This window comes from Coffea eugenioides, chromosome 2 (assembly GCF_003713205.1).
Source record: "Coffea eugenioides isolate CCC68of chromosome 2, Ceug_1.0, whole genome shotgun sequence".
Lineage (NCBI taxonomy): Eukaryota > Viridiplantae > Streptophyta > Magnoliopsida > Gentianales > Rubiaceae > Coffea > Coffea eugenioides.
This window is the reverse complement of record NC_040036.1, coordinates 75,470,791-75,531,738: the sequence shown is the minus strand read 5'-3', so window position 1 is coordinate 75,531,738 and position 60,948 is coordinate 75,470,791. Positions and strand designations below refer to the sequence as shown.

Here is a 60,948-nt window from a genome sequence, read left to right as displayed (position 1 = left end):
TTAAATGGACTTTTGGCTTAGTTTTATAAATAGCCGACTAGTAGGGATGCATTTGTTAAAAAACAGTTTCTTTACAACTTATTTAGAAGTTCAAACATTAAAAAATGATGTCTTGAAACATAGTCTAAATTTTGCTGCAAAGAACTATCTTAAAACTTTTTACTTAGCAAGTAATGCTGATATTTGATTTCTTTTATAATTTAATTTGTTTTGTAAATTAAATAGGGGTAATAAAAGATATTCATTGGACTTTTTGTGCTTACATCACTATTTGTTACCAAAACATGCTTTTTAGGTGAGGTTTTCATAATTTTCTAAACCTCAAGAGAGATAGATACAATTGTTACAAACCTCAGAGGGAGGTTTCTGAAATTATCCCTGTTAACAAATGGACAGGAGAGTATAATATAATAATAATACGGAAAAAAAAAAAAAAGTGCCACGATTAATTGCCTTGAACAAAAATGAACAAACAAATCAACTACTCTTTCTCGCTCTGAGATGAACCTTTTTCTGGGATTTGGGCTGTGGTGGGTCAAACTTGCAGCCATAATTACTGCATATGGATGGTAGACCACATCCAGACGACAGCGGATAGTGGAAATTGATTTGATTTGAAATTGACATATGAAATTGATTATGGAAGACAAATTTTAGTAAGTGACAAGTTTTGTTACGATATTTTAATATATTGCTGTTTTAGTGACTTATTTGTCACTTTCAGTTCTTACGTCCATTGAGTTAATATATAAGATTTATTATCCCATCAATTCAATAGCTCATAATATTGTACAAGTCCGGCATCCCGCGACGAGGTTCCAACAATTTCACGGAACAAATCAACCGCCTTGATCATACATGAATGGAGTTCTGTAGCTGAGATTTGATTCACATTCGATGGTTGTAGTTTCCCGAATTGAGTATCTATGCATATGATCATGATTGTGAGGATGATGAAGTACATTAGAAAGATTCCAGAACCTTTTCTGTTTGGATTGTCATTCTTTTTTAAAAAAATTGTATATTTTTCTTGAATAAATTTTTAAATTATCTTTTTACTTTACCTACATCAAAATCGATGCAATGTATTTTTTTTCTATAAAGGCTCCAAAAAATAACAATGCAAATGGGCTAAGCAGGTAAACCCATGAATAATCCAAAAGGTTCTGTTGAATTGTAGCCTGTTTGGCGATGGTATGCAATTTGGATTCGTCTACTTGACATTTTAATACCATCTTGAACACTTCCGGAATTTTATTGCTTTCCAGTTTCCACGTCCCAACTGCAAAAGACCTTATTGTTGACCTTATTGTTAGGTTTCTTTGTTTTTCCCTTCTTTTGTCAATATTTTGCGAAGGTGGCTTTCTAAAGTTCAATGTTTCTGCAAAAGAAAAGTATACAATATTATCCTTTTGACCCCTTCATGCACAATATTTGAAAAAAAGTAGTCTACTTTGAGGATTATCCAAAAAAAAAAAAGAATGAATAATGTATTGTTGTAAAGGGTAATCAAAACTGTTACCGATGAGAAGGAATTGTAAGTAGGAAGTGTTAGATTCAAGACTAACACTTATAAAAAGGGTTTGGGCGGTGTGGCGGCAGTTGGAATCTTCTATGCCATTACTCGATACTAAATTTAGTATCAATTCCACTTATCACATGATGACAGAAGAAATTTAAATAAACATCACATGACAAGTTAAATAAACAGGATATTTGATATAAATATAGAAGTGACACTGAATTATCATTGAAAAAGTGGCACTGAAGATCCCATGTGACACGGCGGGGCGGGGCCAGGGGGTGCTGCCTACCTATCGGACGACCTAAAAAGGAGGAGCTGCTCTTTTTTGGCATGGTGGCAACTGGGAAGCACTAGTGTACTGTAAGAAAATGAATCTGAGCAAAGATGCAGTACCACTGCCCTAGATCCAAGTGAACCATCACTATATGTGCATCACGTTGCAGGACAATTTTTTACTTAATCGAACAAGATATCAGATGCCCAAATTTCCAAAGAACTGGGATGGTACATTGAGCATTGCATGCACAATTATGGATATACAGCATGCTGGAGTCAGTTGCAGAAATAATCAAAAGCAATTCTTGGAGTAGAATAATCAGTGGAAAGTATTTTTGAGGCTATGATGCTGTTTGCAGCTTCAGTATAATGGATTCCATCCCAACTTACGTATTTTGAGTCTTCATCGCAAACCTGGTAGCCTGGATGACCACATGTCACCCTAACATCATAGTTATATGGAGGTCCTCCAAATCCACAACATGCCATGAGGGGAGATGAAAATCCTGCAATGATGGGAAAATGTGATCAATTCGGCGTAGGGCTGTCAAGGGTTGAAGGATTCTAGATACTGTTTAAGCATAAAAGCTTTTTCAAGATGTACATGCATAAAGCTCGTGTAGATGAAAAATGCAGATAATTCCTGAAAATTGATAGATACTCTTAAATGAAGAACAAGAGGACTTGCATGACAAAATATGAAATAATCACTACCATGCAACGAAGATGATCCTAAAAATTGGGTTTGGAGTATTTGTTTCAACACTATCCCCAGTTTCGCTTTACACTGACAAGGCAACATCTTTGCATATATAAATATTTTGGAGAGATACATCAAGCATATGATGTGATTCTTTCAGAAAAACTAGCACTTTCATGCAAGGTTTTTCCTACATTGTGATAATTAAAGCCTTTTACGAGTATCTCCATGCTTGGTAGGAACAAGAGAAAGAATTTCTAAATGTCTCGAGGCTTACCATATTTGGTGGAGTTGGCTATCAGGTCATATTTGATAGTGTATACATCTACATAAACAATAGTAGCATCCTTCTTTTCATATCTCAATTCTTCGCACAGAAGAAGAAGAGCTTCATTGAAAACTCTTGCAGCATCATTATAGCTCGAAATACAACCATATGGATCGAGGTCATCTGGAGCTTTTTGAACTGTTGACAGTTTTTGAGGAAGACATCCCAGTGGCCCTGTATTATGGACCCAAAATTTCCTGCCACCTTGAGCATATATGTCCTGCATTTCCAGAGAAACAGTTGTGGTTGTTGATCTTCGCCTGATAACTGCTCACATGAGCTAATAATAGGTGCTCGATGTAGAAAGGTAAATAAGTTTTACATCGGCCAACATCAGAAGGCAAGGAGTATTCCACAAGTCAAGATTTTTATTGGTATTGATTTATCTAGACAATTTCTCAATAAAACACAAGTGAGCTTCCAAGTAAGATCTTAGGAAACTTGTGTACAGGTCATGGCATCTTGATCTAGCGTCTCTAAAACACAACTACTTGTCATTTTTGTGAGCTGGCCTAAGCAAATAAAGGATCAATTTACTCTTCACATAAGTTTTGTATTTGGCATCATTTTCAATGTATTTATATTTTCTTCATCAACTTGGAAAAGCAGCATCATACGGGAAATCTGACAGCTTCACATCATGATATCTATTGATTGTGGGCTAATCTTGCTGCAGTTAGATGTTTCCTTCACAAATCCAAGAACCTGGAAAGTGAGGAGGGGGATGGTGGAGTGTGCAAAGATTTCTAAACTCACCTCCACAGCATATTTAATCTCCAATATAACTGAGGGAATCTTCTTCACAACTTCCTTGTAGGATAGATTCTTAGCAAATGAATCAGCCAGGTCGTTTTGTCCTATATCAATCACATAAAGCCCGTTGCGGAAACCTGCATCACCTATGAAGTGCAATGAACCTAAAAGAAGAATCTTTTAGTTGGTTTGCTAGTCTACTGCAGTTTTTAGATGCAGAAAGCATTCAAATGAAAGAAAATTAATGGCTTTGGCCAAAAGCTGCACTAAACTGATAATTTCCACTTTACACCAGCTACACTAGAGACATGAAAGCAGAATCATGCAGTATAACTTGACATAATATTCATGGACAGAAAAAGTTTTCCGAATCAAATGAGAAGGAAAGAACTACGTCAGCTAGTGACAGCAAACTAAATCTCTGTCATTTATTTTCATGGACCATGAAAACTTAATAAGCTAGAGGCAACCCTTTGCTTTTCTACCAAAATAACAGCCAAAAGCCTGAGAATTAATCGACAAGGATAATCTATGCTATAGGTCAAATTAAGTTTTTAGGGTCATTCAGTAATTTTTATAGGACTTAACAGTGGCATAGAGCTACATGAATCTCTAAGAATTCTATTTTGCAGTCAAAGTTGAGTCCTTGTGCAATGAAAATCAACTGTTCCGGTTTGTACACATCAGCGAGTAGGATGGTTAAGATAATTTTAAATGTTTTCCATCTCATGTGATGATTATGTTTTTGTTTCTAATTCTTTGCGCCGAAGTGGCATTTTGAATCATATTTTCAACCATTACAGCATGTTTAGTTTCTATTTCGATTGTACAAGAAAAATATGCTACACTAGCTTAGCTACTGCGTTATATAACCTATAATAGCTTCATGTTACGTTACTATGAGTTCCCCTGTCTCAACCCTTATGCAGATACAGTAGAGCCAGCTAGAAAGAGGAGAATTTTTGTAAGCCAAAACAATTGTCAGAATGTTAATTAATACTGTCTTTCACACATTTGCTTATCAAAGATTTTCGAAACTCAGAAAACCAAGTCATTGCAAAGCTAAATATTATCACGTTTAAAAAAAGAGAAAGGAAGTTGAATTTACCTGCAGCAACCAGTTGAATAGAGCGATCCTTGAAATGAACAAACTGCATGACCTGTATATTTAATGAGAAAGGTACATTTTTAGGTAATGTGGAAGAACCTGCAATTGCAAAATTGGCACCATTTAAGAAAGTGGATCCCATTGAGTCCAGGTATGGGCTCAAGAAAGTTGTGTCTACACTTTGGCCTGCAAAAGCAGAAGCATGTGAACACCATAACTAAGGAAAGAAGAGAAGATGAAAAGCAAGCAATGGATGTAATTCAGAAGAACACCCAAGAATTAAAAATAAGTTGTTTTCCATGACGGATTTATCCATATTGCCATCTTTCTTATACCAAGAACAGTGAAGGCCAGCGGAACTATCCTTTTTAATGCATTCAACAAGTCTGCAACTTCATTGCAGCCCAATTAGTAATAATCTCCATAGTGCAATTTTCTTTTTGTATGGATATTTTCTGGATTCCTTTTCAGCCAATTCAACAGTCTCAAAACTGAAACTAAGTTAGCATTGTCATATTTGAATACCTTCCCTTGTGTTCTTAATATCCAATGATAATAGTTATGCACAAAGAAATTATTTGACCGAAATGTTTTACCAGTAATAACCAAAGTAACACATCAAGCACGACTAGGAAGAAATTGAGTTCGAAGTTCCAATCTAGCATTGCAATAGAGTTAATTCGAGGACTGTTCGCTCTTTCCTGAAGAATAGTTGCAGAAGATGATCTTTCCAACGCCAAGATCTTCATAATTTTTCCCTTGGGTTCGCCTTTGAACAACATCGTCATTTAAATTTTAATTATAGCAATCATTTGAAGCTGCAGAGCTCAAAACATAATAGAAAAAAGAAAAAGAAAGAAAAGGCACTCCTAAAAGGGTTAACTGGTACATCTAGAGAATGGCTAATGGGGCTCGCCAGTTCTACCAAAAAAAAAATTAAATAAAAGAAGCTAATGGTGAATTGAAATTTGAAACAAACCAGTGCTCATCTTTTTCTTTTGATCAATTGAAACTGCCCTGTCTCCTATCATCTCGAGAAGGTACATGTCCGTTTGGGCATGTATCTTTTGGATATTACATAAAGGATAAATTACCTTTTACCCGTCTCTGGTTTGATATTTTACCACATAACCCCCTGTGGTATAAAAATCTATATATAAATCTTTTATAATTTGGATTAAAACATCACTATTAGTTTTTTCATTAAAACTAACAGTCAACAGTAAAAAGTCAAAGTTAAACTAATAAATTGACAAATTTACCATTTCACTACTTTTTTTTCTCTTTTCTTTTTTCCTTTTCTTCTTCTCTCTCTCTCTCTGGAAGAGAAGAGATAATTTTGAAAACCTATACTTTGGCCTACAAAATCTTAATTTTCTCCAAATACAAAAGAGATGGAAGGGAAATAAAAAATAAATGAATAAGAAACAAAAAAAGATGGAAGGGACCTATAAAAGAAATAAATAAGAAACAAAAAATACCTAATCTTTTTTTACTACAAATATCATTATAGGTTTTTTTAACCAATCTTTAATGGTACTTTTTGTTTCTTATTTATCTATTTTATTTCAATTTCTTCTTTTTTATTTTTGTAGGAAAAAAAGAAGTAATGAAAGGGTAAATCTGTCAAATAATTAGTTTGACTTTGATTTTTTACTATTGACCGTTAGTTTTAATAGAAAAACTAATGGTGACACATTAACCTAAATTATAAAGGTGCTATATATAGATTTTTAAATCAAAGGAAGGTTATGCGGTAAAATACCAAACTATAAGAGGGTAAAAGATAATTTATCCTTACATAAATTTGATTATAATTTTCTGATATTACACCATCCAGCAAATATTAACCTGATGTTATATTATTTAGGGAGGGCTTTATGACTAGCATATGACAAATGATGGGGAGGCAACTCTAATTTCTTTAAAGCTGGACGAGGGAAAGGGGAGTATACCCCTGCCTTGTCACCAGCCATATATATATATTAGTTATATGTATTAGATTATGTATATCTAATATAATTAACATTATTCATTATAATAATAGTTATATATTTATACTATTACAAATTATTGATTTGTTGTACTAATACATTTATACTAAATTACTAATTATACATTCTTTGCTTTGTGGAGGCGGGTGACGGTGGGCAAGGGAATGTTTGGGCAACGGGACGGGGACCCACCCTCATTGCCATTCCTAAATTTTGTGTAGGGACTTGTGGGAAATTGACCAAAAAAAAAAAAAAAAGCTCAATCATCAACTAATTATCTACCACTCGACAGAAGTTATCACCAACATAAAAAATTTCTGATCATCAGCATACTGATTTAATTGACTTACGTAGGGACTTGAGGGAAATTGACAAAAAAGCTCAATAATCAACTAATTATCTACGATTTGATAGAAATTATCACCAACATTAAAAAATTCTCATCATCACCATCATTACATAGGAGGCTGCTTTCTCCTAGGGTTTCTTTTATTGAGAAATTCTTCTCCCATAGATTTTTTTAGTGGGAGTTTTGATGCACATATTGCTATTAGTGCAGAAATTGGAATGCAATTATCCTCTTTATCAAAAAAAGGAAAAAGAAAAAGAAACACATTTCATACTGCGTAGCCAGCTAAGCTAGCAGAACATTTCCCAGAGACAAAATTTAATTACTAACGTACAAACACTCAAACAGATGCATGCATCAGATCAGAGTGAGCAGTCAGAAAATCAAAAAAAGTCAAGCAATATTGGACCCCACCGAGTCTGTGAAACATCCATCAATTTAAGAATTAAGATTCAAGTGTACTAAAGACTGAATATGCTTCCAAATAAAAATCTAAAATAGTACTCTTTTCCACTCTATTTTCTTGCCAAAAAAAAGACCCATCGATGGGTTCGACTGCTGTTGATCCACTTTTCTGTTTTCTCCCCCTCCCTCCGTTTTCTCCTCCTTTTTTATCCTTTCTTTTTTAAACAGGGAACCTTTCCTTGTAGATAAGTCCAGTTGCAGAATTTAACGTGGTACAAAAACAACACTATTCAATCGAGTTCTGCACGCAATGAGTATATGAATATTCTAGGAACAAAAAAGTGGAGTATTTCTTCTTTTTTTTTTTTAGTACAATGAACACAAACTTAATAGTTTGCTGAGAAGAAAAAATGTTGCAGAGAAGAATATTGGTGATCAATGTGGACGAGAAGATGGAGAATTAAGAGAGAACATACAAAGAAAATCAATGATGAGGCGGCCATCAGAGAGCCGGCCGGTCGATCGGCGGAAGAAAGTGCGACCATTTGGGAAGTTGATGGAGTAACCGAGTCCGGCCACAAGTCCACCAGTGTCCGAGTTGGAATCTCCAAAGTTGAATATGACTGGCGGGTTCTTGCACTCGCCAAGAACTGAGTCTGGTAAAGAGCTCAAAAATGTAGAAAGGAGAAGAAGATAGAGAAGAACTTCATGAATTGTCGTGGAGAAGGAGAGAGTAAAGCGGCCGTGACAGAAAGAGCAAAGCGGAGGAGAGGCCATAATGACCACCAGCGATCAAAGTTGCAGCTGTGTCTTTTCTTTTGCTTTTTAACCGAACTGTGTTAAAATTATTTTCTAGGTTGTCTACTCCGTTTATTTATTGTAGCTGTGTTTAGATAAAGGGTAAAATACACTGTTCTCCCTGAACTTTGCCTTTTTGCGCTTTGCCCACTTATGTTCAGTTTCATAACATTCCACCCCCTGTATAATTCATTACTCGTGCAAAATGAACACTTTATGTGTGTGTAAATTTTAAAAAAAATTACAAGAAAAAAATAATAAGTAGCTACTAATAAGTAATTATTGGTAATTATTAGAGGGTTTTAATAGTAAACTTTTTAGTGGTACGATAAATAAGATAAAAAAAAATTGATAAAAAAAAAATTTTACGTCATATTTCTTCCTCTCCCTTTATATATGCTAACATAAGAATCGTAAGACGATTTTAGATAAGGATCTCCATCCATTTTACTGGCTCTAAGTTTTTTTTTTTTCCATTTATTTCTTTTGCTTTTCTCTCTATTCTTTCACTTTTTATTTTTCAATTTTTTTTACCGAATTCATATCTTTTTTCCCCTTTATTTCTTTTGCTTTTCTCTCTATTCTTTCTCTTTTTATTTTTCAATATTTTTTCTGATTTTGTATTTATATAGTAAACTCAACCTGACATAAATTAATCGTAAGGATAGCTTGAAATCACAAAACCCACACTTTCACGATGAACATTTGTGTCACAATGGTTCCCGCTGACAACGGTTCCCGGTGAACAACACTCTTAACTTCTAGAGTTCGTTGCTTTTTCCAAGCTCGTGGTTACCAAAATGTAATTTAATTTTTTTTTTATGCATAAAGAAAACAGAAAAGAAAATCATCTAACTTGCCTTTCTTTCCATTCACAAGTTACTCCACATTTGATGCTTTGTTAGTTTGTAGTTTGACTTTCAAGAGTTCATCAATAAAAAATGATTCTGAATCACGACATTCTTAAACGATAGATACAAATATAAGAATTCCTGAAATCAATGACGTATGTTATTGATTAGTTTATTTATGTCGTTTAAGTCATTTATATATCCCTTAGTATAGGATTTTCCTAGTATAAATGAGCGGAAACATTGGCATAGAAATTTGTACATAGTGTGAATTTAGAATAGAGATATGAAGTTAATATCACAATTTTATGTTTAAGAAAAACACATCACGCCACCAATTTCCATTTTCCAATCATCACTTTCGTGCGGGATTCGTTCTAATATTTTCATTCTAAGTACAAATATTACAAATGGCCAGAAGACTTTAAAATAATTTATTTTGTATGGTCCCCAAAGGCATTAGTTTCGAAGAGGAGCTTAACCAATGCCTTTGGATACTATCCTTCATGCTGTGTATCTGGAGAATTAATTGTAGCCACAACTGATGCACTCAGAGATTTTTTTTTTTTTTTTTTCTAAATGGCAAATAAGAAATTCTGAAGAATGTTAACTAAACCCCTGTATTGGATTCACTTCATTGTATTGAGCATATGGGACTGAATGAATTGGGAACTTATCTAATGAAGTCCTTCTTTCAGGTTTTTTCTAGTTGGCATTACTACAAAGCATCAAGAAATATTTTCAATCAATTTCAATTATTACTACTCATTCTCCTAGTTCATAAACCTGCAGTGAGATGCAAATCAGGGAAGCCTGAATTTCTGGTTACCAATTGGATTCAAGTTACACAAAAATCTTTGACTTTGATTGTGGAGCTATTACAGTGAACTGTAGGTAGTGATACTGCTAATTCTCTCCATTCGTGCCTGCAGAAGTATTTGACTTCTTGAACAATTGTAATTCCAAATCCTCCATGGTAAACTGCTTCCCAGAATCTACCTCCTGATCAGGAGTTTTAGTTGGCTTCATCTCTTCATTCTTTCCCCAGAGGACGCAGTAAAGTCCCATAACAATCAGGGTAGATCCTATTACCCTGCAACAACCACAACAACTACTACATCAATGAATGCTCACACAATTACGTTCTGATTTTCCATGAAATTTTGTTTTGGCCTAAATAAGATTCGCGACAAATGGTTTAGTTGCAGTAAATGAGGGGGATATCAAACTGAAAAATTAGTACTCCTGTCTGAGTAGTTAGTTTACTTACATTCCAATGTATAGTTTCTCCTGAAGTATTGCCCAACTGAGAATAGCCACAATGACAAGCAGCAAAGGGCTGAAAACCGAGACATATAAGGGTCCTTTTCGTTCGATGCACCATGACATGAGGCAAAATGCTAATGCGGTACAGACAATTCCCTGAAAAGCAAAGTCCCATCCTGCATTAGTCCTTTCCTATCAGCTGAATGTTTTTAACAAGAACAATCATAACACAAATCGTTGCCTAACAAGCGGATCAATAGGTCTAAGCTAGGGAAGCGGGAAAAAAGAAGTAAAATGACTAAGCAAGCAAATTCTAAATAGGGGCAATCTGTAGTCAGAAAGTAAAAGGACCAGCTTGACTGAATCATAAATTGTAGCAAGTCATTTGTTCATATGTTCTCCCATTGATGTGCCTTTTAAGCTCCAATGTGTGCATGGTGCAGTGGTTCATACCGCATAGATACTTGAGACTGCTCGGATGGCAGGATATAACGACCATGCAGATAAGTGGTGATCGAAACAAAAGCCAATAATCGCACACTGGATGCTGGCCATGAAACATGTCAATGCTGAGCTAGAATAGGGAGCAGCATACATCTTGCCCACCCTGGCCTGATAGAATAATAGGAAGCCATCATTAGTTCATCTGGTGACAGCATATGAAGGTTACAGATAAGCTTAAGGTGCAGACCCGAAAGAATTTGCTTATGCTTACTTGGATAATTAGCCATACTGCCCAGGAAACAGAACTAACTATCAGCATAAATGGCCCCAGTACAAAATTTACATGGTTGCTAACAGTTTTATTCCTCAAGTTGTCCGCAAATTTCCAATGAATTCTTGACTGCCCCACACCGACAACTGGCCCGTGGTAAAATGACAATAGAATGGCACCACCAACACATACAACAGTCCCTAATACCTTGGCCTGTCCTGCCTTAGCCCTCAGTCCTGCACCTTCTAATCTGTCAAACACGTATTAGCAAGACGTAAAATCCTTTGAACCAAGTGTGCCTTTTTTGGCAAAAAGAAAGGAGTAGAATTTGCATTCTGTAGAGGGAAGAAGAAAAATTACCCTAAAGGCACAGCCAGGATAAATGTGACTGCTGGGCTTAGGTTTGACAAGGCACAAGCAATAGTTGGAGTAGAATTCTTTAGCCCCACAAAATATGTGATTTGGTTCACGGTTGCCCTGTATTTTCAGCCTAAGTTAGAAGATTCTAGCTTCAGAACTAACTATCCTTGATGGAATACCTTCCAATATTGCATAAATCTACCTATGCAAAGTGATGGTACCAAATATAGCATCTTAACCCAAGAAAGATAAGAGTTTAGCCGCGTACTTACCCAAAAACAGAACACATGAAAATGTGGAAAATGATCGAGAATGTTAACCGGGGTCTTGTTTCCCTGCATTTATACATCAAGATTCTTGAGTTTCAGTTAAATAGCTATTCGTTTTACAATAACAGAAATGGCTACATATCCTTACAAGAAATATATGCTAAAGTATGTATTACTGCTTAGAGTTAGGCTTTTGCTCGGAGATGGCTCTATAGTTTACAGACAGATTCTCTCATTGGTTCTGGTTCATCACCTTTTCAGTTTTGTTTGAGCTATTCATCAACTACTCGGATATGTGCTTAGTAAGATCAGATTGCATGAACTACCAATAGTACAGGATATAAACCAGGACAAAAAAATTTTAAGTACAGAGAGTATCGCTCTTTCATCACGTTCTTTTGGAGAGTTAATGGTTAAACTCTCAAAAGTCGCCATGCTTTCTGAAGCAGGAAAAAATAACACGTATCTTTCGAAACCGGAAGAAGGCAGGATAAAATAGAAGGTGGAAAAAGAAGAAGAAAAGGGCTGCTGCAGCTATCGAGAAAAGGGCGACAAAGCAAGAAAGAACAGGCAGAAATCAGATTTCGGGCGGTACTGCTCTGCTTGGCTGCTTGACTTGTGTGAGAAACAGCACGATCAAACCGTGAAACATCCATCATCAAGCATGCGTTGCAATTTCTTTATATTATTTCCAGGTTTTTAAGAATTTGATATTTTTTCAAGTCCATAACCGTAGTATAGTAGTCTAAAGCATTTGGTGCCTTTCATGTGAACAGACCACACTTGAAAAGAGAATCCTTCTCTATCTTGATTCTTGATTGTTGGACGAGAAAAATCAAATGATCAAAGAAATTTTACCGCAAGGATCATGCACTACAATCGATATGAACATGCACACAGGAAAAATCAGTGTTATCTTAATCAAGCGAGGAGATTCATCATTAAATTTCACTTTGATAGTCCAAGTAAATCTGCAGAGTCCATGAAAAAATGGTTGTATGTTGAGTGAATTAGCTTTTAATGTTTGACACTCAATCCAGTTTCATTGGAAAACCACATTTCGACTCTAATGAAGTTCAAGAAACTCCTGCCTGGATTATCAAATGTTGATTCTACATGCAAAATCAACTTAAATCCGCAGCTACTAGCAACGTACCTCTCCAAGAAATAAGCAAATGGGGCGATGGATAAGGTAGCAAAGAGTTGCCTGTAAGCAACATGAACAAAAGGGTTCATGCCTGAATCCATGGCAAGTTTTGATACAATGTTCATTCCAGCATAGCCTAGCTGAAGAATAACCATCGTCAGGAAAGGCAAGAAACCACCAGCCATTTTCTTCTTTCTCCAATTCTCAACTTCTTGGATGAATAATGGAGGCCAAACGAAATAAGGAAGAGGTGAAAGAAAAAAAATCAAGAATTACTTTACCGAAGAAGAGGAAAAAAGAAAGGAACTTGCTTTCTTCTTCTTCTTCGTGATGAAAGAAAATTATGGGATATATATAAAGTTTGTAGTACTAGAGGACAATTAGAGAAGGTCATACAAAAACAGAAAGCTTAGAAAGAAATTATTTCCACTAGGAAAGGAGGGAAAAAAAGAATTGGTGAATAACGGAAAAGGATTTCTTGTTGGGCTTTGGGATTCATGCAATGCATGGAACGTTAGCTTTAATTTGTCTTTCTTGAATAAAGGCACTTTCAGTTAATCCCTATTATCGGGCCAAGTGTTTGCCAGCTTCTTTACAAAAACTTGTAGAAAAAAAATTGCCCGTTTGCCTTTGGGATCCATCCACACTAGGAATACAAGGATGCATACAAAAATCGAAAAAAAGAAAAGAAAAAGGGATCAAATTGAAAAAATATTTTTTGGTTACTAAGAAGCTTTCAAAGATCAATCCAGTGGGACATAAAAGAGATTCCATGATTAATTATCTTCCACTATATTCTAGTTTGTGTTACACCGTACAAACTGAAAAGAATTGCGGAGACAGTAGGATAAATATGATAACAGCTTTGAATCACGAAAAAACATTCAAGAGCATCACCATGGACTCCGAATGTAGCGTTGTCCATACATCGATGGAAGAGAACTATAGTGCAGACTGGGTACCAAAGCAGAGACGAAGTCAATTCCATAAATTGAAGATTTTAGACAAACCCCCGTAGATACTGAAATAAGTTCTGGCACCAGACCTGATCTAGGTTGCAATCCGAAGATTTTTCGCATCCAATGGACTGATAGCCCTTCAAAGCACAATAAATAAATAAATAAATATATATATATATATATATACACACACCACGAACTATATACCCAATTGCAGTTTACCCGATAAACTATAATAATAGACATTTTACCTCCTCGAATGATATGTTTGGACAATAAATAAATACACACACACACACCACAAACTATATATCCAATTGCAGTTTACTCCATGAACTATAATAATAGACATTTTACCTCCCTGAATGATATGTTTGGACAATAAATAAATAAATACACACACACACACACCACAAACTATATATCCAATTGCAGTTTACCCCATGAACTATAATAATAGGCATTTTACCCCATCGAATGATATATTTAGACAACGCTACCCTACTATCTTAATTTTTTTCTTTTTTCTCTATTCTTTTTTTCATTTTTTTTCCTTTTCTTTTCTTCTTTTTTCCCTTTCTCTCATGGAACTAGCCAATATTTGCATAAAAAAATTTAATATTTTTAAACTATTTTTTAATTTGTTAAATTCATTCTTGATAATTCATCATAACTCTTTGTTATTAGAAAATATATATAGCTTATAGTGTAAACTGTATTAATCTAGTAATTCAACAATTTAAGTACCTATAAACTAATTAGAGTTCACAATTACTCAACTATTTATAACAAAATAACATATTATATATCACGTAAGAAAGAAAAGTTAACAATTGTTATGTGTAGTACAACAAAAAGATAAGAAGAAACAACAATAATAGTTCATTTTTATTTGTTATTGATACTATTAATAATTGATTAATTAATATCTCTTTTGTTCTTATATATCTAAATATTCAATTTCTTAAATGGCATTGACTTCAACATTTGAAAAAAAAATCTTGTAAACCATAGAATTCTTTTATAAAATATTGACATGCGAAATTAAGAAATAAGCAAGTTTTGACTGATCTAGTATACTGATCTAAATAATGCTTAAAGAAAATAAAGAGGAAAAATCTAAAAAGAAAATGATTGGAAAAAAGAAAAATAACAATGCTTAAGATAAAAGGGGTAGATTTGTCCAACTACATCACGAAAGGAGGCAAAAGGCTTATAAAAATAGTTTGGAAGATAAATTGCAACAAGGTATATAGTTCATGGGGGTTTTTCAGCATTTAACAATAATTACATATCGCTTCCCTATAATTAGCAGTCAATAGCATATCACTCACAAAGCCTGTAAATCGCCCCCTAATTAATGACGAAGAGCCGAATGTTTATGAGTATGAAAAGACAATTATGCCCTTATCATAGAAAATTTTTCTCATGACTCTTTTCCATTTTTCTTTTTCTTTTCTAATTTAGATCTCTATTTACATTTGTGCGCTAGTTATCTTTTTTATGAGAAATATTTGCTTTCATTTTCTTATAACAAAGTTTAGTTATCCTAAATCGTCATATGAAATCTAAAATGAGTGTACATTTTCTAATTAAAGAGAATTTTTAAGTACTTTCTGATTTTATAAAAATATTTCTCAACAAGCATCAAAAGAGTTGTTACATATTTAGTATTAAGTATTTCACTTTTATCTTTATTTTGTCTTCAAAATGATCTGCTGGCTATTGTTAACCACATCAACATGCCAGCAATAGTTTCTACTTTATTGATGTTTAATCCAGCAATCACATGTATCTTGCAGGTACGTTTTTAATTCAGTAACCATCATCATATCATATTGCTGATGAAAACTTTCTTTGTTCTAATTTATTCATTGATGCTTGTATGTATCCTTTCAGTAACTTTGACAGCATCATCATGAGCGAAGGAATTTACTTTCATCACGACCCGCGAGTAGTCATGACTTTTGTATAGCCACATAAGATAAATGGGTAGCAATGTGATCAATCAGATTAGAGGCTTTTCAACAAGCTGCAGCTTTTGCGTGGAATGTATCAGGAAATTCATCATGGGTAGTAACGGCTTTGGTATAGCCACATAATTAAAATGTGATTTGATTTGATTAAATTAGAATATTGTCAACACTCAAGAAGTTCACGCAATCGGATGGAAAACACAAAACACAACTTTTTTTAATAAAAAAAAAAAAAAAAAGTACTACTAGTAGAGTAATCCAAAATAATTAAGTCAAGTTTTTAGCAAGTTAGCATCAGTAGATCGAGCTGGAGCAATGGAAAGATTCCAATTCAAGATCCCAGAAAATTAGTAACAATTTCCTTAATGCGTGTGGACTACTAACTTGAATTTGCTGTAGATTAAACCAAGTTGTGTGTGTGTGTGTGTTATGTGTCCAAAAGTGATTGGTAGGTTTTGTTGGCATCAAGTTGTCTTGGGTTGTGAGAACTAGCTAGTTTATTTAGTGATTATTGGCTGAGCAAATGATTTGATTGGCTAGATTGAGGTTGCATGCTAGTGGGTTTGACTTTGACCGTTGGTGTTCTCCTTGTAGCTAAGAAAGCTAAGGGGATGCTTGGTTGGGGCATAGGAATCAAGAATTGGATTGAACCCAAAATTGTTGCTTGGCTCATGGGTATAGGTTTTGAAATCTTGGAATGATTCATGAAAAATCAGCCACTCTCAATACCCAAGTAGATTGGAGGGTTTTGATGAATCCCACATTTGATTCCCAAATCTTAAAAAAAAAAATTATTTTGGGATTTTTTTAAATATATACTGGTCTGTTTCTATATATTAATATTTATTTATTATATATAATATTTTTTATTTCAATTTTATTTTATAATATGTATATTAATATATATTTATATATGTATATAAATATATATTAATATAAATATTATAAAAAATTGAAATATATATTTATATAATATATTTATAAAATTTATATTTATTTATTTCAATTGATATAATATATCTAATATACATAATTGAAATATACATATTAATATTAATATAATTTATATATAATAAAATATAAATATTAATTGAAATATACAAATTGAAATAAATATATTTATATAAATATATATAAACACATATATTTATATAAATATAAATATAAATAAATTTATAAGTATATATAAATATATTTTAAACAAAAATATTTATATATAAATATATATTATTTATTTCAATTGATATAATATATATAATATACATAATTGAAATATACATATTAATATCACTATAATTTATATATATTATATACATAATTGAAATATACATATTAATATATATTAATATACATATTATAAAACAAAATTGAAATAAATATATTTATGAATTTATATAAATAAATATATTTATTTATTTATATAAATATAAATATATTTATATTTATAAATATTTATAAATATATTTTAAACAGATAATTAATATTTATATATGAATATATATATGGTGGATGAGTACGTGGGATAAGCATTTGAACGAGGAAGAAGAAAGATATGAAAAGAAAAAAGAAATTAAAGGTAAAAAATTGATTATTAAATTTGATACCCATTCCTTATCAATATTTACCAAGCACCCCCATTTGTAATTGTACCTTTGTCCAAAACCCATACTAAGTTTTTTTGTATGATTCTAATTACAATTCCAATTCCTAAGCTTGAACCAAGCGCCCCCTAAGTCAATTGATGGTGAAACCCCCTTAATCATCCATCATCAGTAGCATATATATATATATATATATATATATATATATATGCTACTGATGTTGTAATGAAACAATAGGATGCACAGACTTTGAGTGATAAAATCATTTGATTGCCTCATTCCTCCTTTTATCGTTTCCGCTGCCAACCTTTTTCCTCCAATTGAGAGATTGATACATTTACTTGGAGTGAATTTATTTCCTCCAATTACTTGTGAATTATTTATATTATTCCATGAGAATTGCGGATATTGAGAGCTTTGGTTCAAGGGCTTGGTATTGACTTGGTGAAAGTGAAATCAAGCAGAATTAGCGTTGTTGGTTAAGTGGGCTTTAAAGGCTTCCTCTTGAAGGTGCTAGATTTTTCTTCCTTTGAATCTAACTTGTCTGACAGCAGTGTCATTGCTGTTAACAGTTTCAGAATCATGTGTTTTAATCTAAAAATCATCTTTTTGCCTGATCAAAGCTATTACACAGGATCTACTGCGAAGAACTAGCGTAATTGTAATATGTAACAGGAGGACTCGTATCCCTGATTCCCGTCAATAAACCCTCGAAACTGAAGCCTTAATTTTCGGATTTTAGACTCGAGTTATTTTGATGTAAACTCGCTGAGTTCTTTCATGAAGTCTCAGTGGCTCCTGTTAATGTCATCAGCTCACTGCAATGGTTTCCAAATCTTTGTATCCTGATTTGGCTTATTTTTGTTTCTGGTTGCTGCAGACATAACAAGGAAACATTATGGGTTTGTCATTCACCAAGCTTTCCGGAAGGAAGGAGATTGGCATACTAATGGTTGGCCTTGATATGGCTGGTAGAACTACTATCTTGTACAAGCTCAAGAGAGGGGAAGTTGTAGCTACGGGTGCTACGATTGGTATGTTCTGTTAATTCATTGACAGTCCTGTTTCAATTGCTATATATGCTGGTTGACTGCTAGTGAGTGAAGTATTTTGCTTTATACCAGGATATAATTTGGAGACCCTGGAGTACAAGAACATGAGCTTTACTTTCTGGGACATTGGAGGCCAGAACAATGTAAGTGATATAACTTGCCTTTGATGTGTAATTTAATACCTCAGTTTTCAAATCGAGATGGGGCATTTGTATAAACCCTGTTTGTGCTTCGTGAAAATTGAGTATTCTCTACATTTTACTTTTATGAATTGGCACCACAAAGAGTAAGCCCCATGATGATTCTCATCTTCAGAGACTACCATTGCCAAGATATTACTTCCAAAACATTGAAGCAGTGATCCTTGTTGTTGATAGCAATGACCAAGATCGTGTTGTTGATGCTCGGGAGTACCTGCAAAAGCTGTTGAGTCAGGTATTCATCCGGTATACTAATCCATTGCTTTGAAATGAATGTACTTTTATTAAGCTGCATTTGTTTTTTTTTTTTTTTTTTATGGAAGAAGTCAGAAACATGCATGCAACATGGATGAACTCTTCTTGTAGTTCTTGCTTTGATTTGCTTATTTCCATGTCATGATGGTGATTAGATGCTTGATTGAGGGTGCACCCCTCCTGTTGAAATCAGTTTACCAGGATTCCAAAATGCAGGGAAGATCAGTGACATGCGCTGATCCTTGTAAAAATGATCTGAACTGATGCATGTGTGTAGGATGAACTTAAGGACGCACTCCTCCTGGTGTTTGCAAACAAGCAAGATCTTCCAAATGCATTGACTGCTGCAGAAATTGCAGACAAGCTTGGTCTTCACTCCCTCCTCCATCGCCGTAACTGGTAATCTCTCTCTCCAACTCTGCTGTCTCCTGAGTGCAAACATGTGCACGACCGAGCTGATTTCCTGCACTGAATACTGATTTCTTGCCTTTCTCAGGTTTATCCAAAGCACATGTGCCATCTCTGGGGAAGGGCTTTATGAGGGGCTGGACTGGATCTGCAACAACATAGTTAACAAGGTAGAGAGATTCTCTGATTGCTCTAATTTGAAGCTCTGATACCTTCTTGTGTAGACATCTCTCCTGACTGCTATTTCTATATATTTTTTGCAGGCGTAGATGATTCCTAAACCTTTTTGCCTACCAGTACCATATAATGAATGACCTTTCAGTTCAGTGTATATTGCCGTTTCTTCTACCATAAAAGATGATGTATTACAACACGAATTAAAAATGTTTCGTCCAACAAAAAAGTGGTTGTTGCACAAATTTGTTATCAGAATTGTTCCACAGGGGTCAATGGTTTTTTGCCTGTACAAAATTTCATTTCAGCCTCGACAGTTCTCCTGATATTACAATCATAGTGATATATCAGCTATTAGTTAATTAGTAAAAATAGAAAGTGTAATTGCACTAAAGACCCCTTATGCAAATTAGTCCACTCATAAAATAAATTCCTTTAGTAAGGTGCAGTTGACTTTTAATTTAAGTGGTGGAGCTCAACGAAACTCAGCCTAAATAAGCAAAACTAGAGTTTCTATCTCAACCTGTTATCTGACGGTCTGATTTCAGCAGAATAATACCAAATAGTACCATATTCCTTTTCTTTGGTACTGAAGTATCTTGTTTTAGTCCCATGATTTAATGTGGAAAGTGGAGTGTTTGAAGAAAAAATGTGAAAAGTGGAGACCCAGAGTCCACGGGATCAGCAGCTTCTTCAATTGATTGTGTCCAACTGTTGTGATTCTTACAATGTTTTACATACAAATCTGGTATAATAATGAATTAGTCATACGAGTTGACAAAATTTATATTTACACCCAAGTTGTAATAGTTTATACCAAATATTGTATGAATTATACAACTGGATAAAACTGAACAAAATTTCAACTAGACAGACCCTTGATCTAAATCTAAGTATATGACCTTTAGTGTCTGGGACACTGGTGATCAAAACAATGCGAGTGTAGTGAGCTTTATATGCTTGTAGCCTGACTGGACTTTTTTTTTTTTCCTCAGTAGAAGGTGGTATCTGAACTTAACCAGACTAATCCACCTCCTAACTTACAAAGCCTTGTCCAAAAATGCAAGTGCGATATCGGTATCTGAATTTAGCCAGACTAATTTACCTCCTAACTTACAAAGCCTTGTCCAAAAATGCAAGCGCGATGTCGCAACGAGATTTGAATTGGTGACCTACAAGATATTACAACATGTGGTTACCTACCGAGCTCTCCGCTTGGGGGATGTTGCCATTTGATTAAAAAAAATCAATAATATATAGTCACGACAGGTACCAATAATATGTTGATACGTGTCTTACATTTTTCATATAGAAAATGATAAAAAGCAAAAGGTCACTTGAGCGGTTGAACCCCATTCGTTTTACCTTCGTCATTTTCAGCTAGAATCTGTTTCGTTTTGGGGAAAAAAAAAAAGAGAAGTAAAGGAACGATCCGCGGACCTGTCCCTCGCAGATCCGTTCGTGGATCCGCGTCAACTTCATTTTTTCCGCTTTTTTCTTCAACCTCAATCCTCGTGCACAGCTTCCAAGTAGAGCTGTTAATCGAGCCGAGTATTTGGCTGCCGAGCTCGACTCGAGTTTAATTCGAGCCGAGCTCTACTCGAGCTCGTTAGGAAAGCGAGCTTTAAAATGTGTTTGAACTCGGCTCGTTAAATGTACATGTGGCTCGAGCTCGAGCTCGAGCTTGACTCGTTTATCACAAACGAGTCGAGCTTCACGAGCTCGAGCTCGTGCAAATTAATCTTAATAAAAACCTATAATTTTTAATTTTTATAATTTTGATTTCTAAAATGACAAATATGCCCTTCATTAACGAGCTCTAACGAGCTACTCGAGTATCAAACGAGCCGAGCTTACGAGCATGTTTCGAGCTCGAGCTCGACTCGTTAACCAAAATTAACGAGCCGAGCTCGAGCCTTAACGAGTCGAGCTCTAACGAGCTTTCGAGCTACTCGATTGACTTAACAGCTCTACTTTCAAGTCCCACACGCACAATCCCTGATTCGTACTAACATCAAATCGAATCAAATTGATGCTTTAAAACACCAAGTCTTGAATTTAGAATGATTTGATTTTAATTCTATTCATTGGACCCCAACAACTCATTGTTGGATCTTGAAATAGTGTACGAACAGCTCATAGGATTCGTATTATTGAGAACATATAGGAGTTGGGACGACACAAATGATCTTATTCATTTCAAACATAATCGTGCAATGTTTTTTTTTTTTAACAAAATAAGAATTTTATTGGGATTTAGTTGATCAAATGTGTCAAGTGTTGAACTGTGAACGACTTAGATTATTTCTGCCCTTCTCCCAAGAATTGAAGAAAAGGAATAGTTAATATTTTAAGACTTTTTCAAGTTTTGACTAACTTTTCTAAGCATTGAAAATATTTTCTAACATATTTTTGGACGAGTAGAACTTGTTTCTATTCGCAATGGGGAAACATTCCCCTCGTCTAAACCTTCTTCTACCCAAAAATTAATTTGTCTAGGAAATTTACCATCCGCAAGTTATTTTGACAGACTCAATTTATTTCAAGCCAATGACCTAATTTTGATCTTCTTTTCAAAATTTTCGCCTTCTACCTTTTGTTTATATTTATATTTACAATTTGTTTAACGGGTGCCCATCCAGTATTCATCCAAAGATGTCTACACGTGAATTGTTTGAAAACTTGAAAAGAAATATGGAATGTGTCCAACCAATGAAAAGACAGAAAATAAATGGAATAGGTGCACGAAGGAGGTCTAGACGGGCATGTTTTGGCAAAACTGAGTAATATATAACAGCAACCTGGTTTCAAAGGCGTGACACAAAATGCTCTTTAGATCACGCCATCCGCCCAAATGAAGGCTTCCATCTCTCATCTTTCTCTCTCTTGTGCGAGCAATATACTATCACAAGAATCCCAAGTAGATAAAAACTGAAGTCAACACGCTTTATTTAAAAAAATGTTGTTCATCTTCTTAAGAATCAGCAATGGTGGAAGTTGGAGAGGTGCAAGATTGGGTTTCTTTCCCGGGGTGCAGAGTCTCACAAGATCCCTGGCCCCTCTCTCATTGCCATTTCCTCATTCCGTCCATTTTTTCTGCTCCAGTAAGACCATGCTTTCCAAATATCTTCGACTATGTATCCATGTATTTGTTTCTTTTAACTAGCTTTATTGCATTTTTCTTTGTGATTTAGTTGAATCATTATGCATGTAAATTAAACTGCAAATTGTGGTTGAAGGGCTTGCAGTGTGACTTGTTCAAATTGAAATCAGTCTAAACTAGTAGCAATATTATTGGTTTAATGGGATTTTAAGGCTTCTGTCTCATGGTGTTAGATTTTTCCTTCTAATGCAATTTGTTGCTTGTTGTCATTGCTGGTAAAAGTTTCTGGATCAAATTTCTCCTATTTGTGGTGATTTTCACTTCATCAATGCTAAACAACACTAGGTTTAGCATGAAGAAATAGTGTAACTGGAATTCGTAATAATCCTTGTAAACCGAAGCCTCAAAATTGGGATTGTTGGGCTAAAGTTTCATGAGGTGTCTGAAAAAGCTTTTTAAGTTTTTATTCTAGCTCCACTGGGATCTTATATTCAAGTCCTTTTGATTGTAAACTCACTGAATTTCTTTCATAAAGTCTGAGCATTACAGCCTGCAGGTTAATGTCAGCTCACTCGGATGATTTTGAAATCTTTCAGTTTCTGGATAACTTATCCTGATTTGGCTTGTATTTGTTTGTGGCTGCTGCAGTCAAGCAAGGAGACAATATGGGACTGTCATTTACCAAGCTTTTCGAAACTAAGGAGAATCGCATACTGATGTTGGGCCTAGATGCGGCAGGAAAAACTACTATTTTGTACAAGCTCAAGCAGGGAATAGTTGTCGATGACATCCCCACAATTGGTATACTGTTAATTTGTTGACTAGTTTAATCCAGGAAGAAAATATGTTCATTCTTATCAAAATATTGCGTCTTTTTTAAGCAACTGTTTGTCGTTCTAGAGTGTAAATCAATGCTATCAGGCTCAGTGGACTAATTTGATTACCCAATGCTGCTACTTGCTGACTCTAAGATCTTTTCTTATGGTAGTTTATTTTTTTTTCCTGTATATATCTACCATACAGATCTACAGATGAACAGAAACTATTCATACTAACTTGATTATCAGGCCACTGATATGTTCTATTCAGCTCTGTTCCTTGTGATCTGTTTGATTAGCATAGCCTATTGGTTGCATATGTGGAGTCATCCCAACATTTTGTTGAATTCTGATAGTGATTTCTTCTTCTTTTTTTTTCCAAAAAAATACCAGGATTTAATGTGGAGACCCTGGAGCACAAGAACATGAGGCTTACTATATGGGACTTCGGTGGTCAAAACGTTGTAGGTGATATGGTTTTGGCAGCAATTGCATCACATTCCCCATTTGCTTCAATTAAGTATTGATGATCTCCTGATGAAAACTTGTGGAAAGTAGATGAATGAGGCCTGAACTGCCTGATTTCTTGTAAATGAATTCCATGATAACTGAAAATTTCTCTGTCCGTATTTCCTTTTTCTTCTTGCTTTTCATTTGTCCCGGGGTTAAGTTCAATAGAGGTTCTGGTCTATGGTTGTAGAAATAATCTGTGATATATTTCCATCTCTCGCCGATTTTGCCTTGACGGTGTCATTCAACACTTCTTTTCCAGATCGAGATAGGTTTTTTTTTTTTTTTTTTAGCTCTCTGTGTTTTTTGAATTAGTTATTTTCCTAAATCTTGAGTTTTATGAAAATTGAGAATTGACTATTATGAAGTGACACCACATACAGTGACCTCCATGACTATTCTTATTTGCAGAAACGACCATTGCCAATATATTACTACCAAAACGTTGAAGGAGTGATCTTTGTTGTTGATAGCAATGACCAAGATCGTGTAGTTAATGCTCGGGATGATCTGCGAATGCTGTTGAACGAGGTACTGATTCTGATGTATCGATGTAACCAGATTGAAACAACCATGCTAAAATCCAGTTGCATTTGCTTTTACGAAAGAAGTCAGCAACAATTGTATAACATATGGATGAGCTTTCTGTAATTGTTGCTTTCAACTGCTCATTGCCGCGTCACTTACCATGAAAGTTAGATATTTGATTTAGATGCATTTATATATCAAAATCAGTTTCCAAGGAAGGAAGATGGGTAACATGACTATAGTTGAAGCAAATGCTGATCCTTGTAAAAAAAAAAAGGATTCTAACTGATGCCATATACAGGAAGGACTGAAGGAGGATGCAGCCCTACTTGTGTTTGCAAACAAGAAAGATCTTCCAAATGCATTGACTGCTGCAGAGATTGCAGACAAGCTTGGCCTTCACTCCATTCGTCCGCGTAACTGGTAATCTTTCTCCCCTGTGTGCAAAGATGTCTGTGTAGTAACTGGTATCTTACACTTGAGTACATATTGCTCAAAACTGATTTCTTGCCTTTATCAGGTTTATCCAAAGCTCATGTGCCACCTCTGGAGAAGGGCTTTATGAGGGATTGGACTGGCTCTACAACAACATAGTTAACAAGGTAGAGAATCTCTGATTGCTCTCATTTGAAGCTAATTCCTTCTGTAGACATCTCTCCTATGTTTCTCTGTACCATTGCAGGCATAGCTGATTCCTAATTCCACTGCTTCTGATAATGCTTTTTATGAGTTTAAATGCGAGTTAGACTCTCTGATTACATACACCCTTTCATCTTCCCCTCCCCCCCCGGGCCGCGCCCCGCCCCCGCCCCCGCCCCTTTGTATATTGTAATAGTAGTGGTTGTGTTTGGATTACACATTATTCTTCCTACCTTATTTACACAGTGACTTGCTTCATCATCAACATATTTTTCGATCACTTTTTTATCTCATATACATCATATTAAAAAAAGTGTTATAATATTTTTTTACAAAATTATCTCAAATAATTTATTATCCAAACACGTTCAGTAGTGTCTCGGATCTCTTGAATGCTCATTACCAAAAGAATCAAATGCTTCGACCAACAAAACGACAGTTCGAAACGTTAAAATTTCTTAAGTCACCAAAATGGCCGCACAAATATGTGATAAAAAAATACTACCATATAGTTCCACAGAGGTCACCAGTCAAAAATGGTGTTCAAAGTTCAAACAAGAAAGTGATCATGACGCTACTTACAGCTAGCCAGATGTGACATATCAGCCATCAGTTAATTAAGAGAAAAAAATCTGGGGAGCCCTTAAACTATTGTCGTTGTCTACTTTTGGCCCCTCATCTAAAATTTGTTTCCGATTGATCCTTAAACAATTAAAAATGCATACTTTGAGGACTTCCGATGACTTTGAGCACAAATCTAACCGGAGAACTGAAGATGAAAAGAAACCATCCAAAACTACAGCAGCCATCAGCAGCAGCAGCACGAGTGCAAGTCCAGGAAAGTAGCTATTCAGGTGGGGGTGGAAGTTCAACGAGAAGTGGCAGCTATTACAGCGCCATGGCGAGTTGCAGGCTGTTGCAGCACTGCAGGAGGAGGAAGCCAAAGCAAAGGGAAGATGTGGGTTGATGAGTCTGAGGACAGTGCCAGCTGCCTTCACTCTTCGCTTTTCGGGGGCCTCCGTTTCCTCCCCTCCTACACGGACGCGGCCCCTGACCCCCCGCACCTTGACTCCATCTTTTTCTCTTTCTTTCTTTCTTCCTTCCACTTTCCTCCTCCCATTTCTCCCACCCCACCCCGTATAAATTCCCAACCCCTCCTCTCTCCTTCAAACCTCCTACGCCGCTCCCGCAAGTCGCTAAATCGGGGCCCATTTCTGTGGGGATCAAGATTATGCAGACCGAAGGCGTAGCCGCCTTGTTTTCCGACGTCTCCGCCACTGTCCTTAGATCTTTCATCCTGGCTTGGATCTATGATTTCTGAACTCTACCCAGATATGTCTTCCATCGCTGATTCTTCTGCAATTTCCGATGAATTTAAGCACAAATCTGCAAAACATGAACAGACAAAAATGCCCTTTAATTCCGGTCAGATTTGTGCTCAAAGTCATCGGAAGTCCTCAAAGTATGCATTTTTAATTGTTTAAGGATCAATCGGAAACAAATTTTAGATGAGGGGCTAAAAGTTGACAACGACAATAGTTTAAGGGCTCCCCAGGTTTTTCTTGGTTAATTAAAAACATAAAAGGTCCAATTGATAAACCATGAACGACCTTTGGTCATATTTTCAGATGGAATAGTTAACAAGTACCTTGCCTATGGAGTCAACAAATTCCACAAGTTCCTTAGTTAAGGAGCAAGACACCAAGACAGCCACGTTTCGATCTCTGCCTAAAATGTACTACTACTGTTTTATTTTAGGCAAACGCTCCATGTTATTTTGAGTTTAAATTTTCCTCCTTTTAAAAAAAAAAAAAAAAATCTTTGTATGGGAATGCGTCGAAATCCAACAAGATAGCCGTAATACTACTGGATCATACCCACATGAAAATTTATTCACCACCTCTATCAAAATAGAAGTGTGAATATTTAAATAGTAGCAATAGGAATTTAGTTACAAATAAATATAATTATAGGAATGTTAAAATGTCGCCCGACGCTCTTCTAGGTTTCAAAAATAACACTTGAAATTTCAACTACGAGGTTTGTGTTTACCAAAAAAAAAAAAAAAAAAGCTACAAGATTTCCGGTTTCACCAAAAAATAAAATAAAATTCATTTTTTCCTTAAAGAGGAAACCTTTTACATGAATTGGATTAGACATTTGTGATCTACAATTTTCAATTAAGGCAAACGCATATTCCCTTCGTCCTTATTTTTTTTTTCATCTATTTCAAATTATAGTCTATTTTTTAATTGAAGAATGTAATTGACTTATAAGTTCTTTAAAATACTCTTATTTAAGGTAAGTTATCATTGAGTATAACCTAACTTATTTAATGTAAAACTACTTAGTCATACTCTATTTAATATAAAAGTAATTTAAAAAGATAGCAAGTTAGATTTGTTTGTTCAACAAAATAAAATTATTTTTCTTAAACTGTGTTAAAAAAAAAACAAACCTATTAAAGAGTGTTTTAGGTTGAATATTTTAAGTCAGAATCTATGTGAAATCAAAGAGTCAACTAGAAACCTCAATGTTATATCAACTAATATACAGACACATGTACATTCCCGTTTGAATTGCGATTTTCCTCGGAAAAATTATTACGTTTTCTATAAGCACATTTCTCTATCACCTTTTTACCTCACATATATCAAATCGCTACAGTAATTTTTTTACAAAAAATTCAGAAAAATGCAATCCAAACGGGTATGTATTATTGGCAAATCACTAGTTTTTTTTTTTTTTTGTCAAAATTTTGGCAAATCACCAGTTATTACATTAGCTTTGTGGGCAAAAATAGTTACTAGTCGTAGTAAATTTCCCCCACTTGTTTAATATCGCAATAATTTGAAAAACAGTAAAATAATCATTTAGGCAACACGTTTCAAATGCATATAAAAATGCTGGTGTATGCACATTCGGCCGGTAACCAACGCGATATTTGGGCTTTCTCTTCTCTGCTCTTCTCCTCGTCAAGGGCAGACCCTCTCAAGATCTGCCCCTCCCCCATCGCTCAAAACATTGCCCTCTGCTCTCTCTAGAGTCTCTCTTGCTCCACATCTTTCTATTCAATTGTAAGATCTTTAGCTATTCATCAATCTTTCTCTTATTCATTTCCTGAGTTCGTGCATCTGCGTGATCTTTCTACTACTTTTATGTGTTAATCGTGTTATGTGTCATCTCATGTAGTTGTAGATCTGACTTTAATTAGATCTGATCTCTTGCTTTAGATCTTAGTTCTTTGATTTCATTATTTTATTTCTTCGTTGTTGAATTTTGATTTGATCCCATGTCTTGATTTAGAAGAAAGATAAAGATGAAAGAAAAAGTTTCTTGATTTGATCCCATGTCTTGATTTCATCTGTGCCGTGCTGCGTTAAAGAAAGAAGAGAAAAAAATTGGGGAAAATGGAAAATAATTGTCTTCGATCTGTTTAATTTATGAGTCGGTGTGATTTTGGAAATGGCTCATATACGAGTTTCTGAGCTTTGTGAGTTAAGGCTTGGAATTACCTTTTTCGTGATTAGAAACGGTACCCTTAATTTTATTGTGTGTTAATTGGGATCTTTTAGGACAAAAGAATTAAGGAATTTTGGTTGCTACTGTAAAGCTTTAACCTTTTCTGTGTTATTTTGCCTTTTGATTTGTTATGTCTGATGGTGTTGTTGCTGTTATTAGTTTCTGGATCATAGCATAGGAACTTTGTAAATGGTAATCATTGATCGCTGTTTATTTAATAGTTTTTGTCCCATAAAGAAAGAGCTTAAAAGCAGAAAGCTTTAGGATTAGTTTAGTAGTTCGCTTGAAATATTGTGATTTTAAAAGTGAAGTTTTGTAAAATGTGAACTCACAGAAAATCTTCAATTAATTTTGTGATTCACTGGTTGATAATATTACTCTTCTGAGCTCAGTTTGTGGTTTGGGTGCTTCTGAATTGGTATGGTGATCGAAAGTTGAGCACGGGCATCTTACTCTTCTTTCTGGCTGTTTCAGGTTTGAAAGAAAACAGGATGGGTTTGTCATTTACCAAGCTTTTCAGCCGCCTATTTGCCAAGAAGGAGATGCGCATACTGATGGTGGGTCTTGATGCTGCTGGTAAGACTACCATATTGTACAAGCTCAAGCTCGGGGAAATTGTTACGACCATTCCCACCATTGGTATGTTCTATTGGTTCTATTGACTTTTCCAACCTATTGGGTAGATGTTTTCCTTGTTAGAAAATGTATATCCTTTAGTGGTCGCACCCTTTTGTTGTTCTAGAAATCATTTTATTTTGGGTTGCTTAGCCCGGGCTAAATGCTAACACAGATTATTGAGAATGGTAACACCCCTCATTCTCACAACAACTTCCATATCCGCTCACAAGCACACATAGATAGATTCAGACAGACACCCCACACACACACACACACACACACTCTCTCTCTCTCTCTCTCTCTCTTTCTCTCTACACACTCTCTCTCTCAAACAGAGAGAGAGAGAGAGATGTGCTGAGAAGAAATGCTATCCAAATGCCTAGAATTCTACCTTATTATTTACCAATCATGGCATTTAACTTTTTTTTCTGCCAGGATTTAATGTGGAAACTGTAGAGTACAAGAACATCAGCTTTACTGTTTGGGATGTTGGGGGTCAGGACAAGGTATGATATTGCCAATATTATATATTTCTTTTCAAAGCTAGATGAGCTTATAATCAATTAACAAGAACTTCTGCAAGGTAGAAAATGAGGACATAAACTGGATGATTTGTTGTTTATTAACTTTACAAGAAGCGATTGATGTGCAAGATCTTTCCCTTTAAGATTGTGATTGTTCTCACACTTATTGCAATCGCATTTATCTGATAATTGATAAAAGATTCTGCTTTATAGAATTGGTGCCAGTGGATTCCAATTTTCTTTGGGGAGTTGAAAGACATTATTTGTCTTTTGGGAATTTGGTTGTCAGTTTATGAATATTAAGGGTTATATGGCATTCTAGTTTATTATTTCTTCATATGAATTCTGTACTCTGTCTGCTTTCATTTCAGATCCGACCATTGTGGAGACATTATTTTCAAAACACCCAAGGGCTTATATTTGTGGTTGATAGTAATGACCGAGACCGTGTTGTTGAGGCTAGGGATGAGCTGCACAGAATGTTGAATGAGGTAAGAAACTTGTCGTTTACTGCTTTTGGATTGGGTTTACTACTATGAGGTTGTGTTCTGTTCTGATTACAGAGGTAAGAAACATTTCTAGAACATGGATGAGCTGTTTCTATACGCATCTCCTTCTTGTGTTGCTGCTACAATAATATGCTTGATGGAGCCCCCCTTTGTTTCTATCTAAATCAGCTTTGTTAGGATACCTAAGTGTCACATGTTTATGTTTTTAGTTGCATGCCTTGACCTTTCTGATTATGATTTGAACTGATGCATGTGTAGGATGAACTGAGGGATGCTGTCCTCCTTGTTTTTGCAAATAAGCAAGATCTTCCAAACGCAATGAATGCTGCAGAGATCACCGACAAGCTTGGTCTTCATTCCCTCCGTCAACGTCACTGGTAAATCTCTATCTTTTATGTGTTTGTGAAGGTGTTTGTGGGTTTGAATTGCATTTTTAGTTTGTTGGGGTGTGTGAGAATTAATTTCTTTCATTTTAGTGAATGCTGACGAACTGGTTTCCTGTGATTCTCAGGTACATCCAGAGCACATGTGCCACCTCTGGTGAAGGGCTTTATGAGGGGCTGGACTGGCTGTCTAACAACATTGCTAACAAGGTAGAGATTTTCTGATAGCTCTAGTTCAAGCTGGTATTTGTTGACGTCTTGCCTGATTCCAATATTCTGTTTATAATTGTTGCAGGCATAGACGATGGCAGCATACCCCATGATTTTGCAGATCTTTCATTGTCAAAAGTGGAAAATTACATATTACCTTGTCATTTTGTGTTTCATCCATCTTGCATGTGCAAGATCGAACTGCTTTTTTATGTTTAGTTGATTGTTATTTAACATACGGTTTGACATTTTGATCGGGTTAGATTTGAGAATTGCCTGTGATATATAGCTATTGCAGTCCCTATATTCTTGCAACAGTATGGTGTACTACTAAAATTCCATTATTATGTTCAATTTCTTCAAAAAGTATGCACTTGTAATTTTATCAGTGCTGCTGAAATGGTAATTAAACCATCCTATCTTAAAATTGCAGTAAGATGCGTTTACAGATCAGAGATTGTTTGCTGGTAACTTGCTTCTAGTATGTGAGGATTTGCTATGACATTACGATTGAAGACGGTGCCACAGGGTTCTATTTAGCCGTAGGAAAATGTGTATCCTTTGAAATTGGGTATCAACAATTCATTGAGAAAAAGTGCCTTCCATTTGGCCCCTCTATTGTATTTACAGATCCAATCATCTAAAGTTACACCTAAAGACTTGACCATCCAGGGGTGAGAGCTTGCCTATTTAATAATGGTAGCACGCGATAAGATTAGAGATGAAAGATGAGTGTTGTTATAACTGCGTGCCTGCTGCCGCCGCCTCCACCAGTCCCATAGCACACACCACCGCCCTCATCACGGACCACGGTAGCAACAATCAGCATTCTCGCGCACTACCAGACTGGCACCATTATTAGGTGAAGGGATGATGAGTGGGTTGCAAGCACAAAAGCCGCACCGGTCCACCTTACACATTACCACCACAATAACCAACATCTAAATCAGCGACAGCAGTAGTGAAGGGATAGGAAAGGCCTAGAAAGTCAAGGAGAGAAGATTGGTGGGGAAGGGTGAATCAACGGATCAAATTGGTTAGGAAGAAGGAAGAGTTGACAGTAACTAGTCTGTAAGTAATTTAGCATTCTCTTGTGCTCAAGTTGCTCTATGAGAATAGTATTATTCAAAAAATAAGGACACTGGTTGGTTGTAGAGGTAAAAGTAGATATGACAATTGTTGGTAACGTTGGAGGAGAGGACGGGTGGTGGTGGTGGTGGTGGGTAGAGCGTCATGTGATGGGTGGTGATGGAAGGTCGTAAGCAGAAGGAGAAAGAGATTGCAAGACTTTTTTTGGGGGGTAGGCCTGTTTGAGATTGTATAGATTAGGCGTTTTTTAAAGGTGTTTTTGAAATGTGTTACCGACTCCAGCGAAAAAAACAAACAAATCCAAGCAGAGCCAAAGATACTAGTAACGAAAAATAACCACACTCAGGTACGATTATCAGCTATCAGCTAAATACTGCCCCAACAGTGAAGAGACTACTGGTATCCAAAGCCCATCTTTTGCTGTAACGACGTATAAATATTTCCCACATTTGTGAAACAAATTATACGGTTCTATAGCTACATTTTCCCCAGAAAAAAGTACTACTACAAGAAGAATAAAGAAATAGATTTCCCTAATGGCTATGTTACACACAGATACCAAAACCATATGTGGAACCATCTATCAATTGTAATCGCAATTTCGTCACAGGCACAATCTTTTATCTTAGGACCCTGTTTGAGCTCAAGAAAAAATTCTCTTCACCAGCAAGGGTGGAATGCATTCTCCCACCAGCCCATCCATTATTCAAAGCGCGCGAAGCCACACGGGCTGGATCCCCCGTCACACGAGTGCCATCGACTTGATTTTCAAATTCTGGGAGACCTTTTGCCTTCCTTTCCTTCCTTCTTCTCCTGTCTTCATCTCTTTCTTTTCTTAGCCAACTCTCCACTGTTCTCTGCAGACAAATTTCGCAGCAGACAAAAAAGGTTAATATATTTGCTATCATTAACCATGACAAAAGGAGAATTTATCACGAGATGGAATGCATGAACCAAGACGGCATTCAACAAATTTGTACCGAGAAAATTGGATTCAGGAGATTAAACATGTTTCACCTACGAACTCCATTAACTATATCATCATATTTGCCAGACCAGAATAGCATTTCTAAGGCTTAATCTACAATTGCGTCCAGTCTAGGATAATTTCAAGTTACAGCATTCACAAGACAGCTAAGAAGCTTATTTCTCTTGAAATGCCAGTATGTTTTAGCTTGTACAAAGTAATATCAGCAACTCTCAGCTCAATCCTATTATCTGAGTTACAGAATACCACCAAAAGATCCTTTCAGAAGCCCGGTTTTCTATCTTGGTGCAGCATAACACGCTTAATCAAGTCTCAGGCTACTTTTTAGGACCAAAAAGAAATCACAGGCTACTTGGTAGTTTAAACTGGAGTTTTCTTTTAAAAAAAAAAAAAAAAAAGAATGAGAGAAACCTACCATTAGAGACAGGTTGCTTATCTCTCTAACCTTATCCATTGGCATGGCCAATTGCAACTTGCCATGGGCCACATACACCTAAAAAGAGTAGAACCAATTTCAGATTACACTTGTGAAGAACCACATCAAGATGCCAAAAGAAGTAATTGCAAATAGAATCCTACCATGTAAGATGGCCAATCCTCAAGGCCGTCAAAAATATGTGTAGCATAGATTATTGTAGCACCACGCTCTTGGCATTCCTTCTTCAAAAATCTCATAAGATCAGCCCTTGCAAGAACATCTAAGTCAACTGTGATCTCATCTAGAAGAAGAACCTAGATAAACAGGGGGTCCAAGTGATGTTAAAAGAAAGACAGTGATGTATCAGCTGAGGAAGCAAAAAGATTGACAGAAACAGAGTACAGATAGGGACAGCATTCTCAAGCTCAATGATGTTGTACCTTAAATGGCTTAAGTAGACCCATACAAATCTGTACTCTTCTTCTCTGGCCGTCAGATACCTTGTGCATTCGCCATGACAGATCAACACCCAAGACCTACGTCATGAAAGAAAACAAAGTAAAAATAATAGCCATATCTCCAACATACTAACAAGATGGACCCTTGAGATGAGGAAAAGCGTATTAACATGATACAACTGTCTTCAGCAATGATCAGTGGAGTAACAATGGTGGAGGAATATAAATCTCTATCAACGGTTTTACAAGATACCATCTTATTTCGCTATTTGCTTTTGGAACTACCAATGTTTATCTATCAACTTTTACCATTGTCAGGGAACATAGAGTTGAAGATTGTTCTATCACAGGGTCAGATTAACACTTTCATATTTATTGGGAACAAAGTAAAGGTTAATCCAAAGAGACCTTATAGAGGCAGAAATGAAGCCCAAAATAGTGAATGTCACCAAACTAGCACTTACAAATGTTCACAGCAGAACTACAACGAACATTCTTAATTAAAAGCATATTGGGATAATTCAACCTTAAGGTTTCCACTAAATCCAACTCCATTTCTCAAATCAAGTAGGGTTAATTTAAAATAATACTTGGATTAACTCAATGAATAGTCTTAAAAACTTTTCTTCTGCACTTGAACAATAAATGTTGCTTCTATGAAAGCACATTGGTGCATGAACCATTTATTTAGGTTTCCTCCTTAAGAAACACAAGTCAAAGTGAAACACAAGTCAAAGTAGAGAAAGAAATAGGAACACTTGGTAGAAGGACAAAATGAAGAAGATAATTACGAGATAAAAGGAAATATATGGAAAAGATATGAATGCAAATGAAATTTGATACCTTTTTTTTTTTTTGTACAGGTTTGGAGATTTATCTTTCTGGTCAAGAGGTTGTTTTTTGCACTATCTTGTGGGGCTGTCTGGAAAGAGATTACAGGAAAGCACTGATTTCAAGCCAGCTTGATGTGGTCAATAATTTGGAAAGTGGGATTGAGGCTTTTTGGGCAAAACCCGAGGTTAAACCTTTCTCTTTTTTCCAAATGAATTAACTGGCTTCACCCTCAGGCAGGACAAATAGAATTGTAAATAAGGCAGTCCAAGGCAACCCTTGTGCCAGATTACAGGGAGCTTTTAGAGATGGAAAAAGGAAAACATAGATAGAGCTATCATTGTTCATTGGTAGAACATCAAGAGTGACAACTTGATTATGGAGTATAAGAGAGAAAATATCTGTACCAGGTTAGTTGTTTCACAGACTCATGAAACTGCAAGAAGAGAGCTTATGAACAATTTTTTTTCTCCAATCAAAGCAACTCTCATTTGGAAAATTGCAGAAATTAATGATTGCCATGAAATCAATTTCATTCCTGGGTACAGCAAGAATTGAAAGAAAACAGTGTGTTGATTTCCTAGCAAAACTTGGTCTAAGCCAAAGGAAAGGGTCCTCATGAATTTTTAACCATCCACCGCCAATGCTTAAATAGGTTCTTATGTGGAGATACTACAGGGTTTGAAAGAATCACAAAGCATTTAAGTGTATTACCAGTTAAATTTTCTTTCTTCTACCTCAGCTGACCAAAAAATAAAATATAAAAAAATAAAGCATAAACTTCCACTGTAACAGGACAATCTGCGACTTTATCTGAAGGATGCTAGCTCCTTACTAGCAAGAGAAATATAACCCCTCCCATTTCAGCATAAGAAATGAAATAGAAGAGTGTAGCATCATACCTTTATCAGCTCCTCTCGTCTTTGGGGATTGACACCTGCTACACCAAATATCATCTTTTCAGCAGAGACATCCATTTGAATGGAAACCTCAAATCCAGCAAATGCAACGTCTCTTCTCCACTGTACCAAAAAAAAAAAAAAGTGTAAACACTAGTTCAGAAAATGACATATCGAAAAGTTTCCACTTTCCAACATGCATAATTACTGGCAAAATGAAAAAGGTAAATCATTTCTCAGACAAGCACCACTCAATGATCAATCAAAAATGGAAACAAATTGCTGTAATCCATATCCAACTCATTTCAGAAGCTACTCAGATCAAAATCCTCAATGACAAATCCGAGAAGATAAATGATTTCCGCTCCCTGTCTCACAAAACAGCAGAAATTAAATTCCTACCCCAACCAAAAAAAAAAAAAAAAAAAAAAAAAGAAAAAGCCCCCACAAATACTACTCCTGACTATTTAGATATCAGAGACTACCAGCTAAGAACTATATTAAACATTGTCAAACACATTTACTAACAATTCCACATAAACTTAAAAAACAGCTTAAAACCTCAATTCGACAACAAAAAAGAATGAAAAACGGAGATGACAAAAAGGAAAGAGAAAGACCTCTCCACCAAGATAACAGAGGTCTCCAGAAACAGTCAAAGCAGTGTCATGAAATGCTGATCTCCCCAGCACCCTAACCATGTCAGGCTCCACCAGATGCTTCCCTCCCAATATCTTCAAAATAGTGGTTTTCCCTGAAAACCCAAATCACAGAAACAAATATATAATCACACTCCGCTTATTGCCCGACTCCTAGAATCCACTGTCTTGAACTCAAAATGATCGTTCAAAATTTAAAAATTTCAACTCCTCTTCCAATCTACATATCATGATATTGACCAGAAAATTACTAGAATTAATAAAGCAAGCTCTCAGCTAATGGGATTAAGTAGTAGTTTCTGTAACGAAATGCATTTCTGAAACAAGCCCATGTACCATAAAAGGGCCCTTCTTTCTTGATTAATTGAGAAGGAAACAGCAAAAAAAAAAAAATAAATAAATAAATAAATAAAAGGAAAAGTAGGAAAGAACCTGCGCCATTCGATCCGACGAGAAGGCAACGATCTCCAGGATAGAGGGAGAGGAAGAAATCTTGGATGAGGGGAGTGGAGCCAGGGGGAGGATGGCCGTCGATTCCTGGGTAAGTAAATCTGAGGTTATTGATCTCCAGCGCGGGCTTTGGACCCTCACCTTCCACCTCCTTCAGCGCCATTTTCTTTCCTTTTTTTGGTTCCTACGGAATTTGCTTTAATTTTGAGCAGTGGTGCTGTAGGTTAGGTGACTGTAATGTACACATATATTTCCGTGTGTGGAATAGTGCGTGGCTACGTTTTCCTTGTAACACTCTCACTAGTTTTTCCCTCGACACTTTCTATCCTTGGGTTTGGTCATTGGTGAGGCTGTTTTCGGGTTAAAAATTAGACCCTCTCAAGATCTGCCCCTCCCCCATCGCTCAAAACATCGTGTAATGGAGTAGACAAACTAACTAAAGATGAAAGCAAGACTTAGGAAGCAGGAACCAAGAAGGCGTGAATGTCAAGAGTAGAAATGCGCAATCACTAGGCAAAACAACTACAAAAAAGCGTGAGTAAGCAGAAACCAGGAAGCAAGAACATGAAGGCGTGGATGCTAAGAAGCCGAAGACGTGGACATTGGATAGAGTCGTTGTCAAAAGCGTGACTAACGGATCACGCCTTTCCTGGGTTTCAGTTGTTCTAACAGAACCTCAAGCGCGGCAACTTGTAGATGCAACTTGCAGATGCGATTAGACACGTGTATTGCTTTTATTGGCCTAGTTAGTAATCTGTTATGATTAGTTAGCTTTATAAGCAGGCTTCTCTGCTCAAGGAGAGGCAGCTTTTGAATTCATTTGTCCAGATTCATCAGAATTTGCTTGAGGAGCAATCCTCAGTGTCCCTCCCAATTTTTCCTTCGATTCTTACCCCTTCTTAGCTAGAATCATCATTTCTGTTCTTGTAATTTGTTTTCCAAGATTCAATTAAGGAAGGATCAGATTCATACGTTTACTGTTCCATTGATTCATTGATAATTAGTCTCTTGCTTGAATTTGTTCCTTCTGATTCCTGCAAAAGCTCTGGCTTCTCTGGTTTCTGGTCCATAACAGTGGTATCAGAGCTAGCTACGAGCCATTGGGAAATGATTAAGAGCCAAGACGAAACGAGGAAGGAGATCACTGAGCTAGGAAGTGTAGTTAGAACTTTTGCTAACAGGAGTGATGGACTGGAGCAAGCTGTCAGGATCATGGAGCACAGGCAGGAGAGTACTGAGAAGGCACTCAAAAACCTGGATCAGAAATATGAAGGCATGATGAACATGATGGCGCAAATGTTAGCAAGATTAAATGACAAGGGGAAGGATATAGAAGGCAGCAGCTCAGAGTCCGGATTAGTACATAAGGAGGATAGCAGGAGGAAGGAAGAACAGAAAGGAGCTATGGATAGATCTGAACACCAGGGAAACAAGACTTTCACCAGGCTACCTAAGGTGGACCTGCCATCATTCACTGGGGAGAATCCCAGGGAATGGATCAGGAAGGCCAACAAGTACTTCAAAATCAATGGAGTAGAGGAGGAAATGAAGTCTGAAGTTGCAGAACTCTATTTCAGGGATAAGGCAGATATCTGGTTTCATGGTGTATTCAATGGAAGGGAGGATATTTCATGGGAAGAACTCTGCAATGAGCTATGTGAAAGGTTTGGAGATGGCTCCCCTGAGGAAGCCATAAAAGAGTTCAACAAATTGATGCAAACAGGTTCAGTAGCTGACTACTTGGAGAAATTCGAAATGCTCAAAGCCCTGGTAATGCCTTCCCTCCCTCATCAGCAAGATTGCTATTACAAAACATGCTTTCTAAGTGGATTAAAAGAAGAAATAGTAACTATGGTAAAACTAGCCAAACATAAAACACTGGCGGATGTTGTGGAAGCTGCCAAACTGCAGGAGAGGAACCTAAGAGCCTTGCAGAAAATCCACAAGGCTCCCTCCTATAGCCCCAGTTACCAGAAACCTCTGCTTAAAATCCCAAACTATCCCAAACTTCCTGACAAAACTCCAAGCTACCCCAAATTACCTGACAAACAGATCCCCAAAGCCTACAATAACCACCCCAATACTCAGAGCCAGTTCAAAAAACTCACCCCAGCAGAACTCAACCATAGGAGGGAAAAGGGACTTTGCTTCAAATGTGCTGAACCATATACATTAGGACATGTATGTAAATAATCTCATTTAAACCTGTTGATTATGGAAGAGGAGGAGATGCCAGGAACTGTGGGAGAGGGGGAGAAGAATGATGAGGCTGATATATTCTGCGACTGTATTGGAGGAGAGTTAGAGAATTAACTCATGGAAGTATCTATCCATGCCTTGGCTGGGGGGAATGAACACAAGACCATCAGGATTAAGGGGATGATTCAGGGAAGGGCCATTATTGCACTAGTTGACAGTGGTAGTACACATTATTTTATTGATGAACAATTGGCTAGAAGCTTGAAACTGGTAACAAAGAGGGAGACTCTGTCAGTTAGAGTGGCAAACGGGGAGAAACTGCAGTCCAGAAACATTGCCAAGCCTGTAGCATGGAGGATGCAGGGATATGAATTCCTACATCAGTTCAATACACTGAGGCTGGGAGGGTGTGACATGATACTAGGAGTAGATTGGTTAGCCAGGAACAGTCCAATGGAATTTGACTTTAGAAGACTAAGTATGAAGTTCAGAAAAGGGAAACAATAGGTAGAGCTAAAGGGAGAGGACAATACCATACAATTAAAGCTTATAAGAGGGAGTAGACTGCATAAGTGGACCAGGAAGCAAACGTATGAAATTCTGGCACAGGTAAATGCAGTGGAGGACAGGGAACCAGTCCAGGAGCCAACTCCACCAATTATGGAGAAGCTACTGCAGGACTTTGCAGATATATTCCAGGAACCACAGGGATTACCCGCTGCAAGAAGCCAGGATCACTGCATCACTCTCAAGGAGGGAGCAAAGCCATTCCAAATTAGGCCATACAGGTGTTCCTATATTCAAAAGACAGAGATTGAGAAACTAGTGTAGGAGATGCTACACTCTGGGATCATCCAGCTCAGTAGCAGCCCTTTTGCCTCACCTGTGCTGCTGGTCAAGAAGAAGGATGGATCATGGAGGTTTTGTGTGGACTACAGACAGTTAAATGACCTGACAGTAAAAAACAAGTTCCTTATGCCCCTTATTGATGAACTGTTGGATGAATTGCATGGTTCCAAATATTTCACCAAAATTGACCTCAGAGCAAGGTACTTCCAGATAAGGGTAAGGGAAGAAGATATCCCTAAAACAACTTTCAGAACACACCAAGGACTATACGAATTCAAGGTCATGCCATTTGGACTGACCAATGCACTTGCAACTTTTCAAGGATTGATGAACCAGGTATTCCAGAAGCAACTCAGGAAGCATGTATTAGTATTTTTTGATGATATACTAATCTACAGCCCTACACTGGAGGAACATGTCCAGCATGTTACTGAAGTCTTAGAAATTCTAAGGCAACACCAACTCTATGCTAAGGAGAGCAAGTGCTCCTTTGCTCAGAAGCAGGTAGAATATCTAGGCCATATCATTTCAGCAGATGGAGTGAGAGTTGACCCCAAGAAGATTGACAACATGATGCAGTGGCCAAGATCAGGGAACACCAAACAGCTAAAGGGATTCTTAGGACTGACAGGTTACTACAGAAAATTTGTCAAGAGATATGGTGCTATTGCCAAACCCCTAACCACCCTCCTCAAGAAGGATGGCTTCCACTGGGGAGAGGAGGCTGAGGATGCTTTTCAGAAGCTCAAATTAGCTATGTGCAGCACCCTTGTACTAGCTCTTCCATACTTCACTCAACCTTTTATAGTAGAAACTGATGCCTGTTATGGGGGAATAGGAGCTGTACTAATGCAGAACAGGAGACCGTTGGCTTTTCTTAGTCAAAGCTTGGGGCAGAAGAATTTGGGACTGTCAATTTATGAAAAAAAACTACTGGCCTTAGTCACAGCAGTCACTAAGTGGAGGCATTACCTGGAGGGTCACCATTTTATCATCAACACTGACCACCAAAGTCTAAAATACCTGCTGGAACAGAGGATCATCACCCCCCCTCCAACAGAAGTGGCTAACTAAACTGATGGGGCTAAGCTATGAGATATGCTACAAGAAAGGAAAGGAGAATGTGGTAGCTGATGCCCTCTCCAAAATAGGAAAAGAGGAAGCCAAGTGTGCAATAACCACCACAGTTATACCTGAATGGATGAAAGAGATGATGGAAAGCTATCTGGGAGATGTCTGGGCTCAGGACCTTATCAGGGGAATCTTAGCATTTCCAGGACAGGCTTCAGATTATAGCTATCAGAACGAAATTCTGAGGTATAAAGGGAGAGTTGTGGTTGGGAAGGGGGGAGAAATAAGGAAGACACTCATCACTGCCCTTCATGACTCACAGCTAGGTGGACATTTAGGCATACAGGCCAGCTGGATGAGAGCTAAACAGTTATTCTATTGGCCAAGTATGTTCAAAGAGATCAAGACAGCAATATTGCAATGTGATACCTGCAGGAAATGTAAAGATGAACGTGTGGCCTACCCAGGCCTACTTCAACCACTCCCTACTCCACAACATTCTTGGAGTCATGTTACCATGGATTTCATAAAAGGGTTACCTAAATCTGAAGGGAAGGATACTGTCCTGGTTGTAGTAGACAGGTTTACTAAGTATGCACACTTCATAAGTTTGGCTCACCCCTTTGAGGCCACAAAGGTAGCTAGGATTTTTCTGGACCATGTCTGTGAGCTACATGGCATCCCTCAGAGCATGATCTCAGACAGAGACAAGATCTTCATCAGCCAGTTCTGGACAGAGCTGTTCACACTGCTGGGGGTGGGATTAAACCTGAGTACAGCCTACCACCCTCAAACAGATGGCCAAACAGAGAGAGTCAATCAAGTACTAGAAATGTATCTCAGGTGTATGACACACCTGGAACCTAAGAGATGGAACACATGGCTTTCCTTGGCCGAGTGGTGGTACAACACTACCCACCACACTGCTATACAGATGACCCCCTTTGAAGCTTTGTATGGATCCAAGCCTTCACAGCTAGCCCTTGGCCCCTATGAACAAACCAAGGTAGCCACAGTGGGCGACTATATAAGGGACAGGAGACAGATGGATGAGCTATTGCAGCATAACCTGAAGACTGCTCAAGAAAGGATGAAAAGATATGCTGATGAACACAGGAGTGAGAGGGAATTCCAAGTAGGTGATTGGGTGTACTTAAGACTACAGCCTTACAGACAATCCACTGTGATGGTCAAGAACAATACCAAGTTATCTGCCAAGTACTTTGGCCCCTACCTCATAGAAGAAAAGATTGGAAAGGTCGCTTACAAGCTTAAGCTGCCTTCTACATCCAGGATACACCCTGTCTTTCATGTGTCCTTGCTAAAGAGGAAACTAGGAGATAAGACTACCGCTATCCTACAACTGCCAGACACGGATGAAAGAGGGCTCATTAGAGTGGAACCAGAGACCTTACTGGGCAGGAGAATTATCAAGAGGGGGAACGCTGTTGTAGCACAATGGTTAATCCAATGGTGGGGAACTGAACCAGCAGACACAACCTGGGAGGATGCTGTGAAGATTAGGGAGAAATTCCCTCAATTCCAACCTTGAGGACAAGGTTTGCTGCGAGTGGGAGGTATTGTAATGGAGTAGACAAACTAACTAAAGATGAAAGCAAGACTTAGGAAGCAGGAACCAAGAAGGCGTGAATGTCAAGAGTAGAAAGGCGCGATCACTAGGCAAAACAACTACAAAAAAGCCTGAGTAAGCAGAAACTAGGAAGCAAGAACATGAAGGCGTGGATGCTAAGAAACCGAAGACGTGGACATTGGATAAAGAGGTTGTCAAAAGCATGACCAACGGATCACGCCTTTCCTGGGTTTCAGTTGTTCTAACAGAACCTCAGGCGCGGCAACTTGTAGATGCAACTTGCAGATGCGATTAGACACGTGTATTGCTTTTATTGGCCTAGTTAGTAATCTGTTAGGATTAGTTAGCTTTATAAGCAGGCTTCTCTGCTCAAGGAGAGGCAGTTTTTGAATTCATTTGTCCAGATTCATCAGAATTTGCTTGAGGAGCAATCCTCAGTTTCCCTCCCAATTTTTCCTTCGATTCTTACCCCTTCTTAGCTAGAATCATCATTTCTGTTCTTGTAATTTATTTTCCAAGATTCAATTAAGGAAGGATCAGATTCATACATTTACTGTTTCATTGATTCATTGATAATTAGTCTCTTGCTTGAATTTGTTCCTTCTGATTCCTGCAAAAGCTCTGGCTTCTCTGGTTTCTGGTCCATAACACATCGCCCTCTGCAGCTCTGCTCTCTCTAGAGTCTCTCTCGCTCCACAACTTTCTACTCGATTGTAAGATCTTTAGCTATTCATCAATCTTTCTCTTATTCATTTCCTGTGTTCGTGCATCTGTGTGATCTTTCTACTACTTTTTATGTGTCAATCGTGTTATGTGTCATCTTATGTAGTTGTAGATCTGACTTTGATTAGATCTGATCTCTTGCTTTAGATCTTAGTTCTTTTATTTCATTATTTTGTTTCTTCGTTGTTGAATTTTGATTTGATCCCATGTCTTGATTTAGAAGAAAGATAAAGATGAAAGAAAAAGTTTCTTCTTGATTTCATCTGTGCCGTGCTGCATTAAAGAAAGAAGAAATGAAAAAAATTGGGGAAAATGGAAAATATTTGTTTTCGATCTGTTTAATTTATGAGTCGGTGTGATTTTGGCAATGGCTTATATACGAGTTTCTGAGCTTTGTGAGTTAAGGCTTGGAATTACCTTTTTCGTGATTAGAAACGGTACCCCTTAATTTGATTGTGTGTTGATTGGTATCTTTTAGGACAAAAGAATTAAGGAATTTTGGTTGCTACTGTAAAGCTTTAACCTTTTCTGTGTTATTTTGCCTTTTGATTTGTTATGTCTGCTGGTGTTGTTGCTGTTATTAGTTTCTGGATCATAGCATAGGAACTTTGTAATACATTATTAGTAGGTATAAGATGTATTCAAAACAAAAAATAGGTAATATTTTTAGAGCAGTATTACAACTTATATTGAGTACGTTTACAATAGGAATAAGATGTGCTAGTATTGGGTGATTTTTGAAGTTTTGATGCGGAGTATAATGAAGTTAATACTTGGAGTTAAAGATTTAGTTTTATTAGCTAACTAAACTTGAGTGCCATGTTATTTATATTCATTCCATTTGTGATTGTCTCCCATCGATTCAAAGGCAACCGTATTTGAATTGCAATTTTTTGGAGTTTTTGTAAAAAATGTATTATAAGTTTTTATAACGATTTGATATATATAAGGTAAAAAATAATTGAAAAATATGTTCACGAAAAATATAAAGATTTTTTGATAGAAAATTTCTTTCCAAACAAGGTTATACCAAGTGTTCCTGCGATAGGTTTGTAAAAATAAGTTGTCGTTTTCGTACTCAAGCGTGTACCATTCCACAAGATATTGTATTAGTGATAATTTGTTTCTCATTTCAAATTTGTATGTACTAACCTAAGTACTTATGTTAGATTTCTTTTTATTACTAAAAGAAAATCCAAAGCATAGCGATTAATATTCCAATGGTCATCAAGCGAATTATTGAAACAAGAGGAAGGTGCTAATATAAAGTTTTTTTTTTTTAAAAAAAAAAAGACAATGCAAATATTGTTGGTCTAAAGAAAGAACAAAGGAAGTACATTCGAGCAAATATAGATAAACATTGATGCATGATATTGAAAGAAGTAATTTTGAAATCTAACTCACAATTATAAGTATATACTATATAATATATATATACAATGTGACATAAATCTTAGAAGGATTTACTGTAATTTCAAAAATTACAAGGGAGATTTTAACAATTATGGAGACGTGTATTAGTTAGCATTACCAATCCAGGGGATTGAAAGATGAATCATTCGATATTCGAATCGAGTTTGGTTCAGTAAAAATTTATTGGAATTTGGTTAGTTAGATAGCCATAACACATTTAGAATAGCATTTTATGTTCGATACCTTTTAAATTCGACAAAAAATTCGTTCAAGTTTGACTTGGTAAATAAACCTACCCGATTTAAATAAAATTTATAATTTCTTAAAATAATCAAACAAGTTTGAGCATTAGAATGTTCAATTTGAATAAATTCGTTTATATCCCTATCAACCCAAAAAATGTAAATGGTTGTGGGCTAGAAAATTGACCCGACCCCATAACCCATATGCTTTTCGATTACGGGTTACCTTACGAGTAGCACCAAATCCAGTCTGTAGTCTGTAGTGTACCAAGTTTTCAGTCTTTGGGGTGGCTTTCTTCTTCAGAGTCGAGAGAGAATTGAGAGGATCAGTTGAAGTTTGGATTGGATAGAATTGGGAAGATGGCAGCGATTTACAGCCTATACATCATCAATAAATCAGGGGGCCTAATTTTCTACAAAGACTATGGATCGGCAGGACGAATGGACACCAACGACAGCTTGAGATTGGCCAGTCTATGGCATTCGATGCATGCCATCTCTCAGCAGCTTTCCCCTGTTCCTTCTTGCTCTGGGATTGAACTTCTTCAAGCTGACACTTTCGATCTCCACTGCTTCCAATCCCTCACTGGTTTTCTCCTTATTCCTCCACATTTTTGCCTTTAAGTTAAAGTTTTCATTTTTTTGCTTAATTTTTATGACTAAAGATTCGATGTAGATGGGTTCTTTTCGTTTGAATTGCGCTTCAAAATCTATTTTCTCGATGTAGGTTTTCCCTTACATGCTTTTTGTCATTTTCTTTTTTGCTCGCATGAGAAAAGTTTCTCTATTTTCCTATGTGGTTAACGCTGCTGAATAAGTTGTTCCTATTTCTGAATCAAGATTATTGGGGGAATGGTCTTCATGTTCGGATTTGCTTTACCTGGGCTAGAATTAAGCAAAATCTAGATTAAAATAATTATATTTGCCTTCTAAACTTTGTCAAGGGAAAACTTTTTTTTTTTTTTAATGTCTGGTAATGTTGTCTGTAAACTCATCAAACTAGCTATTCTTCCTTTTCTGAATTTTTCTGTAGTTATTGTATGAATTACATGCACGGGAACATAATTTAGATTGAAGTTATTTGAAACGTACGAGTCACATGCATTATAAGCTTAAGGTTTAATTTAGATATCAGAAAGAAATTGTTGGAAAGCCAACACATCAATAGGGACAGTTTAAATTTGGGCCTTTATGGTTGGGGCCTAGATTGTTTTGAGACATTTCATGGTCTGAATTTGGCCTTAAGCTTAAGAACTGTCATAGTTAGGACGAGTATTTGAAGAGTTATACATACAAGAAACTACTGCATCCTAAAAAACAAGAATGTATAGATTTTCCCAGATGGTTGAGGCCTAAACTATCAAGGGCCAAATTAAGAAAATTGTATTCGTTTGATCAGGCAACGCCATGAAATATGGAAATTTAGATTTTATACTGAATGGATGATAGAGGATGTTTGGATTGGATAGATCGTACCACTTTAGTCAACATTGAGTGGATGTTAAACAGGCATGCCTATACACTCACTGCTGAAATATGAAACTCTTTCCATTGTTTAGTATGCCCCAAAAAAGAAAAATATAAATTTTTGTTATGGGCATTTTTTTCTGCAAATTTTTCATTTTCTAATGCAGAGCAGTTGAATCTTACATGCGAACTCAAGCTTGTAAAAGCAGTTTACAGGTTTGTGGGGTAGAGCTAGTGCATAGAGTCGTACATTGCTGCATGTAATGCTTGGTTTGTGTTTGATTAAGTCGGAACTGTTAAGTTGCCGGCCATATAGCTCACCCGAGAGACTGGGTTTCTGGACGTGACAGCTTCCACTATAGTTACTTATTTTTCTTGCAATGAAATATATAATGATATGATGAGTTTCTTTACAATAATGAAGATATTGTATTAAATACTGTTTCTTGACAGAAACAGGACTCCTGAACTTCCGTTCTAGTTAGGTGGGTAAATATAACTACTCCTAAAACCAAGGAAATGAGTTATATTCTAGGTTGTAGATGCTCCCCAAAATTTTGATAAGGTATCGGCTAAAGACTCAGGAACAGAGCACTTTGAACATGTCCAACTGGGATGGCAAATTGGGACTTGGGTCTCACCAATTGAGGTCGCAATTGTTTGGGGCAATTTATGGTTCAAATTAAGCCTTAATTTTCACATTTCTAGTCTAGGATAAGAATATAGCATGTAAATATTTGTAATTATTTACCAATACTAGAAATATGTTTAGTTGTCCAACCTACTTATGTTAACACATGAAGAGGAACCCAGAAGTATGACAATCCTTGCCAGCTTCTTCTTGCATTAAGCTAAATGACTGTTAGTGGATTTCAGACTACATTATCTTCATGACAGAAGCACTGCTGTGCTATTGACAGCTCATTTTATCAACTTTCCAAGCTACAATAATTTTTGCCATTCCTGTGACATTCGGTTGTTCTGTACAGGTTTTAGATAGATTGCAAGTCTGACCAACTCTTTTTTTTTTGGGGGTGGGGGTGGGTGTTTGGTTGGGGGAGGCATTCTTGTGTGCTCTTCCAAGTCTTGTTCTGGAGATGAAAGTCCAACTTGAAGATCTAAAGTTTTGCTCTAGTATTACAAAATGAGAGATTTAAAGATGGATAAGAATATAAATGGAAAGGAGGTGATTGCATTACATACATATGTTGGGTATGAAGGTCTGTTCCGGGTAATTTTTTTTATTTTTTTAAAATGTGGCTGTCTTTCTTACATTTTGCTTTTCCATGTTGGCGTTGCATAAGGAAATGATACTTCCAGTGGCCTGGCTGTTTTCCCAGTGAGCTTCACTCCTAAGTTTTGTTCTACCCTTTATCATATTGAGTGTTGCACTTAAAGAACATAGCTGATAAAAAGGCGGAAAGGAGGTGATTGCATCACATAAATATGGAAAGGAGGTGATTGCATTACATACATATGTTGGGTATGAAGTTCTGTTCAGGGTAATTGTTTGATTTTTCTAATGTGGCTGTCTTTCTTACATTTTGCTATTCCACATTGGCATTGCACAAGCAAAAAGATACTTTTGAGTGGCCTGGCTGTTTTCCTAGTGAGCTTTAATCCCAAGTGGAATAAACTCTGTTCTACCCTTGCATCATATTGAGCGTTGCACCTAAGAACAAAGCTAATACAAAGGATGATTGTATTCTTTGAATTTGTACAGTTTGATCTTTCTTTATCACATTAGAAATTACTTAACTAGTGTAAGTAAATGCTTGCAGGGACAAAATTTTTTGTGGTCTGTGAACCTGGAACACTACACATGGAAGCTCTTTTGAAGCACGTCTATGAATTATACACTGATTTTGTTTTGAAGAACCCTTTCTATGAAATGGAAATGCCAATTCGGTGTGAACTTTTTGACATCAGCCTGGCTCTGGCTGTGCAGAAGGATCGTGTTGCTCTGTTGGGGAGATAAGCGCCTGTTTATGTGGCAGTGTAGGATAGATATCTAGAGTCTGGTTTGACCCTTTTTCTGTTTCGATAGTAATTTGTGGTGCCAAATTGACAGAGGATTTGCTGCCGGACTGCCGATCTGATCAGCTTTGCATGCATTCGATTCCATTAATTTATGAGAAAGCATGGATGGATATTATCCCCTCTTATTAGAGCTTCTAGTCATCTGTGAAGAGTCTATTGTTAATTCTGTGAATTGTGATGGCTGTGATGAAATCCTGTGGCCTACTGGCATGGTTCATGTTACTGTTGACACTCCAGTTTGGTTGGATGATTTGGGAAGTTATTATCATAGCGGACAGTTAGGGGCAAGAAAAAGGTTAAGCTTGTAATCTTTGAATTGGTAACTTGCTCGGTTGCATGCCATTTCTAACTCTGCAGCAACCGTCTTGCAGAAATAGGATGTTTGCATCTTCTCACTTTCCATTCATTTTCATTAAGCTATTTCTGTTTCAAAAGAGTATATGTTCTTTTATCTACTGCATCCTATCCTAAACTACATAAAGTGCCGAGTGACCAGCTACAGTTGATTGTCCCGGTTTCGATGTGATTCTGCGGCTGATTTTGCCCTTTTGTCTTTCAGCATTACATCTAAACACTGCATAAAGCAGCTTTGTCTGCCGTTGCCTTTTTTCTCCTTTTAGCTTTTGTCCCTTGTTCGGATTGTGGCCTTTTGTCTTGGTTTCTTTGCAGTTTAGGTGTCAAATTTGTCCTTTTGTTTCTTGTACCTTGCACCGTTGCAGGTGCTGCCTTCAACCGCTTTCTTTGTGGGCCTTTGTATGTTTATTATATAATTTTCTGCCAAATATATGTGTCTATGTATGTGTGCACAGAAATAGGTTTGTTTGGATTGCGGATTATTTATCAAAATTTATTTGTTTACATCATCATTACAATTTTCAATATACCTTTTTATCTCATATATATCACATTACAAAAAGTGTTACAGTAAAAATATCTCAAATAATTTACAATCCAAACAGAGATTGGCCGGAAAATGTATACATTGAAGGAAATTTTATGTGCATTTGATGAATGCAAATCGATTGTGTTGCTCTGCATTAGCATAATTTCCCTCTCTTTTTTTAAAATCTTGCATCTATAATATTTTTTAATTGCTGAATTATTAGCTTAAAGCTTTTGCGCTTTAACATTAGAGTGTTCGGTAATATTTTTCTTAAGCCTCCGAATCATTGCTTTAAAGGTGTTGCGTTTTAAGATTGAGTAACGTAACCTGGATGCGATAAATACAAAGTAATGATTAATTAGATGCTTATTTATAAATGAATAGTCGTTCGTTGTCTACCTAATAAACATTCCCTGATATAAACACAAAACCACAAATAAAAAAAAAAAATGTAATACACACACAAAACCACAGAAAAATATAGACACTAAAAAGAATTAAACCATTATATCACCTCGAATAAAATACTGAACATGCACGCACGCACCCACACACATATGTATACATATTAAAAAAATATGTTATATACCTATATCTATATATTAATACAAATTCACCGCAACATTAAGTAACATAAAATAAGTCGCATAAACATCAAACAATAAATATTTAACAATTTGCTGCGAATTACTGTAATTAAACTCTATAATTTCCATATGCAACCGCTTCTATTTCTTATAAAAAAATTGATGCACATCACCTTACTTTTGATAATATCCATTTATAAATAAACTATTAATATAAAATCGCTCATCTCTCAAAATTAATAAAAATCACTTATTCAAATTCTATTAATTAAAAAATATATAACTTCCATCAATTACAACCACATTCATTCATAACTAAATCAATCTACTATCCATTTATTTTCCAACGAAACTTCCCATTATTTTATATCCTTTCCGTAGAATTTTTGACTACAACAATGCACGCTTCCTCGTTCTAATTATCTGAATTATGAAAATGTCATCAGTCTAAATTAAACAGACTACCAACATCCAAACTACAATAAATTATAATACTCTCAGTGTAATTCTCCACTTAATTCTTTGTCCTATCAACTTTAAAACAATATATATTCCATTAATTTTAATAAAATTTACTTATCACTAAACGAAATAAAAAAATTAAAACGAATATTATCTGTCAAAGGCTTAAATCATATTAATTTTAAAAAACACAATACAAATCACATCAATTTTACGATATCTATTTACAAACAAATCAATCCAATATATCACTCCTCTATCCACTATTTCAACTCCATTATCATACACAACACTCTATCCATACATTATTAAATAAATCTTACATTACTATAATACAATCAATAATGGACACCCCGCGAAAGATGGGGCACAAAGCCTAGTTTTTATTACCAATCTACAGGTGACAGAATAAGGTCCAATCCAATTTGATCTAAACATGTATGATTCTAATAAGTGATATCTAAAATGAGTTCGTATTGACTACTTGGTAACTAGTGTTGTTAATCAATTCGAGTCGAGTCGAGTTGAGTATTTGACTGTTGAGTTCAACTCATGCTGGCTCAAGCTCACTCAACTAAGCGGACGAGCCTTGAAGGGTGTTCGAACTCAGCTTGCTAATTGGGACATGTGATTCGAGCTTAAGCTCGAGTTCAACTCGTTTATCACAACGAGCCGAACTCAAGCTCATGCGAATTGATCACAATAAAAACATCTAATTTTCAATTTCTATTCTTTTGACTTGTGCTCGACTAATTGGACGAGCCTTGAAGAGTGCTCGAACTCGGTTCGCTAATTGGAACATATGATTCGAGCTTAAGCTCGACTTCGACTCATTTATCACAAAGAGCCGAGCTCGCACGAGCTTGAATTGATTACAATAAAATCAATAAAATATGTAATTTTCAATTTCTATTCTTTTGACTTGTGAAATGATATATATATATATATCCTTCCTTATCGAGTCCAAACAAGTTACTTGAATAACAAACGATTCGAGTTTACTCGGCTCATTAATCAATTGAGTAAATTCTTAGCTCGAAGTCGACTCGTTTACTAAAATTGACGAGTCAAGTTCGGACCTTATCGAGTCAAACTCAATTAAATTTTTGAGCTGATCGATTTTTTTAACAGCCCTGTTGGTAACTATCGAGCGATGGCTGTTTTTGAACACCCCCACCCAAAAAAAAAGAATGATGGTTGCTTGGGGGAGGAAAGGCGGGTGGGTGGGGACACTTTCCAAGTGATGTGGCAATACTGCAGTAGCAAGCATCTCAACCTCCATTAAGTGGAGATTGCCTAACTGAATGTTGGTATTGAAGATTACACGGGTATGCCTAATTTGCCTTTGCCAATACACGAATCTTATGGGACGAAGAGCAAATCAAGAACTTACGCAGATATATGCCTCTTTGGCTTGTCGAAGCTCATTGAAACAGGAAGTGGTTTTTTTTTTTTTTTGGGTGCAATGAAACTAGAAATGAAAAGCTAAACCTCAATATAGACATGAATTAATTAGCATTAAGATTCAGGAATAGAAGATGCAATATACAAGTTAACACTAGCTGCAGCTTCACAAGTTAAGATCATGGATTCAGTATCTGCAGCTGTGGTTGAATTTGAAGGAAGTCCATTCTCGCAGTTGTAGGCCAGCGTTTGCGCCTGTCCTAATTGATGTATGTCCTCGTACCTTCCCAGTTGGGATAACTGATAGGCATCATTAATTTTGTCGATCATCTGCTTATAAATTCTCAAACACTTGCCGTAAGACCTCCTCAATGATCCAGCAGTTGTGTTGGCTTGCAGGTCTCTGAAAATCTTGTAATTCTTATTGGTTTGTTCTCTCGTCAGATTGATGGATATCAGAGACAGCTGAGGGAGGGTCGAAGACTTTGTATTGGGATCGCTCTCAAGAATTCGTACACAGATTTCTTCACTCTGAGTTTGAGAACAAATGGTGTACAAGATGTTCTGAGTGACAGCAGATGAAAGAGAGATCATGAGAGCTGCTGCTGAGAATGTAAGCAGAATTTGTGTAAGATGGTGACAACCCATGTTTGTTCTTATTCGTAACAACTGTGGGAGGATCTTTTCTTGGTTAGTTCCACCGGGTTACAGCATATATAAGTCTACTTTTTCTGCCATGGAAATTTTTTATTGCCTAATCAAAAAAGTTGGAAAAATGGAAAGAGAATCTTGTTGCGTAGCAAATAATTCGCTGGATCTTGAAAGTAGGAAGGAATCTTGTCTTTCCTAAACTTCCAACTTATCCACTATAGAGCATAGATCCATTATACGCTTCAAAAGCAAGAGACATTATTGAGCATAAATTAGTTTTTATTATCCATGAATGCCAATATATTATCATTTGGTTGCTTATAACATAGAATAGATATTCGGCAATATTACCTGATATAAAAATCGAGTCCGATAAATACGGAGGTTGACAGGGCATTAAAGAACGTATAAGACATAGCAGTGACCAAGGTTGTAAACACTTATCTTTCAGAAGCAAAATGAAAAAGGACGTTAACTTGTTGGAACAACTTCAACTATTGATTTCGTCCCATTTACCATCAATGATTAGTAATGGGCAGCATGAAAACGACAGAATTAGGTAGATCACCATTTATATTCCTCTTTCTCTCCTATCTAAAAATCTTTAGGACGAGTCAAAAGAAGATTACTAATTCAGAGAGACATGATAGTGCTAGGTTTTAACGGTCTTCCTAGAAGGACTTTTTGTTAAAGGTACCAAAGAGAAACTGATTCAAACTTTGGAATGGCTGTTATTATCGTGGGGTGACTAATGATCAAAATTTTGATAGGCTTTTCCTTGGGTGAGAATCAACAGTAGATTTTGCTATTCAAAGAGTGTGTTATTCCAGTTCCGAAACTTTATAAATAGCCAATACTTAGTTCTACCCTTTTCTTTTTTTCTTGGTAGAAGTAAGAGAACTTATACAGAACCATGTATAGTTATTTTTAAAGGAGTCTAGTAACAAAATGCTAGCATCAAAAGGAAATGGTTGATTAAATAGAACAGAGAGCACATTAGGATTAGGATGTATCTGCACTAGGTTCTTCCCCTTCCTCACTGGTTCCGATATCAGTCTCCTTTTATGATTATTATTATTTTGGCAAAACGGCAACTTGTATTTATGATGATAATCGTTACATTAAATATTGTACTGAACAACTGTCAGGAATATCTGTGAAACTTCAAAGTGAGATTGAATCCCTCCATTCTACATCCTTTAGTCTAATCCAATGCATGTTTTGCTAATTCTAAACGATTTGCATTACTAACATTGTTCAGAAAAAGAGGAGTCCTTTTATTTAATTAACTTATGAAATAGTGGTGCAATTCTTTTTCTTTTTCCCTTTTTTTGTCATTTTTGGGTACACAGACAAAGTACATTGGACGCATAGCAGAATACATACTATCCATTTAAGTTCTCAAAATCAAAACATCTGCTTCAGTTTGGCTCCTCCCATTATCTCTATTGAAAGTTAATTATGTTAAATATTTCTTTATAGTTGGATCCCCTTTTTTTTTAATAAAAGAACAGATAGAAATTTTATTAATGATGTTGCTGGAAATCATCATGCATGAGTTGCTTGACAAAAGTTAGAGTAGAATTCTAAAGAGATTCAAAAAGATTAGCACTCTCAGCTCCCTTATTCGCTTCTCTTGAAATTCATTTTGTAGTTGGATCCTTACGTACTCTGTTACTTTTAACCTCTATGGGGGTGAAAGGAAAGTCCAACTCAACTCGAATAAGCCAATTTCAACAGTTCGAGTGATAAAATAACAAAAAGGAGCTTTTGAAGGTTGATTGGATGCGTTGGGACGATGGTGTGAAGGGTCAAAATGAAGATGCTATATTGCTGCATATAAAAGTTCATATCCAACTGGTCTGGTATGGGACACACAACAATTTGCCAATCTTCAATTCTGAGGAAAGACTAGCTACTTTTTTTTTTTTTTTTCCTTTTTGGCCCTTTTTGGGGTCTCGTCGTAGAATAGTTTGTGTAAATTTCATTAATTTCCATCATCAATATATGCAAGTGCAATATACGCGCCACTTTTTGCACAGATTGTGATTGAGAAATGAAACATAAGGTAATTGTGGCATGATTTTATACACTAATACTTGCTAAGACGCCTATAAATGTGGTTTTTTTTTTGCCCTTTTTGGGGTCTCGTCGTAAATAGTTTGTGTAAATTTCATTAATTTCCATCATCAATCTATGCAAGTGCAATATACGTCCCACTTTTTCCACAAATTGTGATTGAGGAATGAAATATAAGGTAATTGTGGCATGATTTTATACACTAATACTTGCTAAGACGCTTATAAATATGGTTATGATCCAACTACATTTTGCAGTCTCTTGAGTATCAAAAAGGGTGTTGCAAATTACTCTCGCATTGACATCAATTTGATGGACGATTAGGTAGTTGAAAAAAACATTATATAGTGTTACAAGTCGTGGAGAGGCCACATGGAAATTACTTGGCATTTACAAATAGGTGCCAAACTGCCAATCGTGCAATGCATGGGAATTCTAGTAACTATAAACAGGTTTATCTTCTTTTCTAAATCCATTTATAGCATAAGATATCTAAGATCTTAAATTATTTTCTACATGTTAAGTTTCCATCTCACTGTTTGAGCTGATGTTGTTCATTTGAAAATCCATGTGTATTCATTTCAATCTAAGGTGCTCGTAATCATTTCAAAAGAAAAAAAAAAGTATTCCTTAAAGTCTAATACGTGAAGCATTTCAAGAGATTTCTCTTACCGTATGGTCCACATCGCTTTGCAATAGTAAAACAAATCACCGACGAACAATTTTTGGAGTACTGATGAAACTTGATGGGTATATGATTTCCCAGTAAATGATTCTGTGAACACATATAGATTTATATCCTAAAAGCAGCAGCAGTAGTATTAATAGTAATAGCAATAATATGTAGTAATAGTAATAGCAATAGTAGTAGCAGTAAGAAACTTTGAACATGATAGCAATAGACGGTAAAATTTTATCATCTCTACGATAATAAAGCCTCTGTACTTAGTTAGTTTGGTGTAAATTTTTCCAGTGACTTTTTGTATTTCCAAGTTTACTCTTATTAACTATTATCCACTGCATGTATATAGAAATTCTACTAAGCTAAAACTATTAACTTCAATTTCCACCTATCCCATTCAACTACTATTTCTCCCTTCACTCTTGCATCATCTGGTATACGACATATTACTGCTGTTTTTATTTTTTTAACTTCCTACATCATTTGTTAACAGTCTTTTACCAGATTCTTCTCCAGTCAATCAATCTTTATCAACCGTTTTTTTTTTTCCAAATTTTTCAAGTTTTCTCCACAACCTGTAACTTTAGTGCTTCTTCACATGGTTGCTCTTCTATACTAAGTGATAGTTGCTCCCACATACATGACGTGAAATTCATTCATTAGGTAAATGTTTTAAACTCAGTGCATTGATTATTACTCTTTTATATATGCATACCCTTTTATCTGTAGACATCCAAAGCTGTGTTCTTTTATGTGCAGTCTTTTTGTTTCACTTTTTCAAATTATATATATATATATATATATATTTACATTAATGGTGCTTTGTCATGTAATCTAATCAAATCTTTTTTGTGGGTTTTCATGTCATTGCCAATTTATGCATACAAACAATTGGAAAGTTGTGGTCTTGAGATGGATAAATTTGACACAGTTATTTGTGAATTTTGATTATGCTAAGTGTCAGTGCCTATGGTAAATAAATAGGCCGAGAGGGAGGGTGACATGCCTGAAAAAAGAACAACAGGGTCACAACGAGAGTGACCTTCATCATACATGGCATATACCTCCAGTCAATATGTAATCTAAGTCTAGTTTTGTTTTGTTAGTTTATGGCTTCTCCAATTTTCGTATAGTTTCACATGTATCTTTCATCGCTTTTTGTCATCAAGAAAATTTTCTTTACGATGATTCCATTTTCCATATTCCTGACTAGGACAAAACCAAAATAAAGGCAAATATACGTTGGAAATTAAAAAAAAAAAAGGTAAGAAGTCAGGGAAAAATTTACTTTTCACTTCAGCACTTCAGAACTTAATTTACTTTTCTTTATACCTTCTAAATTTCTAGCTAAAAATTGTATTCTTTCATTAATTTAAATTTCTCCCTTGCTTGTGAGGACCTGAAAGCTTTTTTTTTTAATTTTTTTATTAAGTTAATTTCTAATTTCTTTTATTGTAATTTACTTGCCTTAATTTCTTAGTTGCTCTTGGTTGCTTTAATGGCTGAGTCATGATGTTAATCCTTTTGCCTTATATAATTTGGTGCATGTTGAGTTTCGTGCAAAGGTGAGTATGATCAACTTGTGAGGTGTATGCAATAAATTTGGTAGACACGAAGGAGTTTTGTACAAAGGAAATTATGTGACAAGAAATGTTAAGAGTTAATTGGAGGAGCACTAGATATGTTGGTGATTAAAGACAAATAAAGAGACAAAGAGATAGGCATAAACCATGCTTCGCCAAGATCGATCATCTAAGAACTCTTTGACCAAGACTAGCTTAGTATTTATCTTCCATTTTATCACTAAAAACCCTACCCTTCATTTTTCTTCTTGTGTTGACCGACTTTAGAGAGAGAAAAGGGAGAGAAAAGAAAATCTCAAATTGTAGCCTTGATCTTTTGCTTGATTCGTGAGAAATCTAAAGAAAAACCCTAATCTACTCTATGGATCTTTGAAGCAAGTGCAGAAGGAAGCTTTTGGTGAAATTCTTGCTTTTGGGGTTCGTGAATGAGTCCCGACAAGACTTAGACAGGCGGACCACCCAACCCTGAGGTATGTCCTAGGAGGAGGTGGGGTCATCACATTGCTTATCTATTTTAATTGATCATTTTTATGTGTAGGTTTAACTTTCGAAGAATTATGCCAACCTAAAAGTTTTTGCCCACCCTAAATATAAGTGCCATCACTTGGTACTAATGCTTTATTAGTCATTTGCTCCAAACCATTTTTACTTTATTATTCCTGCCAACCACTTTTGATTATATATTATGTAAAATTTTACTATCGTCTTGCACTATTTATTTCATTGAAACAACTAATAATATTTTTTTTACAAGAAGTACATGCATGGAGTGTACCTCGATAGATAGTATGAAGAAATTGTTTTATACACTAAAAGTGCACTTGTCCAATAAAATCTTAGTAAACATTTAAAATTTGCATGTGCGATACTTGTGCAGTGTGTGTTATTCTTATTCTTATACTATATAAGTATGAATTTTGGTCAAATTGTCTCTAAATTTCAACTACAAAGTGGTGGACGGTCTGAAAATATGAGAGATATTAAAGTGTGGTTGAAACATTTATGCTACAGGTCATGGGAGCTGAGTTTTTAGGGAATTACTTTCTTGCCCTTTTCTTCACTTAAATACATTTTTTATGTCATGGGAGCCAATAAAAAATTATTGTTTTTGGTTTTTTTTTTTTTGTCGACACAGGGGTGTCCGGATCAATCCTTACGGGGCCCGACTAATCCCCTGCGGCCCGGGAGAGGAGGCCCCACTCCACACCGAACACGTTAACAGCGGGACTCGAACCCTGGACAAGCCAGGAAAGTCGCCATACCCTAAGGAGGGGGAGCGGACCGCTCGAGCTACCCCGCGGGGGCAAAGACTAGCCACGTAGAGTGGCAAGTTGTGGGAGGCAGGGGTTGAACCCCTGACCTCCAGCATCCCCAAAGAAGGGATGACCACTGGACCAAATGGCCAGTGGCTTTTGGTTAGTGATTTACACTTATGCCATTAGAAAGCTATTTTGTTTTCCCCTCAAATCAATAGTTTAATTAATAAAGGTACCATGTCTAAGCAACAATTTCAACTGTTACTCAAAGCTATCGGAATACCTCATCTCCCGCCTTCTTTTGTTAGGTTCCTTTGGTTTTTGCTTTATGTTTATTACTCTTTTGGTTTTTTGATTCTGACACATGCAGTTTTCTTTTACATTTCTTTTTGTCCTTTCATCTCTTTCCGTACCCTTCTCTACCTTCAACTATTAAATACAAGATTCGAACTCTGACAGGGAAGAAGGCCCTAAGTACTCGTACCTGGCCATTAGGCCGACCCCAATAGTTTTGTTATCTTTTCTTTTACTAACAAGAATTTAATCCGTGCATATATTCTACGCAATTTTATATTTATGTAATAAATAGCCATGACATTATTTGATCTAGTATTAAATTACAAAAATTACCAAAGCAAAAAAGTGGGGAGTTGACCAAAATGTTACCAATAAGTATAAATTATTTAACGTTTCTTCTTGCCACAAAATCATTGAACTCGTTTCTTTCAATATAAATAAGTCCAAGATTATATATCCACTTTCTTAACAATAAGCAATATTCAGCTTGAATAATTGTATCCACAAAATGGAATTACAATTTCTTCTTACGCTTGACCAAATATAAACTGGATTAAGTTTATGTGCACTATCAGTGTAGAATATTCGAGAATCTTAATTTGAACTTGTTTTTTGACTTAATTCCATACCAACAAAAAGGCCTCCCAATTCTTCCTGCCACTGAACCTTATCAGGGCACTGCTAAATCTGGTATGGTACTGTGGGGTGTGACTCCAAGCAGGGGCGGAGGGAAGGGGGGGGGGGGGCCGGGGGGGGCAACCCCCCTCCAATTGTTAAAAAAAAAATTTCTAAGTAAAAAATTTTTTATTATATTGTTTTGCCCCCCCAAATATTGATAAAAAATTTCACTTTGCCCCCCCTCCAATTGTTATAAAAAAAATTTCTAAGTAAAAAAATTTTTATTATATTGTTTTGCCCCCCCCAAGATATTGATAAAAATTTTCACTTTGCCCCCCTCTCAAGGACTCAAACAATAATATTTGAAAGTTATTTGGATTTGGTCCAAATAACAGAGACTCGCCCCCCTAATTGCAATTCCTAGCTCCGCCACTGACTCCAAGCCTTCTCACAGAAGCAGTCCTTTACAGTACAGCACAGAAGTATCCGTCCGGGAAGTCAAACTGGTGATCTATGTTCTCTAACACTAGGATATCTCCATCCAAGTATTACCATTTTGCTATACTCAACAAACTGCATCCGTAAAAACAAAACAGAATCATCAATTTTCTGGCAAAATTAAGCATTATAATCAAATCAAACTTCTCTCTAATCAAATTATAGTCACAAGCCTTGCACGCACATCAAATGTTGCTATAACGTATAAGCGTATTTAGACGTGTAAAGAAACTAGCTGGTTTGGTATGCCTAATCTTCAAGAAGAAAAGAAACAAAACGGATAATTTTGGGGATATTAAGGAAATCACAGTAGGTAAAAGTTACAAATTATTTAGTTTTACATGAATGTATTTGCTTTGTAACTCTAATATGATTCAAACCAAGACTAATATCAATTATGAGGAGCATTATTAATTGACATGACACTCTATTTGGATTGCCTGTTTTTTGAGGTGTTTTTGAACAATTTTATTGTAATATGCTTTTCAAGAAAATATTTGAATGGGGAAAAACATATACATTTCACATATGAGTTGTATACAATAATTTTACAACTTCAAGTTGAAGGCTTTATGAAATGTTCAAAGAATAACTTCAAGATTGCTGACCACAAAAATCATCGTCTATGTTGGTACTTGACTACTAGCAGATAATGTGCATCACAAAAATTAAGCAAAAAGATGACCCTCTTGGATATGTAATTTCAGTTTATATATCCCATCAGTTCTTGAGAAGCATTTTGATGTCCTGTCGATCCATGTTCTCTTCCTTGCAAGTATTACCTCCAAGGCTTTAACCTAACAATACAATAATGAACAATCTTCACTTTATCAAGCTCATTGTTCTCTCGATGCCTTCATAGCAAAGCCAAAACCAAGTTGTAAATTGGAGGAATTGGCTTGGATATATTCTTGAAAAACATCCTCGGTTGTAAATCATATTTCTTCCTTTCTTTCTTCGTTCAGAGATTAGACACTTAAGCCAAATAAATATCTTTCATGTATAAATACTCATTACACTAAAAATAGTTGAGCACGTGCAGGACTCGTGAATTTTTATTTATTTTAATATTGTGTATTTTTTCATACTTTAGAAATCATTTTTGGTGAACAAACATACATCAAATACTGGTACAATACATGCTCTTCAAAACATATATAACTAAATATGAGGTTGTATACCTTTTGAATTCCGTATAATTAGTTTTGATATGGCAAAAATATGAAGAATAAATGTTATAGATAAATTTTACTTAGTTAATATTGTTATAAATTGATACTTAATTGAGGTAGGATTGGTATCATAAAAGCATAAGCCCTAAATAATAAAGAAATATTTGAAAATCAATTGTGATCTTATACTCTCAGATAACATAGGGTAATCTCGGTAAAATTGAGGTGGAATTTAATTGATACATGGTCTGAATCAAAATTAATAAATTCCACCGTTGCATTTATTAGATTTTAATATTTGATCAAATTCAATTTCCAATTAAATCTATATATGGATTAAAAACTTTCCTAAATAAAAATTTTCCGTCCAAATGAAGATGAATACCTGCAAAAATGTTATCACTAGCCACAATAGTGAACGTGATCAAATTCAATTTCCAATTAAATCTGTATATGGATTAAAAGCTTTCCTAAATAAAAATTTTCCATCCAAATGAAGATGAATACCTGCAAAACATGTTATCACTAGCCACAGAAGTGAATGTGCTCAGAGTGG

The 60,948-nt window shown here is 36.0% G+C and overlaps 8 protein-coding genes across 10 annotated transcripts; 4 read left to right on the top strand and 4 right to left on the bottom strand.

Moving 5' to 3' along the window:
- Nucleotides 1-1,775: 1,775 nt before the first annotated feature.
- Nucleotides 1,776-8,234, bottom strand: LOC113763354 (GDSL esterase/lipase At1g09390). 2 transcript variants are annotated; one of them, XM_027307123.1, is made up of 5 exons: nt 7,915-8,234; nt 4,691-4,876; nt 3,586-3,746; nt 2,779-3,049; nt 1,776-2,307 (listed from the first exon to the last, which is right to left on the bottom strand). In XM_027307123.1, exons 1-5 carry the CDS (start codon nt 8,213-8,215, stop codon nt 2,078-2,080), a joined length of 1,149 nt encoding a protein of 382 aa, XP_027162924.1. In that variant the 5' UTR covers nt 8,216-8,234; the 3' UTR covers nt 1,776-2,077. The 2 variants fall into 2 exon arrangements, with proteins under 2 accessions (XP_027162924.1, XP_027162925.1); XM_027307124.1 differs by having other exon boundaries at nt 4,790-4,876.
- Nucleotides 8,235-9,993: 1,759 nt separating this feature from the next.
- On the bottom strand, nt 9,994-13,029 carry LOC113760281 (WAT1-related protein At1g09380). Its single transcript, XM_027302833.1, has 7 exons — nt 12,854-13,029; nt 11,701-11,763; nt 11,429-11,545; nt 11,069-11,318; nt 10,807-10,965; nt 10,358-10,509; nt 9,994-10,180 (listed from the first exon to the last, which is right to left on the bottom strand). Exons 1-7 carry the CDS (start codon nt 13,027-13,029, stop codon nt 9,994-9,996), a joined length of 1,104 nt encoding a protein of 367 aa, XP_027158634.1.
- Nucleotides 13,030-18,278: 5,249 nt separating this feature from the next.
- LOC113761219 (ADP-ribosylation factor-like) lies at nt 18,279-19,290 on the top strand. Its single transcript, XM_027304092.1, has 4 exons — nt 18,279-18,414; nt 18,505-18,575; nt 18,748-18,867; nt 19,165-19,290. The coding sequence occupies exons 1-4, from the start codon at nt 18,279-18,281 to the stop codon at nt 19,288-19,290; spliced, it is 453 nt and encodes a 150-aa protein (XP_027159893.1).
- A 3,930-nt stretch (nt 19,291-23,220) lies between these two features.
- LOC113761218 (ADP-ribosylation factor 2-like) lies at nt 23,221-25,170 on the top strand. Of its 2 annotated transcripts, XM_027304091.1 has the most exons (6): nt 23,221-23,373; nt 23,784-23,854; nt 24,312-24,431; nt 24,730-24,851; nt 24,949-25,030; nt 25,111-25,170. In XM_027304091.1, the coding sequence occupies exons 1-6, from the start codon at nt 23,238-23,240 to the stop codon at nt 25,114-25,116; spliced, it is 537 nt and encodes a 178-aa protein (XP_027159892.1). In that variant the 5' UTR covers nt 23,221-23,237; the 3' UTR covers nt 25,117-25,170. The 2 variants fall into 2 exon arrangements, with proteins under 2 accessions (XP_027159892.1, XP_027159891.1); XM_027304090.1 differs by lacking the exon at nt 25,111-25,170 and having other exon boundaries at nt 24,949-25,096.
- Nucleotides 25,171-28,003: 2,833 nt separating this feature from the next.
- Nucleotides 28,004-31,250, top strand: LOC113761220 (ADP-ribosylation factor). The gene is made up of 7 exons (XM_027304094.1): nt 28,004-28,144; nt 29,064-29,228; nt 29,643-29,713; nt 30,103-30,222; nt 30,499-30,617; nt 30,752-30,833; nt 30,919-31,250. Exons 2-7 carry the CDS (start codon nt 29,081-29,083, stop codon nt 30,922-30,924), a joined length of 546 nt encoding a protein of 181 aa, XP_027159895.1. The 5' UTR covers nt 28,004-28,144; nt 29,064-29,080; the 3' UTR covers nt 30,925-31,250.
- A 1,039-nt stretch (nt 31,251-32,289) lies between these two features.
- On the bottom strand, nt 32,290-37,016 carry LOC113762093 (ABC transporter I family member 20). The gene is made up of 7 exons (XM_027305364.1): nt 36,608-37,016; nt 36,137-36,270; nt 35,520-35,639; nt 33,769-33,864; nt 33,490-33,642; nt 33,326-33,403; nt 32,290-32,779 (listed from the first exon to the last, which is right to left on the bottom strand). Exons 1-7 carry the CDS (start codon nt 36,786-36,788, stop codon nt 32,543-32,545), a joined length of 999 nt encoding a protein of 332 aa, XP_027161165.1. The 5' UTR covers nt 36,789-37,016; the 3' UTR covers nt 32,290-32,542.
- A 5,999-nt stretch (nt 37,017-43,015) lies between these two features.
- Nucleotides 43,016-48,814, top strand: LOC113763704 (trafficking protein particle complex subunit 4). The gene is made up of 3 exons (XM_027307605.1): nt 43,016-43,048; nt 45,018-45,302; nt 47,962-48,814. The coding sequence occupies exons 2-3, from the start codon at nt 45,074-45,076 to the stop codon at nt 48,156-48,158; spliced, it is 426 nt and encodes a 141-aa protein (XP_027163406.1). The 5' UTR covers nt 43,016-43,048; nt 45,018-45,073; the 3' UTR covers nt 48,159-48,814.
- Nucleotides 48,815-51,670: 2,856 nt separating this feature from the next.
- Nucleotides 51,671-52,204, bottom strand: LOC113760279. The gene has a single exon (XM_027302832.1). It carries the CDS (start codon nt 52,202-52,204, stop codon nt 51,671-51,673), a length of 534 nt encoding a protein of 177 aa, XP_027158633.1.
- Nucleotides 52,205-60,948: the final 8,744 nt, after the last annotated feature.

What these genes read in the sequence shown, in the direction of transcription:
- LOC113763354 (XM_027307123.1), bottom strand. Translation starts at nt 8,215, where the DNA reads ATGGCCTCTCCTCCGCTTTGCTCTTTCTGTCACGGCCGCTTTACTCTC. An exon ending in CCTCATCATTGATTTTCTTT is followed by an intron (nt 4,877 to 7,914) that starts GTATGTTCTCTC and finishes CTGCTTTTGCAG; the next exon opens with GCCAAAGTGTAGACACAACT. An exon ending in TATTCAACTGGTTGCTGCAG is followed by an intron (nt 3,747 to 4,690) that starts GTAAATTCAACT and finishes TTCTTCTTTTAG; the next exon opens with GTTCATTGCACTTCATAGGT.
- LOC113760281 (XM_027302833.1), bottom strand. Translation starts at nt 13,029, where the DNA reads ATGGCTGGTGGTTTCTTGCCTTTCCTGACGATGGTTATTCTTCAGCTA. An exon ending in TTTGCTTATTTCTTGGAGAG is followed by an intron (nt 11,764 to 12,853) that starts GTACGTTGCTAG and finishes GTATAAATGCAG; the next exon opens with GGAAACAAGACCCCGGTTAA. An exon ending in ATCCTGGCTGTGCCTTTAGG is followed by an intron (nt 11,319 to 11,428) that starts GTAATTTTTCTT and finishes CGTGTTTGACAG; the next exon opens with ATTAGAAGGTGCAGGACTGA.
- LOC113761219 (XM_027304092.1), top strand. Translation starts at nt 18,279, where the DNA reads ATGGGTTTGTCATTCACCAAGCTTTCCGGAAGGAAGGAGATTGGCATA. An exon ending in AGCTACGGGTGCTACGATTG is followed by an intron (nt 18,415 to 18,504) that starts GTATGTTCTGTT and finishes GCTTTATACCAG; the next exon opens with GATATAATTTGGAGACCCTG. An exon ending in TGCAAAAGCTGTTGAGTCAG is followed by an intron (nt 18,868 to 19,164) that starts GTATTCATCCGG and finishes GCATGTGTGTAG; the next exon opens with GATGAACTTAAGGACGCACT.
- LOC113761218 (XM_027304090.1), top strand. Translation starts at nt 23,238, where the DNA reads ATGGGACTGTCATTTACCAAGCTTTTCGAAACTAAGGAGAATCGCATA. An exon ending in TGCGAATGCTGTTGAACGAG is followed by an intron (nt 24,432 to 24,729) that starts GTACTGATTCTG and finishes TGCCATATACAG; the next exon opens with GAAGGACTGAAGGAGGATGC. An exon ending in TCCATTCGTCCGCGTAACTG is followed by an intron (nt 24,852 to 24,948) that starts GTAATCTTTCTC and finishes TGCCTTTATCAG; the next exon opens with GTTTATCCAAAGCTCATGTG.
- LOC113761220 (XM_027304094.1), top strand. Translation starts at nt 29,081, where the DNA reads ATGGGTTTGTCATTTACCAAGCTTTTCAGCCGCCTATTTGCCAAGAAG. An exon ending in ATGTTGGGGGTCAGGACAAG is followed by an intron (nt 29,714 to 30,102) that starts GTATGATATTGC and finishes CTTTCATTTCAG; the next exon opens with ATCCGACCATTGTGGAGACA. An exon ending in TGCACAGAATGTTGAATGAG is followed by an intron (nt 30,223 to 30,498) that starts GTAAGAAACTTG and finishes ATGCATGTGTAG; the next exon opens with GATGAACTGAGGGATGCTGT.
- LOC113762093 (XM_027305364.1), bottom strand. Translation starts at nt 36,788, where the DNA reads ATGGCGCTGAAGGAGGTGGAAGGTGAGGGTCCAAAGCCCGCGCTGGAG. An exon ending in CGTCGGATCGAATGGCGCAG is followed by an intron (nt 36,271 to 36,607) that starts GTTCTTTCCTAC and finishes TTGGGTTTTCAG; the next exon opens with GGAAAACCACTATTTTGAAG. An exon ending in AGGATTGGCCATCTTACATG is followed by an intron (nt 33,404 to 33,489) that starts GTAGGATTCTAT and finishes TACTCTTTTTAG; the next exon opens with GTGTATGTGGCCCATGGCAA.
- LOC113763704 (XM_027307605.1), top strand. Translation starts at nt 45,074, where the DNA reads ATGGCAGCGATTTACAGCCTATACATCATCAATAAATCAGGGGGCCTA. An exon ending in CTGCTTCCAATCCCTCACTG is followed by an intron (nt 45,303 to 47,961) that starts GTTTTCTCCTTA and finishes AAATGCTTGCAG; the next exon opens with GGACAAAATTTTTTGTGGTC.
- LOC113760279 (XM_027302832.1), bottom strand. Translation starts at nt 52,204, where the DNA reads ATGGGTTGTCACCATCTTACACAAATTCTGCTTACATTCTCAGCAGCA.